Source organism: Carassius auratus, chromosome 43 (genome assembly GCF_003368295.1).
Source record: "Carassius auratus strain Wakin chromosome 43, ASM336829v1, whole genome shotgun sequence".
NCBI classification, from domain to species: Eukaryota; Metazoa; Chordata; class Actinopteri; order Cypriniformes; family Cyprinidae; genus Carassius; species Carassius auratus.
In genome coordinates this window covers 17750300-17822388 of record NC_039285.1, presented here as the reverse complement: position 1 = coordinate 17822388, position 72089 = coordinate 17750300, and positions in this window count along the sequence as shown.

The following is a 72089-nucleotide window of genomic DNA, read 5'->3' as shown; positions in this document are numbered from 1 at the left end:
TGCATAACAATTTAATTCATACATGCATCAAAAAAATTAATTTTAATTTAGTTACTTCATGCACTCAAGCACAAGGACTGACTGTGTCTAGTGATATTTTTTTTTCTGCAATTAGTTAGTACTAAATCTCTAATTTATGAACTGTTTATTTTTATGATGAACAGATTATATTGGTTTATTAGTTAAGCAATATGCTAATAGAAAATTTTATGGACGTTGACATTGGAGTCTCCCAAACTTTTTGTATGACACACACGTTTATAGTATGTAGACACACAAGTTTCTATCTATGTAGACAGCTCCAAATCTGGCACTTGTGAGGTTTTAGTTAGGTTCAGGATGCTGTTCTGGAACTAAGCAGCTGATGTACTGTAGCTTACTAGATTTTATATAGAGAGCCTGTGATTCTTTCACTGAAAGACCAAAGTCTCAGGAACGTTGAGAGAGAACTCAAACGCAGAGGATACGTGTAACAGTTTATTAGGTACAATAGAAAATCCAAAAATAATCCAACGTGTGGTGACACACACACGAGCCTAAAACTGGTGTAACAACTCCAGAGTCGTCCGTACAGTCATCTGCGGAAACATTCTGTGGAGATCACCTCTGGTGCAATGCCCAACGGGATGTGGAAAAACGAGACAGAGCATCTCGGGCACACGGCCAACGAAAGACTCCTCTTCTAGACGTCCTGAGCACAACAGCGGAAAAAGGTGAGGAAACAGACACACAGCACAGTCACAATGACAACACAAATTCTGCTGACAACAAGGGACAGACACAGCAGGGAATATATGGGAGAATGGGAACAAGCGACAGGTGAGGGCAATCAGCTCGTGATCTGCACACACCAGCGCCGATGTATCAGCACTGATTGCCCAGGTCACAAGCAGCAGAAAATGACAGGACACAGACAACAGGGAAGCCGATGAAGCACTCTGAACTGTGACACAAAGTCTTCCGGTATACCATGTCTGAATGCTTTTTTTTTTTTGAGAGGTTTTACAGTCTTCCCACAGGATCTCATTGGTGAGCGGCACTAGTTCAGTGCAGGAGAAGATCAGGACTGACCTTCAGGATCAGATGGGGGGATGGGAGAGGACCTGTCTCCACTTTGCAATTATACATGGTGTTTTAAGCGCTGTAGTGTCAGCGTTGTCCCCAGGGCCAAGAGCACGGAGCAGGACTTTCATATTACGCTGGTTTATCCGCTACATACTTCTGCTCTCTCTGAAAGGTCACATATCTGATCTGTATTCAGAAAGCTTTAGAACTCAGAGCTGCCACTGTAAACGGGAGAAAGTGAATCTGCACTGTGAGGTGGAGGAAAAGAAGGCGTTTGTGTCAAGTGTGAGGTCAACAGTATTTAAGACTCTCAAACTGGACATGATGCGTGGAGAACCACAGAAAATACAGACAGAGAGAGAGAGGGAGAGAAAGAGAGGGAGAGAAAGAAAACAAATAGAGCTTCTCTGCAACTCACTTGACTAACAGAGACCTTTTTCCATTTTGACCCGTTTAATTAATAGTAGAAGAGGTTCACTGCCCTCAGACTCGAATGAAAGACTGTGAGTGCTACAGAAATAACAAGTACCTTTGAACAGACAAAACAAATATTAAATAAGTCTGAATAGTATGCAGCCATCACTAAGGATGTGTCATATTCCCATTTGATATATCTTATCTTTTAACTCTTTTTTTCATTCATCAATGAATCGTGTACAAAAAGACCAGAAACATCCATTAATACTTTAAAAGGGTTTCATTGAGGTATGTATCATATTTGATGTAGTCTATCTACAGTGTGTGCGCATTGATCCATCTATAGATTTTCAATTGGGAGTCAAGTCAAGTCACTTTTATTTCTATAGCTTCACGCTGTTAAACGGGAAAGTTTGCAAACTTAAAAAATGTCTGTTAAGCATTGTATTATAGCATATATATTAGCATATAACTTTAGCAAGACAATAGCTTAATTATTAAGCTCAAGTCAGTTCAGTAATAGGTCAGTTCAGTTCAATAAGGTAATGTTCATTCATTATGAAGTTTAATTCAGCAATAAGCCACTCTAGTGAAGACAGTTGTGACAATATTCAACTTAAATCAGTTAATTGCTGATTCATTTCAATTAAATAACACTGTTGATGTTGCAAAATTAATCTATTTTGAACAATGCGGTTTGTACGGAAGCATAGGAAATTAAGAAAATAGCATAAGCCCTAAACCTCAAGCTAACCCTCAGCGGGTGTAAGCAGATTGTACGAAAATGCATAAATGAGATTATTGGAATTTATGTGAATTAGACACCAATCTGCCGAAACTGAGGGTGCGCAAATGATGACATTTGTTTTGTTTTTTTGGTTGAATCCCTTTAAGACAATGGTACATATTGAACAAACTGCATTTCTGTTCTCATTTGAGTCAAATTAAATGAATTGTCTAAGTCTGGTTTGTATTGTTTTATGAGCTAAATATTTTTTGTTACATAGCAATTCATTCTATGATATATGCACATGAAGGATTCGGTCAAGCTTCAGTGTCATAATCTAATTCCTGCCAGTGTAAGGAGAAATACATGCCCACACACTCATAACAGAGTTACACAGCAGCTCCGACCGTCTTAATTCAATACACATTACATCGAACTGGGGACACCACGGAACCTGGAGCAATTACAGGATTGCTTGTGCAAAATGTAGTGGGTTAAATATACACTTGGCTGTCATCAAAGTGGATTAGGAAGGATTATAGTCTGCATCGCAATAAAATAAGATGAACTACATCACTAAAATGATGTTATGAAAAAAGCCATGTGCTTGCAAAAAACACTACTGTTACTGTTTTTCCCTCATACACTGAACAACTTCATGACTAAATCTGCCATGATAGACACACTAATTTTATGTCTTGTATTTATATAATATCTTTTTTTTTTTATTTTATATTATCATTTAATTTAATTTTATTATGTAAATAAATAAATACATTATATTATTTTCATGTACGAATAGTTTGTTTACAAAACTGTTTTCCAGTTTTGAAGATCATAAAAAACAACATATCATTCAAGTGTGTCCATGAGGTGGATCTTATAGAATAAAACACAAGACAGCTTCACTGAAATAAGCACGAATAAACAATTTTGAAAGGCACATTTATAAAAGGTGTGAGGTTATTAAATCTCATAGGAACGCTACAATTTTAAGAGACACCCAGGAATCTCTCTGCAGTTTCTTCAAGGTTGCTTTCAGAAAAAGCAACACCCTGCAGCCAAATTACAGATCAGTGTCAAAAAAGGCCCCCCCTCTCTCTCTCTCTCTCTCTCTCTGTCTATGAGGATAGATGCTGTTTGTCCTTTAAGACTAAAACTGCCTTTTCTATTCATCTCACTCCATGCCGTGACCTCTTTCATGGTGTTCTGTAAATAGGTTAATAAAAAGTCGAGACATTAATGTACACACACACACGCACGGTTGAGTGCTGGTTGAGTGTGTGTGCCAGGGCCTGGTGACCTCAGCATGTCCAGCTGCTGTTGAGTGCTCCGATTGTGAGAGATAATCGCTGGGCAGTGGGGGCATAGTGTGTGTGTAAAAAAAATAAAATAAATACCCTGGTTACCCTTCGTCTGATCTAATTGGTTAATCAGAAGATTTTAGCTGGTTAAGATGGTTGAACTATTTAATCCGGTCAACTATTATGTCTTCCTGGCTTAGCTGGTTAACTGCTGTGGTTCTGCTTGACAAGGCTGAAAAGGCAGTGGTCTTTTAAAACAATCGTGTTTCTTGCATTAAAAAAAAAAAAAGAAAAGATTTAGATATAGCAGTAAAACCTTGACGAATTTAATAGATGACTTTAATGAAGAGTGACATCAAGCATTATTAAGATGTTATAAGTGACCAATGTTCAATAAACAGCATAATTTATTGAGAGAAAAATATGTAGGTGACAGAATACAGTTTGTAATTCTTATATTAAGTAGAAAATAAAGTTGCATGAAATATTAAGAAATTTATTTTAATTTATTACCATAAATTATTAACATTAAATGGTTTAATTATTTGTATTAATATTTTATTTATATTGAATTATTATTTTAAATGAGTTTAAAATACATTTATCTGTTTCATAGTTGTTTTGGAACAATTTATTACTTTTGTTTTTGTAACCTGTCTGAAATCCTGAATGTTTTCCAACCTAATTTATACTACAACACTTCACTACAGAGATTCACTCTACTAGATAGGGATAATAAATTCTGCTCCTGGAAGGCCCATTCGTCCAGAGTTTAGCTACAACACACCAGCCTGGAAGTCCTTGATTAGCTGGTTCAGGTGTGTTTAATCAGGGCTGGAGCTAAATGGCTCTCTTTGTTAATCTGAAGGATTTTTCTCTCATGTGTTTTATATGTATTTTTATTTACACATTGCATGCTATGTGTTTTAGGTAATTTTCTGCCTGCACATTACCATTTTTATCAACTAAGAAAAAACAGATTAGCTTTATGATGCACATTTTTCTATTGGATGTTACTGAAATAATCAGTCGATCAGTCACCTCATCTCAATCTCCTGCCTTGTGAATTTATGTCCAGTTGATCAGTTTCTAGAATAACTGGTTCTGCTATGAGGCACAGATGTGAGGTGCACTAATTTGGCACCAGAACTGCTAACCAGCAGACTGAACCAACCAGAAACCGTCATAAGCTGAGCTCTAATCCTTCATGACTGCTTTAGACGTGGGGAGATGGAGTTGGCTGTCAGTCTGTGCTGTACCGTGACCACAGATGGCGGTTCAAGGAAGAAAGAAAGAAAGAGAGAGAGTAAAGTGCGTCAAAGAGAGCATGATAGACAGCCAGGGGTCAGTATATCAGCAAGGCCGTTCTTTCTTTTCCTGTGGTGGTCAGATGTGAAGAGAGAAGCCCTTTTTGTCCCTCTCAATGGGGGATCCATTCTGCCTCTCATCCTGAGTGCACCTGCTCAGGCTGTCACAGCGGTTTGCTCACAGCTCAGTCTAGCCTCATCCCTGGCTTTACCACAATACTTTATAGAAACCATAGCTTTGATTTTCTCAAGTCGCTAGACTTGATTTTACATCCTGTTCATGCACTAGGAATTTAGTTGAGATATGTCGTATAATCATAACAGAAAATCCTACCCAGCCATTCCTGTTAATAAAAAGTTAAAAACCCTTTTGTGCTGATCTCAGATCTGCTTAAGTTTTACATACTCATTTTTAAGAAAACAGAAGAGGTCCCAAACAATCAGGTCACACTCAAGCATTTAACTTCACAAACCACCTGCCTGTCAGTGCGATTACACAGTTTTGAACATCTTTAATTTAAAGATATTACACACACACACACACACACACACACATATTTGTATGTCTTGGTGGCATACAAACTATACACAAAGTGATAGCAATTTTTACAGTAAAAGATTAAGAATGCTACAGTAAAAACCTGTTAAATGTTTAATGATATTATATTATTATACAACGAAAAACTGTAAGAAATCTTATGCAACATTAAATGTGCAGTTTTTGGAAGTGTTAGTGTGAGTCTTCACATTTGGTTTCTTAGCTTCTTCTTAGCTTTTTTTAATACACCTTACATACCTTATGGTTTTATGTTACGTATTACATTGTTAATATTAATCAATTATTTTAGTTGTCTGTGTTATATTATATTGTCTTCTATATATTAGTATTAATCTCAGACAGGGGAGAATGAACTTGTGATGAGCTTTGATATACAATACATGTTGCATTTATTTATTTAGTTATTCATTCATTCATTCATTCCCTCTGTAAATGTAAGTTCAGTCTTCAAAAAGGTTTGTTGACTCTGTCTTTTAGCCCCATTTACAGTACACTTGACTACTTAACATGCATTTTCAAAGATTTGAACACTATTGGATAGTTTTTGACCACAGTGTAAGGTGTAATTGCACTGTTTACTATACAATAAACTATACATTATGATTTGATCACAAACTACATTTGGAAGTAGTCAGAAAACCATACTATTATCTATAATAGATGTATTAATATATTATTAAAACCATATTTTCACAAGTTTAAATCACAATCTGTCTCAGCTGATCAGATCATCCAAGAGAGATGTTAAATATGGCCTCTGATTTCAATCACTTGTGTTGTTTATATGTGTCATACATATTAGATGTGATTTCCATTTCAACGTTCATTAAGTATTACAAATCAAAAATGTCTTTCTATAGTATTTTTGTCATTGACAAAATGTTTGACCCTGGTATTTTTCAGACTTAACATTTATATATTTCAAAATGCTGTGTGTTTTTGAGAAGTACAGTCCAAAAGTCTTCAGTGTCCCCAAATTCATGTGCCGCCTTGGCCACTGACTCTGTTTCCACAGGACAGCCCTGGAATCAATACTTCTCACATTGTCATTTGTCACATATTTACAAGGCTGAGAAGCACTCCATTTTAAGACAGTGTAATCTATCAGTTTGGAGTCTCTGGTTTATGTTCCTCCCTCCTTCTCTCTCTTTCCCTTTCTCATTTTTTATCTCCTGCATTGACTGTCCCATCTGACAGATGGGATATGAATGTGATGGAAAAGGATGAAGCCCCAAAGCTTGAATGCCTTTTTACTCAGACCAGTTTCTCTATGCTGATCTGTATTGTACTGCATTTAAAACAGCTATTAATCTCAGTTTGAACTAGATTGAAATATAGTTATCACTTGACCTCAGGTATAGTACCTATATAGCTACCTATATTTATTTATTTAATTTTTTTGCCATATACAACAATTTGCAACCATGGGAAACCCATATCCTAACCTTTCCACAGTCTGAGCTAGTAAATAAGCCAGCAAAACAAATTGAAGGGGTTTTGAGGCACTTTAAAGGAATATGATCAATTTAACCCATTTGCTGTGGAGCACTTTACGAAGGGCATGATATCATTTCATTCAGAGTATCTAGCCAGTATGTAACACATCTTAAAGGAGGAACATTCTGTTTTTATGAGATTTTCCATCAGTTGAGATGATAAACTTGATATCTTTTGTTCACCAGTAAGACTAGCGAAGACTGAATGTTGTTATTTTTTTATTTATTTTTACATTTAATTCAATATTTTTTGTTGATGGTATTATATGTAATATATATATATTTTTTTTGCATTATTTGACTAAATATAACTTTACTAAATTGCAACTGCATAATCTCAACATGTAAAAGTTGATGTGGTTTCAAAATATTTTATCACCTGTCTGCATAAATGTTCGAGTTAACAATGTTAACCTTGCTTTAAGATTTTTATAATTTAGTAGTTTCCATTAAGCACATAGTAGTTAGTGTGGTGTAAATGTATGTTCTCTGAATACAGGCCACACAGGTCACACCAGAGGAAGCAAATCAACCAGTTCCAGTAAGAATTTGTCCAATAAATTTCATTGGGGGTTGGGGGGAGGGGTGTTGGGGTTTTAGCAGAGATGCGACGATATCCATTAACACTACTGCAGGGGTCAAATACCCCACATATGCTATCCCAGCATTCAAATGAGGATGCACACCTCTCCCCTCTTTCTCCCCTCATGGTCAACAGACCCATGGGCCTGTTTGGTGTGACCCTGCACCTCTACAGCCATTACATCCTAATTGAAACACATCCACTGGGACGTAAACACATACACAAACACAGACAGATTTACAGGAATCTTCACCACTTACCAAAACATAGGATTCCGCTACCAGAAACAGCCGTGAGTTCCAAGAAGAGGGGATCCATTAATAATGGATCAGTTTAAAATCACATCCGAAACGTATGGATTTTCTGTTGTGAGGTGAGCGACAGGCCTTGAGTCAAAGATCTCTTGCTGGAGACCTGGCTGGGATTGAGTGAGCTAGCATGGGGTGAGTGCTGAGTTTTGAACATCACTCATTGATTGGCAAAAGGCTCGCATAACTTGTTATAACAACAATGTTCGACATGCTGGAGCACAAGGGGCAAGTTCTTGTCACCATTTTCTAAAGCTCAGCTGGGCAGAGCTCTGTTAAATATTAAAGAATAACCACAAAGCATCTGTCTTGTAAATACAGAGCAAGAGGAGTCACACCTAAAACCTGAGGGAGTCCAACTGTTAGCTCCATACCTTTCAAGTTTAGCAGTGCATCAAAGGGGCATGTGTTCTCCATTTATGTACATTGATTTTGTCTTTGACTCGTGAGTGGTAGCTGTTGTGATAAAAGGTTGCTATTTTATAGATGACATCCTCTTCATTTTAAATACAGAGGCATTCTGATATAGATGATATAAAAATATTCTATATCATCTGTTTGACCTTAAAGTGCCCCTATTATGGATTTTTGAAAAATATCTTTCCTGCAGTGTGTAACACAGCTCTAAGTGAATGAAAACATCCTGCAAATTTTTAACTCTAAAAGGGCACCATGTATAACGTTTTTGTCTTTCAAAAGAAAGAGTTGACTCTGAGTCATTTTTAAAACAAATCTTTAGCTGTTTAGCTTTAGCAAAGTGACATCAAACTGAAACATTAGAATATGTATGCCTGCCAACCTGGGAAAACTTGAACCTGCCCTCCCTCAAACATTTTGGCTGATTCCTGTGGAGAAGATGCGGTGCTCTGCACTGTGAGGGGAAATCCGTTAGGGTATGTCGAAAAACTTCCAACTCATTTTCTCCTCCAACTTCAAAATCATCCGAAATCACTGCAGAAACACCAACCCAGAGTTTATAAAGTGAAAGTGCAAGGATGGTCAAACACTCTTTCCAAAAAAATAAATAAGTAAACAACAATGTTGAGGAGAAAAGTCGGAATGATCCGCCTAACAGGCTGGGTTACAAAGTTAAAAATGGGGTCAGGTTTTACTGTGTGAGAGAACTGCAGGTGTTATAAGAATGACTTAGAACTACGTTTAGTCAGATTATTGTATTTACAATGTTCACATAAAATACTTTAAGACACAATAAAACCAGGTAAACTTAGGCTGTTAAAAGAATACAGGTTGTTTGTCCATACCCTATTAACAGTCTATGAATCCCCATGTGTTGATAAGTCCAATGTGAGTGTCCACCAGTGTATATACAATCCAAAATGAGTGATAATCCAAGTGAATCTGGAAAGGTAAGTCCACAGAAAGGAAACTCCACAATCCAGGTATGTATTGTTAGCTGAATTAGTGTAACGATTGCACACAGGAGACGAAAGATCCAATTGCAGTGTTTAATGGGGTAATCCAATATCAAAATCCAAAAGGTCAATAACAGGGAAAGCAGTCCAAATACAAGAAACAAGAAACCACAAGGGACCCGGAGAAAACCGGGTGACGGAAAACAAAGACTCCATGACACAGATAGAAAATAGACCGGTTTATATAGATAGGTGAAGACGATGAAAGTGGAGACAGCTGAGTGCAATTAACAGGTGTGCAATTAACCGTGATGAAGGGACAAGGCTTTGTGGGAAATGTAGTGCCTGCAGTGGGGTACCTATGGGAATGTGAGACCACTAGTGGACAACCAGGGAAACAGAGACCAGACACTGTGACAGTTAGTCCGCTGAAACTGCTCCCTATTCACTATATAGTGCACTATGTTGGGTGTCAGCCATTTTGTAGTGCTGTCCGAGTGAACGACTTCATTCCCTACATGTGTCCACTACCTTTTACCCACAATTCATTCTGATTTCGAGTGTACAACCGATGTGCACATTTGCTGAAGCACTATTTCCCACAATCCAATGCGGAGTAACGTCGAGCTGGAAGCGAGAGCGGGAGCGAGCAAGTTTGAAAGAGAGATGACGTTTACATCTTTATTATTTCTGTTCTAACATTAATTTCTATATATATTAAAATATGTTATGTATGCAATAAAAGTTTAATATTTTACTAATTTACTGAGGTGGCATCATTGTTAACTTACAAAAATGATGAAAATTTGGTGGATAATTAAACAATGTTCGTTAATCACAGTAGTGTATTCATTCTGATATAAAAATTTACGGTCGCCTGAGGGCACACAACCATCCTATCTGAGCTAAAAACGCTGCTTGAGTGAGTGTCGAGATACTAAAAATAATAAATACACAATTATGAACATGTGTTAATGTGTCTATTTTTATTCTCAGTATTTTCATAGCATTAAATGATTATGAACATAAAAGCATTAAAATATATATATATATATATATATATATATATATATATATATATATATATATATTAAATTTCAATTAAATGAAATGAAATGAAATGAAATTAAATTAAATTAAATTAAATTAAATTAAATTAAATTCAATTCAATTCAATTCAATTCAATTCAATTCAATTAAATGTATGCATTTAGCAGACGCTTTTATCCAAAACGACTTACAGTGCATTCAGGCTATCAATTTTTACCTATCATGTGTTCCTGGGGAATCGAACCCCCAACCTTGCGCTAGCTTGCTTGCTAACGCAATGCTCTACAATGAGCTACAGGAACACTATATATATATATATATATACCATCAAAGAAACCACAAAGCTGACGGGGAGGTATGTATAATTGTAATATAAAGGCATTTTGAGTATTATTGCTATTAATATTATTTTATAAAATAAGGTACATGTAATATAAAAGAACATATGGCTATGTTTTTGCAACAACTCCAAGTCTCACGCGCAGTGTATATGTCACTGTCCGAATCCGTTCACTTATTTGTTAATTCCTTCCTGATATAGTGAACTCAACAACCATACACTATAAAGTGAATAGTGTATGAGGGTACAAGTGAGCGATTTCAGACACAGCATCAGTGTTTGTTGGCCATGCTGCTCTTTAGACAGTTCCTGCTTCCTGTCATGTGACTGGTCACCTGACAGGCCAACAATACATTTCTTAAAGACATACACACTAAAATGTTAAGAGGAATAAAATGGACTTAAGGAAACATGCAAACCTATTAAAACTTTATTTTCCATAAAAAGATTGCAATAAATAGAATGGTAAAACATGTCTCTTGTGTGACAGTGTCACATAGTGACATACCCGGTCTTGAACCCTTGGGGTTCATTGGGGTAAGTAAATTAGCAGGATATTTTTATTCTGAAAGTGGAGTAATTCTTTTCAAATCTGTTGCCTTCATGTACTCCGTAGCCCACTGTAGCATGAAAAATACATATTTAGCTGTGTGTGTTGTGTTCGCTCTGCGCAACTTGTAGGTCTCTGTCAAACAGCAATATCTGTTCGCTCGCAATTTTCTAGAAATGTATAGATGAATAGTGAATGTTTGTCGTCATTATTACATGTAGTTCTCATAGAGAACAGAGCAATATGTCAGTGTACAAACTGCAGTGGTTTATCAATTAGTTTCTGCATCAGGCTAACACATATATCATGCTAAGTAAGTAAGTGGGCTAAATAATGGTGATTGGCATTATGTTATTGACATACACTGCACAAAGTAGACCAATCACAACAGACTGGGTCATCAGACAAGTCCCCACAGTTTAGCGTCACGCAAAGGAGGGGTTTTGAAAAATGAATCATTAAACAAGCTTGCATGCATGTCAGCCTGTTGTTGGGGACTTCCAAAACCAAAATATGAACCTTTCATTACCCATAATAGGGGCACTTTGAAGGTGACATGCAATTTCTGCAACTAAACAGAACTTCAAAATATATTTAAAAAAAGTGCTAACCTGCCCACAGCAAGTTGTATTGGTCAACTCAGTGACACTTTTACCCATTTAGTTCATACCTAAAAAAAAATCATGAATTAATCCAATCTCAAACAATAATTCAATCTAGCATACTCATGTATGATTAGAGGTTATTATTTGTTACAAACTTGACTACAACTTGTTACAAACTGATACCCCTTTTTCACCAAAATGTTCTTCTGAAATACTGTTGTTCTCTAAACTTTACTTGGTGCTGACATTATCCCAGCACTTTGACACGAATTGGTCTGTTAACTATTTACAGCCTAAAACCAACTTTTTATGTTGTAAAAAAACATGGGATGGCTCCAGATTTGATTCCAGTACCCTGTTGTTGAAAAAGGGACTCAGATGATGCTGTGTGGTTCTCTCAGAACCGTTTGAGTTGCTCAAACAAACTAACAAGATCGAAGTTCCATTTTGTGCTACTAGTAGTAAAGCAAGACACTCAACCTTTAATAGAACCAGAAAGAAAACTGATATATATAGGTCAAACCAGCAAGACCAGACATAGAATGGACCCTCCTCAATACCTCAAAGTACAATCAAATTAGATAAGTCTGAGTGCTGTGTATTTATAAGATGTATCACTGTCGACCCTTGGTCTTTGCTCTGTTTATTCCAATTAATCAAGACCTTATGATTCAGTTGAACTTTGGGTAACTGACATCTACAGACATCAAGTAATGTCATCTCTCTTTGTCTACAGGTTTAAGTTATGGCAGTTAACCTTATAGAGCTCTGTTGAGGAAAGTTGTTGCCCTCAACCCAAAGTGCAGTATTGAAATGTCATAGTTTAGAAAATGTCAGCCACTGAAGTTATATCTTTGTACACATCTATCCTCTCAGAAAACTAGGCCCTTAAAATGAGTTCCTGTCAGTTAAGCTGTTCTTAAATGAACCCTATGAAGACTCTCTCCACGCTTGAGTTGGAAAAAGTCTCTTTGGCCTGGATTGGGCCTTTACTGCTCACCGCTTTAGATTCACCAGAGAAATCTTGGAGCTACTTAGGAGGTGAACATCCATGATCAAGAGCCCGAGACGCTCATTGCCATGAGTGGGATAATAGCCGAAAGTTATCCAGAGCTAACAAGTCCAATAAAGCCCAATTACCCACAATCACCCACAATCACCCTGGAAAATACAGGCAATTTATGCAAGTCTTTATTTTCCTCTTTCTTTCACTTCATCTTCTGTCTCTTCAACTGCAAAGTCTTTTCAAGCTGTCATTTGACATCATTAAACAACAATGCAAGCAGCTGTCTCAAAAGCCATTACTGAAATTGCTGGAGATGATTTCTAGTGTCCTCCTCATATAGCCGAAAAAAAATCATTTCCCCAATGGAGGCCTTTACACCCTTCTCTATGGATTCTCAACAGCATGCTCCTTAAATTGAGGGAGTGGAGCACTAGGCTCTTTTGTCTGGCAGTTCGAACTAACACAAATGCTAAACGACTAAAACTTCCTACTTGACTGACAGTGGGAAGTCATTGGAAACTCCCACATTTTAAAGAGTGAATTAATGAAAAGTCTTCTTAGCTGAAATCTCAGCAACTCCTCAATTACTCTTTTCACATGGCATTATTTTCTAATTGATTAAAAGTTATGTATAGAATCCTCCTCATCATTTGAACAAACCTAAACTAGTTAGTTTTACTTTAGCATCTAACTTATTCCACATTGCTTATTCCTTATTGCTAATATTTTTTCAATCTTACTGACGAAAAAGCAGTGTGACTTTGTTGGACCATAAAAATTCCTTGGACTTTTACTGACAAAGGGACGTCGACCAAATCTCAGTAAGTGACAACTTATCAACTACCCAAAACACCCTAGCAATTGCATAGCAACATCTGGGCAACTATCCACAAAATTACATTACCCTAAACATGTCTTGCTTGGCTGAAAAGGGCAAATATTTACATGAGAATAACACTTGCCCAACCCCCTGTAAATCCCCTGTTTTTATGACTTCCATACAGGAGCCACTGGTCAATTGTGTGATTACTCAATCCTAGTTCAATACAAGTAGTTTGGAAGCAGTCTAGGCTCAACAACATAAAGAGACAGGGCCACATCTTCACATTGATTTCTGACCAGCTGCTGTAATGAGCTTTAATGTCACTCTGCCCATTATTGAACATGATAAAGGCTTTGGGATCCACCCTCATCTTTCCCTGCAGAGATCACATAATTTCACTCACAGATCCAAAAATTCCACACCAACCCTGGCATGATCATTTTGATCCATTTTGAAGATACAGTATGGCAGTTTTAATAACATAATATAAGATGAAGCTGTTGAATGGAATGTGATTGACTTTATTTCTGTCCATGTACAGGCTATATATTTGTCGGTCACACTATTCTCACTATTAAATAACCGTTAATTAACTTTTCCCTTAACAAACCCCTAATTTGCTGATTATGAATAGGCAGTAATGTAGCTATTAAATGTAGGTATGGGGTAGGATTAAGGGATCTAAAATATGGTCATGCAGAATATGGCAATAATATGCTTTGTAAGCACTAATAAAAAGCCAGTGTGCTAGTAATGTGCATGCCAATAAGCAACTGTACTTAATAGAAGTAATTGGCCCTTCAAATAAAGTTTTACCAATTTTACTGTATATTCATATTTTTCACACTGATAAATTATGGCTCCTGTTTTTGTCATGTCACCCAGGAAACAATTAAACCTTGTAAAATAAACAATTAAACTTGTAAAAGTTTTTAATAAATGACCATTTTATCTGTTTGTGTAGTGATATTAATTTAATGTTTCGGGGACACTTTGGGGTGTCTTAACTAGTTTCTTATTAGCATGCATATTACTAGAATATTTGAAATCAATTAGTACTAATTAATCACATATTAATGCCTTATTCTCCATGACCTTATTCCCAATCCTTAAAATACCCAATAAATAAAATTAACAACTACCTGACTCACTATTAATAAGCAGCTAATTAGGAATTTATTGAGGGAAAAGTCTTAGTTAATAGTGAATAAGTGTTCCCTATTGTAAAGTGTTATCAGTGTTTCTTTATTAAATTGATCATAAATTAAAATAGTTTTGAACCTAGAGCTGACTCTATTTTAAGTCTCTGTTCAGCTCAGATTCATATTTAATGGACCCTTTTCACACAACTGTGATGTCGTGTTTCAACAGTCATCAGCATTGTAAATCCTGTAAAGGTTTTTATATTTATGTTTTTTTTTTTTTATTATGCACATTTATAACACTATACTTTTGTATTATATTACCTTTGCATGAAATTTAAAAAATAATAAATCAAAATAAATAGTTAACGCTAATGTGAGCCACATTTGTGTCATTGTTTCAAAATCCTGCACTGGCCAGTTTGATTACAGATGAGTCTGAATGAGTCTATCTGTGGTGTGAGCTCTTCAGCCATTGGCTGAATCCACCATGGTCATCCTACCTGCCTGACACCCAGGAATCATGATGAATCGGCCCCAACTACAGCCCCAGATTGTTTTTTAACATTTAATTCAGTTTCTTCCTGTGCTTGGATGAACATGGGCGGTGTTATGGATTTCTGGTGTAATGTACTCCAGCAGGTTGGGAGAAGGGCCTCAGTAAGCCATGGAAATTATGAAGGCTTGGATCAATACTCAAGGTCACCACCTCCACACAACCCCCACTCCCCGCCATCCTATCTGTGGTCCAGCCTTTGATTCAGCGCTGTGCCCATGATTCTTCTTGCTTTGGTCACTACGATCGCCAGTACTAAAGAGCAAAGACCTCCTCTATTCAGGAGACCGAGAGGGGGAGGGATGAAAGAGAGATATGAATAGATTTAATCCACAGCATTATTTCATGCAATCACTGTAAATAAATAAAAATAAATAAATTATATATATATATATATATATATATATATATATATATATATATATATATATATATATATATATATATATATTGGCAAATATTGCTCAATTGTCACGTTTAGCTGTTTACATCTTACCCAGAGGTGTTGCAATAGAGCAGACAAGACCGGAGATTGCCTGGGGCCGCGCATTAACTCCTCTCGCGTTATGCTGGATGTGCTTGGTTTTTCCTCATGTTTTCAAACTGACACCGCACTTACTCCTGCATTTGCTAGTTTAAACATGAAAAGGACTTATCCATCTGGCAGCCAGAAGTGAAAAAAAAGCATGACAGCGGTAAATGATGGAGATAAGAGTTTCTATTTAAAATGTGTTTTACAGCATTGAATATTGTAGCCAATCACAGGCATCTCTGTTGAACGCAGTGGCCATTCAGAGGTGTTTACTGTAGGTAAGTAAGAGTCCGCTCTGATCTAATTTATGCATACAGTAATTCTATACTCTCAGCTATCGTTCTATTATCACAAGATAAAAAGAAAGCATACACAATGTAAATAAGATATTTTATGTATATTTAGTTAATGATTATATCAGTAGTGTGAGTAAACTCGGAAAGTTACGTTATAAGTGAAGCAACCTTTGTTTGATTTTAACTTCATTCACAGTTTGTAGAAAAGTTAAAGAGGACCAAACTGTCCATGTATACTCTTTCAGGAAGGACAAACGCGACTGTAAAAAATTACACAAGTGAATCCACCAAATTGATTCGTGATTGACGGTGATAAGATAACTGTAGCAATGGACGGAAATTATCTGTCAAGCTGATGTCAAAACAGAGCTGTGCTTTAAGTGCTTTAGCAGCTTCTACAGATAAAGATAACTTAAAGCTCTCCTTTGATGTATCATTTTTATTTTTTTATTATTCAATTAAATAAAAAAGCCAAAATATTTAATGCATTATTTAATTTTTATACAATTAATATTTAACTTAATTTGTAGGTAACTATTTTTTATTTACATACTCATTTTTAAATGAAATGAGACTTTGTGACTTCCTGCACTTGCTATGCTTCATAGTCATTTTATAGTAAACCCAAAACCAAGAAATTAGAAGAACTAGGGAGTTGAAATGGCAACTGGGCTAATGAGTGATCCTCTGCTGCCATCTACTGTATATAATGGTAATTTCATGTCATTTTAAGTCTTTGTTTTCCACTGTCTTTTTCTGGAATGAAAGTAAACATTTAAAGTAAATTTTGGCAAAGTTCATAAATAATAATAAAGGCTTTAAATTGTTATGAGTTTTAATATTTATTTATATATAATATTTTTATTATTATTTTATTTTTTGATTGGGCGTCTTTGTCATCCATGGTTAGTTTGCATCCCTGGGTACTGTGTCTTGCTGCCAGTGTGGCGCCAACAAATCAATATAGCCTAAATAAATATCATTACATTTACTTAGCTGACATTATTTACTTAGCTCTTTTACATTACATTAGTTGAGTTAACATAAATAGTTGTCAACTAATAAAACTAGTAAAGCTGATAAAAACATACCTCAGGTCAACAATGAACCAAGACAGGCTGTCAGCACTGACACTAATTACAGCTGCACAGAACCTACGAAGGTCTTTAGACGTGGAGGACATAGTGACAGTATTTGCTGTAACTAAAACTTATAAGCACCATTTTTAAGGTGACAATCCGTTGCTGTAAATATGATTATTGTACTGTATCTTCAAGATTTTATTTGTACAGTTATTGTACCTTCTTCAATAAAGATGAATATTGATATTTTGTTAAAAAATAAGCACTTTGTTTAAAAAAATAAACAACTACTAACCCTAACCCTAACCCTATATCTAATATATCTGAATTTTAAGAAAATTGCAGGATATGATAACTTAATGCACTTATTCAAACAGTCTGAAATCATAAGCATCAGAAATCATGAATCAGAAATATGATAAAAAATATTACATTACATTTTATCTGAACTGAAATATTATTATATATATTTTTTTAAAGAGGGTAGAAAATAAAGAAAAATCTGCTTCACTCCTGATATCTGGGGTCTTCAGATTGCTGCATTTGAGCGACGTTAAACCCTTTAAAACCTTTAGTGAGAGCTGGTGTGTTTTATACTGCGCTCACTAAACTGTCTGAATTAAAGTGTGTTCTGACGACCCAGAAGCAGTGGCTCTCTGGCCTGTCTGCGGGACTTTACCCAGGTCTGTCTGTCTGTCAGTCACAGAGCCACCTCAGAACCCCCATCATCATCATCATCATCATCATCACTGTCCTTCCACAAACTCTCCTTTTATTTAGCTCCTTTTTTCTTGGCCCGTTTATTTCAGAGTGCTGCTCTCCTCCTGTCTCCTGGGGCAAGATTACCCTTTTATTTTGTTGTGGTGGTAAAATTACTGGCTTGGGAAGATTGGACCACGTTCGCTGTTGAGGAAATCAATTTTCTTTCTCTCGTATATGATCAACATGTCAGAGCCATCAGCTGGATAATAGCGGTGTGGAGCTCAAAATGGCTGCTAATACAGGACTACAAGGGGAATGGGGGTGCACAATAAATAAATAAATAAAATAACACGTACGCCTGGCTGGACACGACACTGTGGTTACAGGGAGGCAATAGCAGGTTGGTGTCACAGGGCAATCTGCCCCCGGCCTTATCTAGCCACCATGATGTCAGGAAATGGGTCCCTGAAATAAATTTCGGGACAAGTGAGATGGTGGCCACTGTGAGAGTCTTTTGTTTGGGTCGTTTGGATAGCTTTCAATCAACCTGTTAATGGGCAAAGGAGGAGTCCAGGGGGAGTGTTCCAGTGGCATGATGGGAGTGCTGGCTTGTGTGTGAGTGAGTCTTAATTTGTCCATCACAAACAGAAGGAAGCATCCCAGCGTGACCTTGGCGCTGGTGTTAATGGTTTCTCTGTCCATCAGTAGAGACTGTTTAGTGGTCTGTCCACATCCTTCACTCAGAGTTTACTGACAGCAGACAAAAGTAGAGGTTTTCAGCCACCAGCACACTTTAAGGAATATATACCGTATATATATATATATATATATATATATATATATATATATATATATATATATATATATATATATATATATATATATATATATATAATTTTTTATTTTTTTTATTTTTTTTACAGTCTGTATGAGTTTATGCTAGTTGCCGAAAGTCACAGCCAGTGTGCAGATTATAGATTTAACAGAAAATCACATAATGGGTGATGGACACTTTTGTTTTTTGCTTTAGTCTGATGTTATCAAAAATGTTTGACTGAATGACTGGATTGAATCATAATCTTATTATATTTTATTAGCCTTATCTTTTGCACTACATTCCATGGTTTTCTTTATCATATGATAGTTTTGTGTGAGTAACAGACCTGAACTTATATAAATGTGACCGACATGTGACCAAATGTGCTGACTCCCCCCCCCCCCCCCCTCTCTCCCCCTCTCTCCCTCTCTCCCTCTCTCTCTCCCTCCCTCTCTCTCTCTCTCTCTCTCTCTCTCACACACACACACACACAAACACACACACAAACACATGTTGGTATATGTGGTTTATGGGGACTCTCCATAGGCGTAATGGGTTTTATTCTGTACAAACTGTATTTTCTATTGCCCTACCCCAACCCTACACCTAAACCTAATCCTCACAGGAAACTTTGTGCATTTTTGGATTTTCAAAATAACTAATTCTGTATTATTTATAAGCATTTCGAATTACGGGGACACTAAAAATGTCCTCATAAACCACCTCCCCATTATAATACCTGTGTCATACCTATGTCATCATACAAATTTGTGTCCTCATTAACCACATAAACAAGGCCACACTCGCACACACACACACACATATATATAAATATATATTATCTTGATTCATTGTTTGAGTGTATTTGATTAGGGTTCAAACTAAATTGGCTGATAGAGCTGACTTTTGTAAATAAGGTTGAATCCATAAGCCTAATTTACATGTAAAGGGATGTTTGCGCTCATGCAGAAAATAATAGAACTGTCTTAAATAAGTCTCAGCTTTATTACAGTGCATTCAGTACCTGATTAACCTGACAAATAGTAATTCTCTTGAATAAGATATTCTTTTTTTTTTTTCTCAAAAGTGCCTTTGCCAAATAATATACAGTATATCAATATATATTATAAACAAATATATTTTTGCACCTTAATTTTGAACCAAAATAATTCACTTTCATAGGTGCATCTCAATAAATTAGAATATTGTGGAAAAGTTAATGTATTTCAGTAATTCAACTCAAATTGTGAAACTTGTGAATTAAATTCAATGAAGACAGACTGGAGTAGTTTAAGTCTTTGGTTATTTTAATTGTGATTATTTTGGTTCACATTTAACAAAACCCCACCAATTCATCTCAACAAATTAAAATATATTGACATGCCAATCAGCTAATCAACTCAAAACACCTGCAAAGGTTTCCTGAGCCTTCAAATTATTCTCTTAGTTTGGTTCACTAGGCTACAGAATCATGGGGAAGACTGCTGATCTGACAGTTGTCCAGAAGACAATCACTGACACCCTTCACAAGGAGGGTAAGCCACAACATTCATTGCCACAGAAGCTGGCTATTTACAGAGTGCTGTATCCAAGCATGTTAAAAGAAAGTTGAGTTGAAGGAAAAAGTGTGGAAGAAAAAGATGCACAACCAACTGAGAGAACTGCAGCCTTATGAGGATTGTAAAATCAAAAAATCAAAAGCAAAATTGATACAAGAATTTGAGTGAACTTCACAAGGAATGGACTGAGGCTGGGGTCAAGGCACACAGACGTGTGAAGCAGTTTGGCTACAGTTGTCGTATTCCTCTTGTTAAGCCACTGCTGAACCACAGACAACGTCAGAGGCATCTTACCTTGACTATTGCCCAGTGGCCCAAAGTCCTCTTTTCAGATGAGAGCAAGTTTTTTATTTCATTTGGAAACCAAGGTTCTAGAGTCTGGAGGAAGGATGGACAAACTCAAAGCCCAAGTTGAGTGAAGTCCAGTGTTAAGTTTCGACAGTCTGTGATGATTTGGGGTGCAATGTCATCTGCTGGTGTTGTTCCATTGTGTTTTTTGAAAACCAAAGTCACTGCACCCGTTTAACAAGGAATGTTGGAGCATTTCATGCTTCCTTCAGCTGACCAGCTTTTTGAAGATGCTGATTTCATTTTCCAGCAGGATTTGGCACCTGCCCACACTGCCAAAAGCACCGAAAGTGTTGGTGTGCTTGACTGGCCAGCAAACTCACCAGACTTGAACACCATAGGGAATCTATGGGGTATTGTCAAGAGGAAAATGAGAAACAAGAGACTAAAAAAATGCAGATGAGCTGAAGGCCACTGTCAAAGAAACCTGGGCTTCGATAAATGTACAGTAAATTAACATACTTTCCAAAAGGCCAACATTTTTATTGTTCTTATGAAGTATTCTAATTTGTTGAATTGGTGGGTTTTTGTTAAATGTGAGCCAACATCATCGCAATTAAAAGAACCAAAGACTTAAACTACTTCAGTCTGTGTGCATTGAATTATTTAATACGCTAGTTTCAAAATTTGATTGAATTACTAAAATTAATTAACTTTTCCATGACATTCTAATTTATTGAGATGCACATGTATATATTTTATTACATAGGCCTAGGTGAGAAATTAAAGTGTCAGATTCATTGTGGTGCATGCTTTTCATGCTGTCAACGAAACCACATCTATGAACCACATTCAGCTATGATGTGAACATATTCATTAGAAATGAGTAACACACACACATATAAAAATAAACTGACAGCATTCCACATTCACCCCATAAACATATATACATATATATTAGGGGTGTAACGGTTCACAAAATTCACGGTTCGGTTCGATACGATACACTGATGTCACGGTTCGGTTCGATACGTTTTAGATACAGCAAAATGTAAAAACATCTCAACTTTTCAGAATGCCGCAAGCGCACCGCGGGTCATGTGACAAGAACCAACCAATCAGCTTCATCCTTTCCCGTAACAACGTTGAGAGCTCAGCCAAGATGAAGGAACAGCTGATCATAGTTGTATATGGATTGCAATTTTGAAATAAATTCAGTAGCAGAGCTACTGCAAGCGATTTTTAGAGCTGCAAATCCATTTATCCTTCGCTGAAATTTCCGCGTCTCATGGAGAGAGCCTGTCATTGTTGCTTAGCAAAGACAGACGCCTCATGAGCGCTTCTGCCCGAGCGCTTTGGAAAGGAGGAGAAAGACGCGCTTAGCGTTTTCCATGCGTTTTTAGGCACGATATGTGAACGGCCCCTAAGGCGCTCGCTCACTCAGCACACGCTGAAGGCTCGTTGCAAAATGTCTAATGCATTTAACAGACCAGAAATATAAGATCCTAAAATAACCAACAGGTCTGGTGTTTGGGTTGGATTCCCTGTAAGCTATAGTGTCTAAATGCTGCAGGGATAGTTTGCTGCGTGCATGTTTCTCCTTTTTTTCGTCTTTTCCCAGATAGTACTGACGCATATATCCCAGATATTCCCGCTGGTTTTTTTTTTTTTTTTTTTTTGTAATCCCGCTGGTGTACCCTGTCATGTTGCAGATGCGACATACCATTGTTTTTTTATCCACCACTCTCTTGCCATCACCATTATAGCTTAAAGGGAATCCAAAGTGCACCCAAACACCAGACCTGTTGGTTATTGGAGGATCTTCTCATTTCTAGTCTGTTAAACGCATTGGCTATTTTGCAACGAGCCTTCAGCGCGTACTGAGTGAGCGAGCGCCTGCTGAGTAGCCTAACATAAACATATAAGATGGTGTTTTTTTCTTCTTCGGGAGTGTCAGGGGCGTTGCCTGTTACGTTGTTTGGGTTATTGGGCTACCTTGTTGAACGCATATCATTATATTTCTTTCTCTCTCTTTTTTTTTTTTCAAATATAATTAATTACTCCAACGAACCGTTCGGTATACATAATGCGTACCGCGTACCGAACCGAAAGCGTCGTACCGAACGGTTCAATACGAATACGCGTATCGTTACACCCCTAATATATATACACCTCTTTTATGTCTATGCTGTAACTTACTCTATCTTACTGTGCATTACAGGGTGTTAAAATGAGAAGGGTGATTCCAAACACCTGCGATTCAGTGCAAGGCATTAAGTAATAGACTATGGCCTTCCACTTAAAAGTGACGGAGAGAGAGACAAAAAATAATAATAAAAGAGGGAGAGAGGGGTTCAGGGTTTCTGTGCCGTTAGCCTGACTGAAATGGGAATGAAAGGGATGAAAACCTATAAGTGAAAATCAATAGCAGAAGACAGCAGAGGAGAATAAGAAAACACCACAAAATACAATACAGATGAATGTAGAGAGCCAGAGAGAAAGGAGGATAAAGACAGGGATTATTTCATAGCATCAGAATATAATACAGATTGTGTTCACTGATACTGAAACTCTCTGTCCAATCTGCTGCTGGTCATCAGAATTTTAACATTTCTGCAACTTATTCTATGTTCGTGCTGAGACATGTTCAGAGTGAAACAAATTGGGAATTGAATTTAACCATAGAAAATTTATTGGATCATGGAAAGTGGGTGCTAGTGGTTAGAGAGTTTGACTCCTAACCCTAAGGTTGTGGGTTCGAGTTTCAGGCCGGCAATACCACGACTGAGGTGCCCTTGAGCAAGGCACTGAACCCCCAACTGCTTCCCGGGCGCCGCAGCATAAATGGCTGCCAACTGCTCCGGCTGTGTGTTTATGGTGTGTGAGTGTGTTCACTGCCCTGTGTGTGTGCACTTTGGATGGGTTAAATGCAGAGGAAGAATTCTGAGTATGGGTCACCATACTTGGTTGTATGTCACGTCACTTTTCTTTTTGTTACAATAGAATGAAGGCAGGTAAGCACTTGGGTGGTGGCAATATTGAGTAAAAGTAATTGTGTTTATTTAAATTAAACTAGCCACCAAATATATTGTATACTGTACACAGTGGACTCTGTATATTATGTATGTAAATAGGTATACAGGTACAGAAGGTATATACAGTAGGAATATGGAAACCCATAACCCTACAGTAGACAAGCGGTTTGGAGAATGCTTGTGTGTGTGGATGGATGGATGGATGCCAGTGTGATTTAGCAATGGATGTGAAGCAGTGGCCTAATACATCAGTCTAACAAATGTTTACATATACCAGCAATTAAAGAATATAGCATAGGTGGAATATATAAACACAATCTGTGTGAATGGGCCATAGTCTACCAGACAGATCAACAAAATTGGCTGCTAAATGGATTGCTGACTGTGGGCCAATAATAGTCTCATGTTGTGACTGTGCTGCTTTTCTAAGCAAATATTAACATGTCTAATGTGTAATTATTTGCAGTGTGTTTTATTAATTTATCATCATATCATGCGATTAATTCAGGGTTGTAATCTACATGACATCTCTATAAATGTTATTTATACCACTTCATATAAGGTGTTATGTGGTAGCTACAAGGTCCTGAATGTTTCTGTACAGAGGTCACTGTTTAGAAGGCATGTTGAGTTGATAATAGAAACTAGAATCCAGCAATACTCCAAAGCCAACCCAAAGCCAACAGAGGTCAGGAGGTTCACAAAACGAAGTTGAGCGATACATCTTATACTGGAACACCCGGCCTCCCTACTCTCCAACCCTACAGCCCTTCTGTTGGACTTCCCTTTAATAAAACACAAGTCAATGCCTGGCTGTGTGTTCAATGTCTCTGACTGTGCTGAATCAGACAGTTTAATTGTATTTGAAAACAGAATGCCGGATGGGTTCAATGTGAAGCTCATTGATCTGTTTACGCAGTGGCATGCCTGGAATATCACAGATATTTAAAAACGCAGTTATTGATCAAAAATGGGAGCAAGCTCTGATCACATGACCTTTCAAACGATTACATGAAACTCATTCTGTGTTGCTGCTTTTCAGTGGATAGCTGCGGTTCTCTGGGCATCAAAGGATAGCATTCTTCTGGGAATGTTGTCAGGAAAGTGTCATATTACAGCGCGTTCTCCACATTTCCTGTGTTGTATGATATTACAATTATAAGAATCATTGTCAAGTAAACAATCAATATCAAGTTCCAATGTCTCAATGGTTTTTTGACTGAAATGTGTTATTTTTACACTTACAGATGTCAAGCTAAACATGGAGCTCTCTTTTTCTTTCTGTCTCAAGGTACAAGGACATGTCAGTTTGTGTGAAAGGGTAGATGGTTTTTACTCACATCTCAAAACTCTGCAACGGCCTAGTGAAGAAAATAAAGACAGATAGGTATATTCTAAGAGACACTAAAGAAAAAGAACTAATCCTTTCACCATTATTTTTTTATGATCGACTAGTTGTTGTGTGAATGTCTGCACACATTATTCAGTTTCATTCAAATATAGAAGCATTTCAATCTATATATTTTACACTCTTAAAAATAAAGGTATTTTATTGGCCTCAATATAACATTTTACAACAGGTTTTTAAAGATTTTTAAAATGTTCACTGAAAGGTTGTTTTGGGCAGCCAAAAAAGTTTTCTTCTATGGCATTGCTTTGAAAACCCCATTTTTGAGTTTAATATGTCAAAAGTCAGCACCATTTTTGAAAAATGTGCATAAATGCCTAAGGGAACCTCTGAGAATAATGTAAGAGGGAACCCATGAGTCAAACATCAAATAAACCAAAATTACAGGGGTTAAAATAGTGAAGTAGTTCTCAGATGCCCTGTTTGTTACAGCAGAGATGTGAATTGAACTGCTGGCTGATTTAACCACATATATAGTCAATGGGAGTATTCCAGTTACATACTGGCATACTATCATTGTGATTAACATGATTAAAAAAATTAACTGCTTTCCGTTGTTTCTTATAATTGAACTATAATAATCTGAAATTAAGTGTGATCTTGAATCAACTTATTAGAAAGGGTTAAAAGAAAAACAGTCCTTCATTATTGAACCAAAGTTGTTGAAATGCAACCATGTAACTATACTGTTGTGGGAAACAGTCATAACTAGCTAGTTAATTTATCCAACAATGCATTATACTATTTTAATTAAGCAGCAAATTATATCAATGTACAGGTTACTTAAAGATTTACTAATTAATAAAAAATGATGTGCCTGTCACTGCATGAATATATTTGTGTGTGTGTGTGTTACAGGTTGCAATTTAACAGATTGCTAAATGTTTGACATGTCATTTGCACCTAAAAACCTTTAATACATTTAAAATCAACAATATTTTAAGGTCCATGCTTAGTAGACTTAATGGCTCAGTTGCTAGATAAATTCTAGTAAATCTAGTTTAAAGGATAAATTAGATTGCATCCTCCTGGTGTATCCCAGCATGCACCTGTGCAGCAATGGCTCCAAACGGAGTACCAGCACTTATTACATTTGTGATTCATCAAAGAGTTTTGCCTAGTATTGATTTTGTGTCAAGGTTGGGCACCGGTTCAGCCAGAGAACTCTGCTTTTTAAAGCTACTGGACCAACTCGAAACATAGTGTGTTGTAAATGGAGAGCCGGCAACCTTGAGGTGAAGAGAGAGTGAGAGAGAGAGAGAGAGAGAAATGACAAAAATGAAGGTATAGACTTGAAGCACTGTGGGGTCCCATCTTGTGCTAAGTTTGGAAGCTTTTTAACACACACAAATGAAATGGAAGTAGATAGATACATAAATAAATGTTGAGTACATATAATTCATCCACTGGTTGGCCAGTTATCGTTCTTTTCCTGGCACTGGCAGAGCCTGATGGGAATGGGTTAAAGGTGGATGCCGCAGGGCCTTCTTTTCTCTCTGTCTGACTGAAGCAGAGAGATTACCGCACCATGTTCATCAGGGTTGCTGGGTCTGCAGTGCTACTTGTCATTTTCTTTGCATCTGAAGCCTTTTGGAGTTTGTGAGAAGATGAAGCAGTGCTGGTTGCATGTGAATCAGCTGTGTTTGTGTAAAACGGGTCCCAGATCAGTGCAGGAAACACCATGGCTGGAGGCGCTGATCTCATAAACTCTCTGCCGATGCCAGCCAATGTTCTTCAGTGGAGGAAAAACAAAGCTGAATGATTTCTCAAAGCAGAGGAGTTTTTCCCATCAAGAAAAAGAATGAGCTTGAAACTTCTAAGATAAATCTTATTACTACCTTGTCAAGTAAATGGACCAGGGACTAATTACAATCCAATAATATAAAAAAGCAACAATAAAAAATAGGGGCTATACTACGCAAATGCCTATTTTTATAATTTAATTTGAAAACGGTACTGCTGAAATTTCAAGAAATTACATTTTCCACCTTAGGCATAAAATACCAGGACCATAACCAAATATAAAAATTATTCTTCACATAACAGAGACTTAAAAGGCCAATATAAGTCTCACTGAACCTCAAGAGTGACTAATTTGGAATGATCTTAGTTGGCAACTCTAACATTTGACATTAGCATGATGCTAAGCTAATCATGTGATACTTTAATGAACTTTAAAATGAATTTTACACAAAGGTTGCATAAAATAATGAATTTTTTGTTGAATTATTTGTTTATTTATTAATTATACTTTGTTATCAACATTATCATTTTATTTTTCTTCACTGAGTAAAGCATTAAGGCATTGTTTGTTCCACAAAGGACATATGCCATACTCCTCTATACAATTTGACCAAACTCAGATATATTAGTGCAGACTTTTAAACAGGAGTGTACATATTGTGCCTTGAAATGCTTCCTACATAGACAGTTCCCTTGGTTATGGAACAGAACGGTGATTTCTTACAGCACTATGTCAGCGTTGTTCTCTGTCCGTGACTGAGATGGTATTTTAGTCACCCCCCACTGATAGAGATGGATTTCCTTTGGGCTTTATCAGGATTTAAACAGCAACAGTGATACAATAATCTCTTTGAGGCTCAGTGGGTGCCACCTCTGAGTAAAGTACAAAAGCAAATATTGTTTTTCTTTCCTTCGAATTGCAATACATCATGAGGATTGTTTGTCTGAACGAGTGGATGCATTTTTTGAGGAACTTTTTCATCCTCGGACGAAACTCCTAATCGCATGGGTAATTACTGTAAATGGAATACACCCCTGAAATTTTGGTAAATGTGTCCGTACATTAGCATAATGTTTATGAATATTTAACAGGTTGTTACAGTTGGTTATGCAGCAATGCTGAATCACAAAAAGGCCCCATATATAACATTTACTACATACATTAATGTACTTTGCAACAAATGTGACTTGGCCGCAAATATCTGTTTTCTGTTAGCTTCAGATGTGTTTGGGTCAATAACTATTTAGCTAAAGTTTGCAATTTTAAGGAAACTGAATTACAGCTTGATTATTTACATCGGAAATTAACAGGGTGCCTCACTAACAATCACAAAATGCATTGCTAATGAATGTGCAGTTGTTCTCCCAGCAATATATATATTTTGTAATGAGGAAAAAAATATTTAGATTCCACCTTTGTATATTGATTTTCTTTTTTTTATTATTCAGTATATAAATAATAAACAAATATGAGGACTGCACAGCAGGACTGACTGAATACCCTCCTTCGTTCATTGCTAAGATTTGATGTGATGTATCTACATTGCATTTCTAAGCTTCGTTTCCTGGTTCTTGTGTGTCTTGGTTCCCTGATTTTTTTTTTTTTCCTGCTTGTTTTTGTCCTGTTGCTATAATTTGGACTGATTGCCTATGTTATGACCTGACTTTGATTGTGAAATAACCTTTGATAAATACTCGACTGGACCCTCAACCTTCATGTACCTGTGCAGTTTCATGACAAAAGTTTTTTATTATTATTTTTTAATACATTTTAAATGTACTAAATTACATTACAATAAAACTTAATCATTACAAATGTCTAATTAAAAAATACATTTAAATCTGTGTTTCAATAGCAATGATTTAGTTTAGTAATAAAAGTTTGTCTGTACATTCCAGAGTACACAATGCACTCTAGAGTTCAAAAGTAAATTTAAACTATAATACGATTATAAACTTTTTTGCGTGGGTTGAGTAATCAGATCACAGAAGTAGTTCTGGCCTCTGTTGACACCCATATTTAGCACTGTCCACTTGACATGATCAGACTGATCAGATTTCCGAGATTAATGTTAAATTAATACCAAATGGAATTGGGGCCATTGATAATGAGTTATCTGTCATGTGAGCTTCCAGATAAACAAAAACAAGATAATCGTGTTACATGAGACTGTTGCGTGCATGTTCTCTTTTTGACAAAATTCACCCTGAATGTCAGACAGTCTGTTTTGACATGGACCTTTTGCTGGACTGAAAGACCCAGAAACCCTTATGGGCACATCTGTGTATGTGTTCAATTATTCATGCCTTGGAAGCTGGTGGTGAGTGTGTAAAAGGAGAAGGGGGGTCTAACGGATGACAGCGATGTCAGAACAAGCTCCACAGATACGACATGACAAGCCGCTAACACACTTCTGCTGCTCTGAAGACTGTGTGTGACCAGCCGTGTGGGAAGTCACATGACAAATTCATGAAATTGGTGAAATTTTGTAAATGTGAAAAAAGTTTTGCAAAAACAAAACAAAACAAAAAAAAAAGCAAAATAGATAGGATGTTGCAGAGTTGCTTATTACCAAAAATTGTAAACCCACAGGTGAGACATTGCACAAACATTGGCATGCACTGCCAATCAAACACCCCCCCCCCAACACACACACACCTTTTTTCTAACACTTGCTGGTCGTTCACGCTTGTCCATGGATCAATATGAGCGATTCTAGGCGAACTTCAATGTTGCCATGGCAACTGAGCCATAAATTTGGCACAGAAGGCAGGAGGTGTGTGTGTGTGTGTGTGTGTGTGCGTGTGCATGTAGTAGGGGACAATAGCTTGTAGTATTCACACTGTCAAAATAGACAGGAAACAGGAGACATAAAGTGGAACAAGCAAAGATATCACATATAGATTACAAAGTACTTATTACTGAAATAACATCAAAGGCATATTCAAAGGCATATACTTAAGTGCAGACTGAATGTAATGTTTTCAGACTTTTCTGATTTATTTAACCTGTCCTCCAACCAATATGCTCGTATAGGTCGTTTGTCCAAATCCCTGAAATAAGACCCATCAAAGCGTATACTACAATTGCGTCCCTATTGGCAAAAGGTTGTTTTCATATTAATGTTTTGTACTCTTTTATTTGCACTATGATTTGCGTTTTGTGTAGCTCAGTTGGTAGATTGTTGCGTTATACCTTGATATGTAATCATGCTATCATGGGCTCGATCCCAGGGAACGGATGTGCACGAAAATGTATATGCTCAATAAATCATAATTTAGCATGATTTCTGTGAGGGTTAGGTTTAGGGGTGGGGTTGGGTGTGGTGATTCAAACTAATAAGCCACCTAGTAAAATATGTAGGAAATACTGTGAGATCGGTGTAAAAAGCCCACATGTTGCATTTAAATAAACGTGCGTTTTAATTGGTAATGACGTTATACGTCATTTCATGACGACAGACGCAAAGTGATACTGTCATTATTTTTACGCCCGCTAGATGCTGCTTAACTTTAAAAAGTAAATATAGGTCATAATAAGGTGCTTACTCAAACGAGATATATGTTTGTTTTTTTGTTGGAGGACAGGCTTGATTTATTTTAAATACAATCAATTTAACTTAAATGTATATTTTGGAGCCCAATTAAGAATGACCTAGGTCCATCTTTATATGTAATTTCATAATTATTTCTAACGTCTTTGAAATATATCGAGCATTGCGTTAGTTCAGTCTGGCCACGTAAGTCACACTTGCATCAGCTGACAGTCAGCTGTTCCTGACATGTACCAATCCAGTCTTGACACCGATCACCTACGGTCTATTTAAATTCCCATTCTTCAGTGTCTCTTCCATCGCATTGCTGCTTGCAATTAACTCCCTGCTCCAACCCCAACTCCACCAACTGAACCTGTAATCTGATCTAACCTTGTTCTTTCTTTACAGTCTCTTCATTAGAAGCAGTTTCTCACATTTTGTTTACTTCTCACGTAGTTGTGAATTATAATTTATATATATATATATGCCTCTAATGGTTCTGTTCTGTACCCCAGGGAGGTTTGTCTTGCTGCTCTCCCCGCTCTGTCCGAGCATGGCTGCATGGACAGGTGTGTGGAGTGTTGCCCAGAACATAACCATACCGCCAACACTAACTGTATGCAATTATAATTGTAAAAAATATAGTTGATGGAAGTGGTCCTGATTGAAATGGAATATATGGTATATGGAAAAAACTTCAGTGAATATCAATTTAAATTTAAGCCACACAAAGCAATTAAGAATTCAACAACAGTTTAACACTGATTTTAAAGTAGCTTTTTTTGTGGAAATTATCAACTGTTGTCACAATGAACTGCAATTTTATGAAAAACACTGAATAATCTCTGAAAGTTCTTTTTATTCCGTGTATAAAAGCAGCATATGGTTTGGAATGGATCAATATGAGTGTAAACAAATAATAACTAACTATTTATACAGTGTAAGAAAGCAGACAGCAAAGCTTTGCATGTAGATCAACAATAAGAGAAAAAGAGAGAAAAATGGAAATATGATGGAACTCAGGTGTCACAGCGGCATATTACATTACATACTTGTTACATCCCATCATCATGGCAGCAGGATCAGGGCAGATGCTGCCACATTCATTTGCCAACAATTACAATGGCCGGTAGGTTCGGGCAGATGAGCCAATTGCACATATCCATCTCAACCTACTAGCTGCTCAGGCAGAAACCCAAGGGATTCTGTTGAAAATCATGCAATTTCTCTTGGAAAGGCTTCGGCAAACACACTAACTGACTTTTGCTTTCTGAATTGCTTTTGGGAATCTGCCATCACACCATCCTACTAATGTACAGGAATTTTGCCAGGTGGAACAAAAAGGACATCAAATTTAATAGTAAAAAGGACAGATTCGATTAGCTAGTTGGTGTGGTTATGTATCATCAGAGACAGATAACCAAGAGGAAAAGATTCCTGCTATATATATATATATATATATATATATATATATATATATATATATATATATATATATATATATATAATAGATACAAACATGTAACTAACTAAAAAACGAACTAACTAAATATATAAATAAACAAATACATAAATTTGTACAATACTGGAATGGCTTGCTGAAATAAAATATTCAGATTTATTCTTGATTTTACAAGCACCATCATGAATGTCACAATAACTCAAGCAATAGTTCACCCAGGAATGAAAACTGTCAAACAGAGGCCAGAGAATCAAAGCAGCGGCTGGGGTCCTGGCACACTTCAAAGCCCAAAAACTGAGCTCTAGCGTGAGTGTGAAAGCTTGGAGAGTCTTCATTTGTGCTCTGGGACTCTAGGGTTTGCTGACCTCTCATAGCAGACTGCCTCCTGTTTTCTGCCTCCTGTATCCAATTCAATGACGTGGAACTTTAATGAGTAGTTTTAACCTGACATATAAGCTCATAATAAGGGCTTCTCTGTCCATCATTCTCTGATATAGTGTGGATATACTGTAGCTGGGAAGATAGTTTTCTGGCATTCCCAGTTATGGCACAAGTTAGCAAACACAAAATCACTGCTAGCATAAAGCTACATCACAGTATGGAACTGTCACGGTTGGGTTTGGGAAAACACAAAGAGAGGGTAGATCCAAATGCAGGTAAGGGTTTTTATTTAAACAGAGGGGTAACTACAAAAATAAACAGTCATGAGAGACAAACGTAACCAAAAGAGGGAACCGGATGAAACGGGGAACTCGGAAGAATGAGAAGGTAGAGGAAGTCTCGGGGGAACGAGAGCATGAGACACATAGGGTAAGGACTCCATGATGACAACAGAGAAAGACAGCTCTATATAGGGAAACTAATGACAGAGTATTGTCAACACCTGTGCGATTCTAATTGGAGTGCAATTACTGTGAAGACACAACCAGACTAGCGGAATTAAAGTGCCTATGGTGAAGTGCCTAAGGGGAAGTGAGCTCACTAGGGAACACCCAGGAAAACAAAGACTGGCAGCGTGACATTACCCCCTCCCTACGGAGCAGCTACCAGATGCTCCACCTAAACCCAGGAAAACCCCAACAGAAAAAGAGGCAGGAGGGAGGTGGAACGGCGGCGGACCAGGGGGAGGGACGGAGGGACAGAAAACAGGGACAGGAGCAACCAGGAGAAATGGAAAGGTGCAACACAAAACAAGGAGTCCAGGAGGGAGGCGGACAGGTGGAGGCTCAGGGGGAGGGAAGGAGGGCCAGACTAAACTAAAAGGAACAGACAGAAACAGAACTCAAAAAACACAAAACATAAGTCCATGAAGGGCATGTTGAGGCGTCCACCAGGACGGAGCAGATGACCACCACATCTTTGTGGTCGAGGCCGGAGTCCACCAGGGCGGAGCGGAAGACCACCACGGCCTTGTGGTCAAAGTCAAAGCCCTCCAGGGCGGAGCGGAAGACCACCACGTCTTTGTGGTCGAGGCCGGAGTCCACCAGGGCGGAGCAGAAGACCACCACGTCCTCATGGTCACCGCCGGAGTCCCCCAGAGCGGAGCGGACGACCACCACGTCCTCGTGGTCACCGCCCGAGTCCCCCAGGGTGGAGTAGAAGACCACCACGGCCTTGTGGTCACCGCCTCGGGAACTGTATCGGGCACCGCCTCTGGAACAGCCTCGGGCACCGCCTCGGGAACAGCATCGGGCACCGCCTCGGGAACAGCATCGGGCTCCGCCTCGGGAACCGCATCGGGAACTGCATCGGGCACCGCCTCGGGAACTGCATCGGGCACCGCCTCGGGAACAGCCTCGGGAACAGCCTCGGGCACCGCCTCGGGCACCGCCTCGGGCATCGCCTCGGGAACTGCATCGGGCACCGCCTCGGGAACAACATCGAGCACCGCCTCGGGAACAACATCGGGCACCGCCTCGGGAACAACATCGGGCACCGCCTCGGGAACTGCATCGGGAACTGCATCGGGCACCGCCTCGGGAACAACATCGAGCACCGCCTCGGGAACAGCATCGAGCACCGCCTCGGGAACTGCCTCGGGCACCGCCTCGGGAACAGCATCGGGCACCGCCTCGGGAACAGCATCGGGCACCGCCTCGGGAACTGCATCGAGCACCGCCTCGGGAACAACATCGAGCACCGCCTCGGGAACAACATCGAGCACCGCCTCGGGAACTGCATCGGGCACCGCCTCGGGAACTGCATCAGGAACTGCATCGGGCACCGCCTCGGGAACAGCATCGGGCACCGCCTCGGGAACTGCATCGGGCACCGCCTCGGGAACTGCATCGGGCACCGCCTCGGGAACTGCATCGGGCACCGCCTCGGGAACTGCATCGGGCACCGCCTCGGGAACTGCATCGGGCACCGCCTCGGGAACTGCATCGGGCACCGCCTCGGGAACAACGTCGAGCACCGCCTCGGGAACAGCGTCGAGCACCGCCTCGGGAACAGCGTCGGGCACCGCCTCGGGAACAGCATCGGGCACCGCCTCGGGAACAGCATCGGGCACCGCCTCGGGAACTGCATCGGGCACCGCCTCGGGAACAGCATCGAGCACCGCCTCGGGAACAGCATCGGGCACCGCCTCGGGAACTGCCTCGGGCACCGCCTCGGGAACTGCCTCGGGCACCGCCTCGGGAACTGCCTCGGGCACCGCCTCGGGAACTGCCTCGGGCACCGCCTCGGGAACTGCCTCGGGCACCGCCTCGGGAACTGCATCGGGCACCGCCTCGGGAACAGCATCGGGCACCGCCTCGGGAACTGCATCGGGCACCGCCTCGGGAACTGCATCAGGCACCGCCTCGGGAACAGCCTCGGCCTCCGGAGCAGCAGCGGGCACCGCATCGGGAACAGCCTCGGGAACAGCCTCGGGCACCGCCTCGGGCATCGCCTCGGGAACTGCATCGGGCACCGCCTCGGGAACAACATCGAGCACCGCCTCGGGAACAACATCGGGCACCGCCTCGGGAACTGCATCGGGAACTGCATCGGGCACCGCCTCGGGAACAACATCGAGCACCGCCTCGGGAACAGCATCGAGCACCGCCTCGGGAACTGCCTCGGGCACCGCCTCGGGAACAGCATCGGGCACCGCCTCGGGAACAGCATCGGGCACCGCCTCGGGAACAGCATCGGGCACCGCCTCAGGAACAGCATCGGGCACCGCCTCGGGAACTGCATCGGGCACCGCCTCGGGAACAACATCGAGCACCGCCTCGGGAACAACATCGAGCACCGCCTCGGGAACTGCATCGGGCACCGCCTCGGGAACTGCATCAGGAACTGCATCGGGCACCGCCTCGGGAACTGCATCAGGAACTGCATCGGGCACCGCCTCGGGAACAACATCGAGCACCGCCTCGGGAACAGCATCGGGCACCGCCTCGGGAACTGCATCGGGCACCGCCTCGGGAACTGCATCGGGCACCGCCTCGGGAACAGCATCGGGCACCGCCTCGGGAACTGCCTCGGGCACCGCCTCGGGCACCGCCTCGGGAACAGCATCGGGCACCGCCTCGGGAACAGCATCGGGCACCGCCTCGGGAACTGCATCGGGCACCGCCCCGGCCTCCGGAGCAGCAGCGGGCACCGCATCGGGAACGACCTCGGCCACCGCCCCGGCCTCCGGAACAGCAACGGGAACCGCATCGGGAACGGCTTCGGCCACCGCCTCGGCCTCCGGAACAGCAGCGGGTACCGCCTCGGCCTCCAGAACCGCAGCGGGCACCACATCGGGAACAGCATCGGGCATTGCCTCGGCCTCTCGAACAGCATCGAGCACCTTCTCGGGAACAGCCTCGGCCTCGGAAACAGCATCGGCCACCGCCTCGGGAACTGCATCGGGCACCGCCTCGGAGACTGCATCGGGCACCGCCTCGGCCTCCGGAACATTAGCGGGCACCGCATCGGGAACGGCCTCGGCCTCCGGAACAGCAGCGGGCACCGCATCGGGAACAGCCTCGGCCACCGCCTCCGGAACAGCAGCGGGCACCGCATCGGGAATGGCCTCATGGACGGCAGCCGCCCGCTCGGGAACGTTCTCCGGGTCCTGAGGAACAGTAGCTGCCTGTCTCCTCCTCCGTCCTCTACGATGGAGAGTCGGTGGCGTTGAGTCGGCCATCTTGTGCTGTGGTGCTGGGCTGGCGGCCATCTTGGGCTGTGGGGCTGGGCTGGTGGCCATCTTGGGTTGTGGGGCTGAGCTGGCAGCCTTGTCTGGAAACTCTGGTGTGGTTGTTGCATTCCACTGAGCACGATGGTGCAGGTAATTGGTAAACCCCCAAAAGTCCAGGATCTCTAACCCCTTCATCTCCCATTGAGGTAAAGGATCATCCAGGCAATTATTAAACCAATCCTTTAGTGCTGCATCATTGTAACCTAACCCGACTGCCAAAGTCCAAAACAATTGCGCCAGGCCACCCACCTCCCTTCCCTCTTGATGAAGGGTGGTTAAGTTCCGGAATCTCCCCCTCCGTTCCTCCATGGTGGCTGGGGAACCGATTCGAAATCTCACACCGCTGGATCTAGGCATGATGGAGTCCTTCTGTCACGGTTGGGTTTGGGAAAACACAAAGAGAGGGTAGATCCAAATGCAGGTAAGGGTTTTTATTTAAACAGAGGGGTAACTACAAAAATAAACAGTCATGAGAGACAAACGTAACCAAAAGAGGGAACCGGATGAAACGGGGAACTCGGAAGAATGAGAAGGTAGAGGAAGTCTCGGGGGAACGAGAGCATGAGACACATAGGGTAAGGACTCCATGATGACAACAGAGAAAGACAGCTCTATATAGGGAAACTAATGACAGAGTATTGTCAACACCTGTGCGATTCTAATTGGAGTGCAATTACTGTGAAGACACAACCAGACTAGCGGAATTAAAGTGCCTATGGTGAAGTGCCTAAGGGGAAGTGAGCTCACTAGGGAACACCCAGGAAAACAAAGACTGGCAGCGTGACAGGAACATGTTGATCGGGATAGAATCAAAGCACATATGGCTATGCAATAGAGCATAGAGTCCCCCCCACCATATATATATATATATATATATAAATATATATATATATATATATATATATATATATATATATATATATATATATATATATATATATATATATACAGTATGTATATATATACATACATACACACACACACACACACACACACTTCTTTCAAGGTATTTTTTGTGTTTTTGCCCTTTTTGGATCCTTGAATACATCATCACTAGTAGGTATTCTTCAAAATATCTCATTTTGAATGACAGTCATACTGGTTTGGAATGACATGAGAAACAGTAAATGAAAATAGAATTTTCATTTCTAGGTGAACTATTCCTTTAAGACAGCAGAACACTATAGTCACGGTTTGTTTAAAACACACTAAATCTGAAAGACAATAAAGTCCATCCCTGAGGAGCAGCCACCCTCCGCTGAATGCCCATTTATAGAAACGGTTCAAAACAATCTAGTTAAGACTCACTTTAGCACATATCTGCAGAGAGAGAACAGAGAGAGAGAGGGGGAGAAGGGCCCCCGGGGTCCCTGAGGAGCCGCCCATAGAGGTGATGTGCTTTAGAAAGCCTGTAATGCCTTGATGTGGTTTGAGCTCCAGTGATTTGAGATTAGCTCCACTGTGAAATATGAAATATGTGCTCAGAATTGTGATACCAGGCCAGGAAGTCAATCAAATCAACCAGGACTGTTTGATTCTTATAAGAGAGGACACAGTTACTGCTGAGATTTTGATCAAAGTCCCCTTTTTTGTTGGTTTATTTTGTTGATTAAATTGAAGGCTATTTGTTACCACCCCCCTAATTTATTAGTAAATGTATTAAATATTGGCCATGATATTTATATTATCAGACAAATAATTTGATTTATTTTTGTCTGATGAAGGGAGGAGCAATGGAGGAGGATTGGCTGCCAACTCCAGAGGTGGAAGAGCAGGTGGAGGAGGAGCCCAGGACGGAGACAGAGTGCCCAATGGGCCAGGGGGATCCCGAGGATCTGGAGGGCCGGGTGGTGCCGAGGGCTCTTGCGACCGAGGCAGAGGTGAAGATCTGCAGATTTGTAGTGGAGCCAGAGCAACTGAGGACCAAGGTGGAGCTGGCTGGAGGAAGAAGCCCATTGGAGCCAGTGGGACAGAGCAATGAGGAGCAGCCAAAGGAGAGGAGTCCAAAGGCAATGGTGGGTTGATGCCTGACCAAGTAAGAACCGGAAGGACGAGGGAGCCCGGTGAAGCTGATGGATTGACGGATGACAGTGGAGGCGATGGAGCCGAGGTGGAGCGATTGAGTCCATGGACCAAGATAGAGTCCAGGCCTCGGAGGCTGGAGGCGGAGGACAGGGATAATCTGACATGGTGATAATGGAGGATGGTAGTCCAACGGGGCTTGCACCACAATAATGGAGGGCTGAGGGCGAGTAGAAGGGCTGCCAGATGACACCAATGGAGAAGGCTGGAGAGGGTGGGAGAGCAGTTATTTTTGAGGAGCGAACACTGGAGGGCACTTTCTAGGAGCAGGCAGTGGAGGGTGCTATGAATTGGAAATGTGGGCTGGAGCCCTCCCCTCTTCGTGTTGGCACCAACGCCCCGCCATGATCTGCTCACCCTCAGCCATGATGGGTGGACTCTCCGGGCTCAGACCAAAACTAAGTAAAAATAGAAACAAAACAGAGGGGAAACACAAAATTTAAACTGTTTTGGTCGTTTACTCTATCAGACTCTTCTTTATCGAAAATGGGGAACAAGTAGTCGCTGGAGTAAACACGAACAAGTCTTTAATAATCCAAATGTAGAGGCAGTAAACAAGGGAGAAATCCAAAAAGATTAACCAACACAAACTGAAAGGATTGGGGCTTTTGAACACAGGATAATTGGGAAGACATAGGTGTCAGGCATGACTAATTAAAGGGAAAGAAAAAAATTACAATTTAATTAAGAATTTAAATAAATTAAATATATTTAAAATTAATAACACCGGACAAAAGGGCAAAAAGTTCCATTGAATCAAACTAAAGATATACCCCCACCCACCCCCAAACTCTTTCCCTCACTCTCTACTGTCGACCCCTCCTCTTCACCCATCCTGCTGCACTATTTGTCATTGTACTGCTTCTGTAGTGTGTGGCTTAAAACGACTCTCACCTGCACCGGCAGTCTCCTCAGGGGTGCATCCTTCACATACACACTCACACAAACCTACTTTCTGTTACACACACACACACACTTCCTGTCGAGTGGCTGGCGGAAGGCCAGTGTTGAAATACTGTCATGCTCGACCGAACCGGCGACTCACTGTGAAGGATCAGTGGACAGATATGCCACATAAAATATTTGCTGCTAAATATACACCTCAGCCATTGCTTGGTCTCTCTGTTCTTCTCACTCCTCCTTTATTTCTGTCCAGCTACACCCACACATAGGCCTACTAAGTTTGGATATGTATGTATGTATGTATTTTTGTATTTATTTATCTGGACAAAGTCTATTTTAAATATATAAATAAATAACATTTTTAAAGGAAAGATAAAGCAAATTAAATACAAGAATTTACAAAAAGAAAGAATACAATAATGGGAACATATGTAAAATCACTCATTTAAATGTGTATGTCTGAAACAGACTTATTATTTCCTTGATTACAGCAATGAATTGAAATCAAAATTGTAATGTGAATAAAAAATATTAATGTCAAAAAAGTTGCCTACAACACATTTGGATATGTACAAAGAAAATGATAGGAAAAACAAACCTTGTAGTGCAAATAAACATTCACACTATGTTTTGACTACATAGGTCAATATTTCATAGCTAGATGTGATATATATATATATCAAGTTAAACTTAAAAGCCAGTTTTATTAAACTAAGTTTAACTTTTATTTTGTTTTATCTATTTTTTAACAGAACTCTTGTTTTGGATTTAAAAATAATAATAATAATTGTAATTAAAAAAAAAATGATTAAAAAAACAGTACAAACAGAATACTTCAACAAAAAACAACGACTGAAACACAGAAAACAACATCTCACTGAGATTACACAAAAACAGAAAAACAACTAAAACTTTCAATGCGATGACATTTTCTTCAACAACATGGATAAGGAAACATTAAAGGTGCCATATGCAAAAATTGAGGTAAAAATATCCATAACATGACCTACATGCATCAAAATAATGAGAAGAAATAAGGGCGATGATGTCATAAAAAAGATGTCAAGTTATAGTGCTGCAGAGATATCAACCTTAATTAGCATTAGCATTACTAGCCCCGGCCCGACAGGTGTCGTAATACCAGTTTTGGCCATGGGAGGGCGGTATGCGGGCAACATAACCACCAGCCAACCTGCAATACACGAATAACTCGCACGGCTTGTGGGCGTGTACTTGAACCTGATGTCATTCGTGTGGAAAGTACAGCACAGTACTTCATTTCAGTTCAGGGAAGAGAGAGAAATGATGTCTCAAGCCTTTGGCAAGAGACCCCTACCACCACCACCCGCTACAGGGAAACAACCGCGCTCGGAATCACAAATCAAATCCGATAAGAAAAGGAGCCAACCCAGAGTAAACATCAGCACCGCTTTCAATCGCTGGAGACAACTGATGGACCATAAAGAAATGAGGCTCGACTCCGAACTTGCAACATTTCTAACAGTAAGTTAGATGCTGTTAGTATTTCGCTAGAAGTTTGTTTTATATGTTTGTGTATTTGTTTTCGGAAAGTTATAACATAGCAATGTATCGAAGGCTGTTCGATAAACGTGCTTATGTTAGCAATGGCTAACCGTAGCTGCATTTGATAATTAGCTAGCTATAACTTAAAGTTACCCATTTTATTATGTCATAACTGACCTGTTCTGTCTGGTCTGTTGGTCTCCGTGTCCTCTTTGCTTGCTGGCAAGAGAAATTTTTGACGCTCTAGACGCCGGCTATGGCTATGGCTGTAGTGTTGTCTTGAAAGTAGGGGCGGAGCATAGAGACTATGCCGTTTCTCGTTTGTTACTCTAGAGTAGACCAATTCACTTTATTGAGGCATACTGCCCCCATCTGTTATGGAATGTGGAGTATGACTTGATTTTTTTTGCGAAACATTACAGATGGCACCTTTAAGAAAACATCAAATGGATCAATCAAAAAAATCCCCTGCAAATGAGTTATTACAATACCATTCCTGCAACCACCTGTCAACCACTGCCCCTCCCGAACCCTTCCAGATCTGTTCCTTTGCCAAATACACAACAGAGAATTACTGTTGATTCAAAACAAGCCATTAAATATGGATAAACAAGACAAGCCAAGCAGATCATGCTCCTGGTCAATATTATCAATAACACATTTATTACAGCTAACAAAAGTATTCAGCCTTTCCCCACAGCCGTCCATCCTCTAAATTAGGAAATATATCCATTAACTTTGGCTAAACACTTATTCAGCATGTAGCTGCATGTTTGCCAATGAATCATGATGTTGCAGATATTTTCTTCCCCACCAAGCAACAAAGCAAACATCTTCTACTGCAATTGTTAGTCCTGAACAACTACGATACGTTATTCAGTCATGTTAAATAATAAATAATTAAGAACCCCCCCCCCCATTGCCTGTCATCTGAAAAGTTTTGATGATAAAAGCTATATTGCATAAATAAATAATTAGTGAGTATAAACATTCATCGATGGTGAAGGGGTTTTTATACATTTTATATAATTCATGCTAAATTATGAAAAAAATTATGCTATATGATGCATATCCACTGTTAGACATAATAGATTGCACACATAACATAATATAACTAAATCAGAGTATTTAATGTTTGTTTTAAGAGAGTTATCTAAAGGTCAAAATTGACCTAAGTTGAAGTTGTTTTTATGTTTATTTGTATTATTTGCATTATTTATTTGTATTATATACTTATAATCAAATTCAATGTCCTTGTTATGGATTACATGGTTATGTATTATTCACACAAAGACAGTAAACTGTTCATATTTTATTGAATTTCCCTATTTTGTATTTTTTTTTCTTTTATATTTCTTAAATGACTGTTGTTTTCATTTGTATTATTATTTATTAATATTTCTAGGGCTGTCAATTTAACACGTTAATCTAATTAATTAGCTATGGAAAAAATGATGCATTAAAAAATATAATGGAAAATATAATGCCCATCTACATCATCTTACATTTCACACAGTTTACTGCTGATGAAGATGATGCAGGGCAATAACAAACTTCGTGACTGAGTCTATAGAATGCAGTTATATGCCACAACATTTCAAGAGACTGCTGCTGTATGAGATTTTGTCCCATATTTATATCATATGATATAGTTCAGCGATTTCACACAAGCAATGAGTATTTCAACATTTTCATACTTCAACAAGTATTTAAATTATTGTATTGTACATTTTTATGATTTAATTAATTATTTGCTTTTTATGAAGATCAATAGTTATGCTTATGTTAGCAAACACCACTAACAAATACACTAGCAAAAATGTATATAGAAGTTTCTCCGACTCGTTCTCCATCTGCAAGCCTAATCATACTTAAGGACAACCTCTCTCCACCCAGCTGTTATGAATTTGCTGGCTGGGCGATTCGTCATGGCAACAGAGAGAGACAGAAAGATTGCAGAAGAGATCAATAATTCCAGCACCCATCCCCCTCACCTGTACCTGCACATCTCATACCAGTTTAACACAGGACAACACCACTCACACAGCTAACATCACTTTCAAATGCTGTTACAGAGAGCACACACAGTTTTGAAATATTCTTCACATTTCAGTACTCAAGGACCCAAACAAAAAAAATCCAGTCAAAGTGTGCAACTATAGAACACAGGCCTGGCATAAACAGCCATTTTATGACAGAGTTTTTCTGGGGTCCAAGATCACAGACAACTAATAAAGTCTAGCTATGTTGTTTTAGTTTTTTAGTAATTTACTAAAGCAATTTCACAAGTCTGTAGACATGGAATATTTTGTATAATACATACAGTCCATTGTATATTTTATTCTGACGTGATACTAATTATTATTATTTATTTATTTATTTATTTATATATATTTGTTTATGAGACATCTTTTCATAGAAGTTGTCATGCTGGCCCAGAAACTTATATGAATATGCTAATCTTCCAATACATGCGTTAAACTGATTCGAGTGGTAAGTAAAATACAGGGTTTTATGCATTAATATGCACTAAAGGGGTGAAATTGTTGTGAATTCAACCTTTTAACCTTAGATATCAGACTCAAATTTATTAAATTTCCTAATTATTGCGTTTAAAAAAATATATATATATATATTTGAGTACCCTGAGGCAAGAAAGACGACCACAGAGAAGATACTGGAGTTACAGAGTTTATCTGGCTGCATAAGGCCTGAAAGATAGAATGCAGATAAAAGGCAGGACAGTCTGTGCCTTGATCCCTAAAGGTCATAGTGCATGAGTGAATAATGAATGAGATATACTGACCCTTTGACACTGAAGCAAACAGTACTCATGAACACGAATATACACACTCAAGCATACACACCACAGCAATTGCACTTGGTAAATTCATGAGGTGCATCTTTCCCAAAGATCATTTTATGACAGTATTCGACTAAGAAAGTTAAATAATATGTTAAATTATGCAGTTAATATTGAGTGTTTAAAGGTGAAGTATGGAATATTTATCTCTAGTAGTAGTTGACTAAAACGTCAAGGTACTACAAGGAACATTGTCTTGATAAATATGTGATTTGGGCTTCTGTTTAGCTTTTCAGCATGAATGAATATAGATGAATATTATATTTGGATTAATATGAATATGATATGGATGAATATGAAAATTTGAGGTGAAACTCCTGCCCCTCATCATGTACAGTCATCTTCCTGGACATGGACATTTTTCCTTCTTCTGCTTCTGGTTCTGACCATTTTAGCAGATTTCTTAGCTCTAGTAATCTTGCATAATTGATTCCCTGACTCTTTCTTCTCTGGTTCTGGTTTCAGCTATTAATAACAGTTACCCAGCCCTTCCTCTTTTACTGGTTTTGACCCTGCCAGATGAAGGTTTGTAGAGCCATGGCCCAAGTCAAGAACTTCCAACCATCTGACTCCACCTCAACCCTCTGAGCACTTGACTCCACCTCGCCACTGGAGAGTTCATAAGCAACTCACATCCTACAGCCTTCACATACTATTGAACCATTCCTTTCATGACTTTTGTAAATTCTCTCCTGGCACCAACAAAAGTGTTTCCTTAGTCGGTAAAGCTGAAATGTGGTTATTCTTTGGGAGTATTGCTGTGTACTTCATATGTGAGAGTTTTTTGGCTTGATCCTCTTTGTTCAAGAATGAACTAGTACAGCCTACTGTCTTTGGTCTTGGAAACTACTTCTTTTAACTCCTTATTTTATCTGAAAATGCTTCTTCTTGACCTAGCTTAATAAAAGCAAGTCCTTTCTAATAGGTTTCCCTCTTGTCATAGACTTTCATTTGGTTCTTTGCTTCACTCCATTTACTCCATTTGACCAATCAGTGAATTTCACTAGGTAAGTGGTTCCCAACGTTTTTGAACTCGTGGCCCACACAACCACACACATATGTTTGCGCGGCCTACTTCAAAAAAATTAACTGACCCCCCTATTGTTTGGTTATAACTTAGTACTCAGAAGCTAGATTGTTAACTGTGCGATATGTGACACACAACGATATGCTTTTACAGTAATAAATGCATTAAGTGTTAATTTGAAACATATTTCCAAAAGAAAACCAATTAGAGCTTTATCGAAAAGTTGCAACGTCTCTAGAACAGACATACAGTAAGTCAGATTTATCACTATAGCAAAAATGTAACAAATGTATAGACTTACGGCACAAAAAAAAAAAAAAATCCTGTGTACAGGGACTGTATTTTTTTATTTTTTTCCATGCATTATTCATAGAGCTCATTAATTGTAGCGGTGCCTGCAGTGTGTATACAGTATGTGTATGCGGTCAGCAGCTATATATATTTATAACGCGAAAGCACATTAAAATAATGCACGAGTATGAATTTCTCTGTTCGCACACAGATTTCCTTTGCTCTGTCAAAAAAACAGACGTGCTTGGTTCAGATACACACTGCTCTGCGCGGAGAGAGTGTGCGCACTTAAAACATGTCTCCTTCTCTTAAACTGCGTTTGGTACACTCACAACTCTCTATGCTCATGTGTTAGATATTAATTATTTTCGCACTTTTTTATTTCTAGCCTTTTACCGTGAGCAGTAACCCTCTGATCTATTAAAGGGGGGGTGAAATGCTCATTTTCACTCAATATCCTGTTAATCTTGAGTACATATAGAGTAGTACTGCATCCTTCATAAATCCAAAAAGTCTTTAGTTTTATTATATTCATAAGAGAAAGATAGTCTGTACCGATTTTTCCCAGAAAAACACGACCGGCTGGAGGCGTGGCATGTGGGCGGAGCTAAAGAATCACGAGCGCGAATAGGCTTTTGCGTTGAGAGGATGTGGAAGCTGTGACATTACCGTGAGGGAAAACCCATCATCCAAAACAAACCATGGCTTACAGTCAGATTCAGCCGTTTATTTATGATCCAGAATCAGATCCAGAGGCTGAAACTGAACGAAAGCAGCAGCAGCAAGGACTCGCTCCGAGCGGGGCTCGAACCCGGGTCTCTGGCATGGGAGGGGACGCACTAACAAGAGCCCCTTTCACACTGCCATTCCGGCAAATACAGGGGTAAAGTGTTCCTGTAATTGTTCCCTGGTCGCTAGATTTGGCACTTTCACACTGCCAGTGATGACCCGGTATATGTGCGTGCTTTCACACACAACCCTTGAAGATCCCGTAACGACACGTGACATCAGCGCGTGACGTGTAATGTACGAGTCGACAAAGCTTGGCACGTTATACTTTAACTGAAGCAAGCAAACGATCTCTGCTTCAGCGCAGAAAGTGAGGAACTAACTGATCTCTGCTTCATTACAGTTTGCACATATGTTTTCGTCGCGAATGTTGATCTTCCTTCAAAACAGCCGGTAAAAAAGTCGCGCGATAACGCGCGTCATCACTTCGATACCGAATTAGATCTGGCTTTTGTTCACACAGCGCTCGTTCCAGATCGATTACCGCAATGTTACTATGTCCCCGACCCGGGTTCGATTCGGTAATCAATTCCGGGACGTGGTTGCTTTCACACAGAAGGCGACCAGGCAATGTTACGGGAATATTGCGGGTCCGACGTGCAGTGTGAAAGGGGCTAAGGAGGCAGAGATATTTGAAGCAGTTTTACTCACCGCCTGCGGTTCCAACACACGATCGTGACCCTTTTTCCTTGGGATTGCATCATCCTTAAGAAATAAATGATACGCAAATCCGTCGTCAAACTGGGCCTTGTGAACAAGCATCTTCGAAATGCAGCGAACAAACAAAAACACTTGCACAACTCCGTTGATGCTCTGTAAAAATAAACTCCATCCACTGGTCCCTTAATGCTGTTTTTTTTTTTTTGGTAATCTGTGCAGGGTTGTCTTGCCCTGGCAACCAAAAACACACTTCTTTTGTGACTTTTCGCGACGCTCTCGCTCTGAACAGTGAATCACTCTGATCAGTGAAATGTCTGTGCTGCTCAGCCTTGCTATATGGGAGCACGCGATCTTCCGGCAGAAGTGCCTTAGGACCCATATAAGAAAATTCCGCTCCATCTAACATCACACAGAGCCATAGTCGAAAAAAACTTTCCGAAACTTGTGACAAACTGGAAGGAGTATTTTGGGAACAAAAATACTCCTTCAAACGTACAACTTAATTTTTGAAACTTTGTCCATGTTTAGCATGGGAATCCAACTCTTTAACAGTGTAAAAAACTCAGTATGCATGAGTGTTTAAACTTTAGAATAAAAACACAGGTCCAGTTAAAAAATTGGAAAACAGGAGGGTGGTTACTCACTGACCCAAGTGAAATCATTCTCACGTCTCACCATGTTTGTCTGCACTTCACATCCAGGCACCTCGGGAGAAATGCCCAAGTGCATTATGGAATACGAAGTGCCTTCGAACCGTTTGCTAAACATAAGTTGTAGAAATATAATTGGTAATCCCATTGTGAGTCTTTTAACAGAGAAACATGCAGACTTTGTATTGAAATATTGAACCAGCTGTGAAGATTTGAAATGGTTCTGTCTCTCTATAGAAGCTATAGAAGCTGGGAGGATGCAATCACTGCACACACTCTAAGGCCCTAGCATCAATAATGAAAGCAAATTTACTTTTATTTGATATATCACAGGATACTTCATTCATAGCAGTCTATTCATCATTGACAGGGTTTGCACTTTCAATGTGAGCAGAGAGAGATGCATTAGAAAGATGGAGGCGTTATTAGATTACGCCAGGCCTCTATGTCACCCCACTCTTCACAAGCTCACAACTTCTCCTCTATTAGGCCTGCATGCATTTATCTGCTTTCACACACACACACAGAGAGAGAGAGAGAGAGAGAGAGACATGTTTGTTTATCTATAATGGTGGGGACTTTGCATCAACTTACTGTTTTATACTGAGATAACAAAATTAAACCAATGCATTTTGGGGTTTTCATTCAGATAACATTTAGTTTCTTTATTAAACTGTTTTTACCAAAAACTGTGGGTACCATTAGCTGCTGCCCACAATGTAGGTTATTTCAAGTTTGACTGTCCTTATAGAAATATTTTTTACCCACAAATGGAGAAAAAACTAGTCCACAAATGTTTGCATAAAGGACAACATAATATTGACTTCTATATAAATTATGATTTATTGAGCAGATACATTTTCGTGCACATCTGTTCCCTGGGATCGAACCCATGATAGCATGATTACATATCAAGGTATAATGCAATAATCTACTAACTGAGCTATACTAAACGCAAACCAGAGGGCAAATAAAAGAGTACAAATCATTAATATGATGATGATAGGGGCGCAATTGTAGTATACGCTCTGATGAGTCGTATTTCAGGGATTTGGACAAACGATCTATACAAGCGTATTGGTTGGAGGACAGGTTGCAAATGAGACACGCCTGGAATAAATCGTATCATAAACATAGGAAAGACCTGGGAACAATGAACATAATCAAACATAGGAGAAACTAGATCATGGGGCACATGGGGATGGAAAACACAAGACATGGAGCAAAAAAACTCTTTGATAAACTTCCTGAGGTAACTGCAAAGTTAAGTGGCATATTGATCATATTCTGTCGTATTTGGCATCTTGAAATGCTGATTAAGTGATTATATTAAGTCAAAGGGCCAAATAGAACCAACGCTAATGGCGCTGCGTTAATGTGTTATTACTGATTAATATTATATCGGCCAATACTGATATAATAAAGAGTTCCCCACATTCACATGCTTGGCTAAAGGTGCCTTCAGAGCAACGGCCTGTGAGCTCACTTATATCCTGAAACCCATAAGCAGCACATATCAGAGTATGGGACTACATAACCAACTGAAGCTAATATTCTTCCTGCTACTAAATCACAAACAGCAGCCTTTAATTCACTTTTAAAGAGCTTGATCCTGTCAGATATACCTCTACTGAGTTAAATCACTGCTGATGTGAGTGTGTTTTCATGCTTTCTGTCTGCCTGGGCATCCTGCTCTTTCTCATCGTACTGATTGCCTGATGCAGTGGTGAGCAAACTTAAGTGAATTGCACATCTTCAATCTTCTCCAATCACTTAAGGCTGCAGTGCAGTGGCGGCCATCCATCATCTGTGGCCTGAAACATCTGATGGATCAGCATGGGACCCACAACTAAATGATAGCAAAAGGTATGATAAGACTAAAATATATATCAAGCAGCATGAGAACTGCAAAATTCTGGACTCTGGGCTAAAGCTTTACTGCACCACTTCAACATGAACAAGTACTGTTAATGAATTATGTTCAATATTATATACTGGAGTTGCCCGAAAATGTATTTGGCATTTAAGCAACATTTTTTCGCTTAATCTATGATTGGCATTGGGTATTAAACCAAATGTCATCTGCAAACAAATGAGCAGAGATAACATCAGTCTTCTTAGCCATTTTTTCTGTGACTTTTAGAGCATTTTTACGCTTGGCAAATTTGATTCAATTCATTTGATTGGTCTGTTGGTGCATTTTTTTTTATATTTTTTTTTATTTGAATTATTTTTATTCTTTTGAATAAGTGTGCACTTAGGTGTTCTTCTCATCATAGAAGCTATATTGCCCATTACTGTTCAGTACAGGTGTTGTAACTGCCATCTAACAGCAGATCTCTGTAAGGAATTCCTTTTGATTCGTTTACACATTTTCTTTATAAGTTGGTAAAAATACCACTATATGTACAGTACACACATTCAACCAGAGCATTTAGCCCAGCACACATAATTGTTATGAATCTCTGAATCATTGCTTTTTAATATTACCCTTTTCATAATACATGTATGTAACCAATATAAATATGAATGCTTTGACCATTACCAAATCATAGAAATTTATAAGAAACAACAAGCAGTTTTATTGTGTGACAGACATGAGTTGTGAATAACCTCCACTGACTGTCATTGTTTTATAGATCTGTCTGAGCACAGGCCCTTGTACAAGGTTCTTGGCCACATGACTCTATAGGACTACTGTGGCTTATTATTAAATGCCTGACCTGCTTTCAACCCCTTTTACAGGGTGCAAAGAAGCTATCTGCTAATAACTCACTCCTCATTTCATGATGGCAGCAGCATAGTAGCATTCATCTGTTCCATAAAAAAAGGAATGAATACACCTGACATAGATTGGTTTAAAAAACAGCTGGATATGATTGATGTTTTCTCAAAATGAAAATTATTGTTCTTACATAGCTTGCATATGTTTCTTCACGTTCTTGGTTGTTTCTCCTAAAATTCCTTAAATTAAAACGAAATAAAAATAGAAACAAATCAGATATGCATATAAATCATTTTAAAATCCTGATCTGGTGTCACAATACAGAAGAACACCTCAGGGAGACAGACAGATAGGTATGAATGTAATTTATTTAGGCAGGAATCAGAATAGAGATAGGCAAGCGAACAGGTGATCAACAAAGTCTGAGGAATTTGCGTAGGATATCTCACATAGTGACAGATATTATACTCTTCCTGTGGGTCTGACCAAATATGTCGAGGGTACAGATAGACGGGTTGGAGGGATGAATCCAGGTAAGTAAGTCAGGTAAGTAGTAGTGTAGTGAACACAAGACCAGACATAGTGTGACTGCAGTGGCTGAGGTTTTAACATGTGTTGATGAGATGGTAACGGGTGTGGCTGATTAATACTGCATACCCTGTGAGAGAGGTAGAAAAGGGATTAGTGCAAGGCTTTAGTAGGGAAACATGTAAGGTAGGTGCTATACGGTAGTGAGATGGGAGATCTAGTCTGTAGGTGATGTCATTGATCTGGCTCCTGACTGTGGATGGCCCAATATAGCAGGGATTCAGCTTGCAGTAAGGTAGTCGGAGGCGAATGTCCCTTGTGGAGAGCCAAACCTTATCTCCTGGTCAGTATCGTGGAGTAGGCTGGCAATGAATGTCCGCTTGGATTTGGTGTCTCCGAACTGCCTGCTGCAGATGGACATGTGCTAAGTCTCATACCCTCTTGTTCTCTCAAAACCAATGATCAACCACTGGAACCTCAGATGCTTCTCCCAACCAAGGAAATACAGGAGCTTGATAGGCGAGAATGCACCGAAAAGGGATGAGGCCGGTGGTTTGTTGCCTGAGGGAATTTTGTACATACTCGCCCCCAGGAAGGTAGAAGCTCCAGCGGTTCTGATCGTTGTGACAGTAGCTACGAAGATATCTCCCAATCTCCTGATTTTTTTGCTCAGTCTGGCCATTAGATTGTGGATGATATCCAGAGATGAGACTTACAGATACTCCAAAGAGTTGGAACAAGGCACGCCAGACCCTAGAGATGAACTGGGGCCCATGGACAGAGATGATGACTTCAGGGATGCAGAAGTTGCGAAAGACTTGGTTGAATAATTGCATTGCTGTTTCCATTGCAGTATGTAGTTTTTTGAGAGTGATAAGTTTGCATCCCTTGGAGAATCTGTCAACTACTATGAGGATGCACGTTTAAGATTCAGACTTGGGGAGGTCGGTGACAAAGTTTACTCCGATGTGGGACCAGGGCTGGCAGTGTATGGGAAGTGGTACCAGTTTTCCTTGAGGCAGATGACGGGGAGACTTGATGATGGCACAGACTGAACATCCTTTGATGAAATGATTGACTTCTTTGGGCATCCTGGGCCACCAGTAGCAGGTTTTGAGGAGAGACAAAGGTTTGCTGGCTGCCTGGATGTCCAGAGCCTGGAGAGGAGTGCAGCGAGTCCAGAAGGGTTTTGCGAAGAGTGGATGGAACATAGGTTTTTCTTCTGGACCTCCCAGCGGAGCAGGTTCTGCTTGAGTGGCTTGACAGATCTCTTCATCGTACAACCACTGGATGGGGTCCACAACGATGGCTGGAAGGAGAATGGTCCGAACTGAAAACGGGTGGAGAACAGAGCCCACCGTGCCTGGCGAGGGTTTAATCATTTCGCATCACAAAGATACTTTAGGTTCCGGTGCTCCGTGATGATGTGGAATAAATAGCTCCCTCCAGCCAATGATGGCAAGTAGTAATTCTGCTCCACTGGGGAAGGCTTGCGGGAGAAGTATGCACAGGGATGGAGGTTCGGAGGCTCTCCAGAATGTTCTGATAGAACCGCTCCTACCCCTGCTGTGGAAGCATCAACTTCTACGATGAATGGCCTCTGAGGATCAGGATGGGCCAGGGTAGGTGCGGTACAGAAGACTTCCTTCAGCTTCTCAAAGCTCTTGTGGGTTTCAAGAGTCCAGGACAGAAACTTGGGCTTGTTACGTAGCATGGAAGTTATTGAGGTGGTGAGGTGACTGAAATAGTAAATGAAGTGACAGTAGAAGTTCGAGAATCGTAGGAAGCATTGGAGCTATTTAATGGTCTTGGGTTTTGGCCAGTCATGAATGGCTTGAACCTTCTTGTGGTCCATCTGGATACCAAGTTGAGGAGTTGAGCTCCAGGCAGCAGATGGATGGCATAGTCCCATGGCCAGGGATACATGGATGACATCAATGATCTGAGGACTAAGCTGTATAGTACTCAACACTGGGCGTGCTGGTCAGACAGGGCAAGAGCGAATCAGATGTCCTTTCTCTCCACAATACAGACATCGCCCCAATGTAATCCTATGAGTATACTCCACATGGGTGAGATGATATGAATCCACTTGCATCGACTCTGGTGCTGGAGGCAGTGAGGCGTATGTTAGCAGTATAGAGAGTGGCGTGATGTTTTTACAGGCATGGAGATGTTGAGATATTTTGATGGCCTTCTAAATGAAGTTTTCTAGACCCTGGAGCACCACAGAACTGTATCCAAATAGAATAGTATCCAAAAAAACGAATAATTATAACCCAGCTGCTGTGGTGTCTGTTAATGAAAAAAAGAGGAAAAAAGAGGAAATCAATATTTTTTATGGATTTAAGTAGTAATCTTTATTTAAATTAAAATTTGGTATTTGATAACTTTCTTTCTGTATATTTTCAATATGACATTTTTTATAATGTGTTTATATAAAGATTTTTTAAAGTTCACATTAATTAGAAGTAATTATAAGTAGTCTAATACATTTTCTAATTGATAGCTCTTAAATATACTATAATGCTGAATGGCTAGTCAATGGTTAAATATGGGGGGGGGCAATTTCATAGAGATATCAGTAGTATTAGTATCAGTGATACATACTGGCCTTCAGTCATAAAACAAAAACAATATAAAAATATTACAAATATACAGTTGTTAGGTTTTTTGTACATTAATTTGAAGATTGAATGAGAAATTACTGCAATATATTTTTTTATTTTTAATGTTAAAGTTTTGATTAATCATGATTGATCACGATTAATTTAATAAAAAAAAAAGTGTGATTAATTGGTGAAAAAGAATGCAATAGATTGACAACAATGGCTCAAATGGTCAACATTCAATAATAGATACATTTAAAAATTAACAAAAAAATCAGGTTGTCACCTCGAATATGTGGTAAATATTTCAGGCAGACAAATGAAAAACATCTCATTGATTAGTGTGGGTGAGCATCAAACCACCCAGGTCAGCTTTGTCTCCATGACAACAGAATTCACCTCATTATGTTGACTTGTTTAGAAGGAGCTAAGCAGTCATGGACCTCTTTTTTTAGGCTGACTGGTTTGCAACATCTGTTATATTCAAATAAATCAAAGTATAGTAAGTCGAACAGATGCCTGGAGTCTTTTTGAAAGGGGTGTGTGGAATTATTTCATTTATATGCCTTATAATTTTCTACAGTCCTGGTTTAATAGAAAACTATAAGTACGCCTTTCATCAACTGACTTTTTGAAGAGTGTAAAAACTGCTCTGTGGCAGAATAAGAATGGATTGAATGGCAGTCTGACATGTCATATTCTGCAGGCACGAAAAAGAGGTCTTATGGACCTGTCTAATACCTCAAATTGAGCAGCATTCTTAGCAGAAATTAGTCATATTTTTTTGAGAAATTACAGCACACAAATAAATAAAAATAAACTGGAGAAAACGCTCTGGTTACTATTGTAATCTTGGTTCCCTGAAATAAGGGAAAGAGCGTTGCATTGCTGATGCTTATTGGGAAACTCCTGTTTACTCAGATACTAGAGCCTGATTTGTTCAAGTTCAGGTTACTGCACCAACCAATGGCGTGTCATTCCTGTTGCAAAACTCACTTGTGCATTTGTACATACAGATGTGAGAGAGCAGAGCCAGAGGAGGAGGTTTGGTGTGAATAAAAGACATTTTATTGGTCGATGCCCAACCAATTTTATTTTTCGAATAGTACTCAAAACGTCTTTTGAGTATGTGGGTCTGTTATCACAGCAGTAGTTTGTATGGGAAGGGCGGGCCCAGCTTGAATGGGGGGGATAGTATAGAAAGTGAATGCGAGACTTCTTCAAGGGAGAACTGACCCTCTCTTCTTTCTTGTAAGCGTTTTGATCAGAAAGGCTTCTGAGGCTCAGGGTCCAACATCAGGTAGCGTTTCGCCATCCGGGGGTGCTGCTAAAGCAAAGGGTCATGTTTAGGCTGAGCCTGAGGCAGCACTGGCTTGGCAGGCTGCTGAGAGGATGAAACCTTTGGCAGGAAGTGATTATTTGCCTTTAGTGATTTCTGTGCTGCTGTAAACTGCTCTGTAAATCCATCCAGGGAAGGACCAAACAGTCCCTTGGGAGGAACTGGTGAGTCTAACTCCAGGGCTGGTGGAGGGCATAGATGCACAGTGACCACCTCTTCCTCGTTCTTCAGAAACATCAACAATGGTAAGACCAATAGAGATAGAAGGATTCACCAGCGCAGAGTAAGGGGCGCACCAAATCCTGGTGAGTTCGTTGTGAACTGACAGCAGGACGTGGGTGGGGGGCATTGGCAGAGGGAATGTTGGAGGCATCCCTACCTGTACCACTTGTCAGGTAGCACAATGAGGGGCACTGATGAGGGGCACTTCTGATTCTCACATGTGAAGCACACAGGTGAATCGAGGCATTGGGGGAGGAGTGAAGCATGTGTGAGCTGCGCCTGTGTGAGTTCACTTGAGCCCAGTGTTTGAGCCCCTCTGCTCCACTGTTTCTTCGTACTAAGGGGGAGTGGGAACAGGATAGCAGAACGGGTAGGACCGCTTTCATTAAAGAAGGTAATACTCAAGTGGAGAAGAGTGAGACTCATGCTCTCATAGTGAGAGCATTTCGTCCTGGTGAGTGCACTGCAGGGCGCAGACATGCGATGCACTCACCATTAGTATCTACATTGTGCAAGGAAGCCAAACTCGCAGCGTGATAGTTGTAACAATGTTGCTGAAAATTCGCTCAGAAATTTGACTGAGCTTCTTCCTCTTCAGTTTCTTGCTTGCAGAGTCAGCAATGAGATGATGTTTGTCACTGAAAGAGAAAATCCTGGCGAAATGATGCACAGAGCAAACTTATAAAGCGGCCAGCTTCTTCCCTTTCAAAAATCAGGCTTCAGTATCAGAGTAAACAGGAGTTTCCCCATGAGTCTCAAGCAAAGCAACTGGACAGACTGTGTGAAAGGGAACCAAATTATCTAAAATGCCTTTGGAAATGGCTTATGGAATGAACATTTAACTCACAGGCAATAGCTCTGGTGGACATTCCTGTAGTCAGCATGCCAATTGCACGCTCCCTCAAAACTTGTGACATCTGTGGCATTGTGCTGTGTGATAAAACTGCACATTTCAGAGTGGCCTTCTATTGTGGCCAGCCTAAGGAACACCTGTGCAATAATCATGCTGTCTAATCAGCATCTTTATATGCCACACCTGTGAGGTGGATTGATTATCTCTGCAAAGGAGAAGTGCTCGCCTACACAGATTTAAACAGATTTATGAACACTATTTGAGAGAAATAGGCCTTTTATGTATATACTGTAGAAAAAGTCTTAGTTCTTTGAGTACTGCTCATGGAAAACTGGGCAAAAACAAAAGTGTTGCATGTATAATTTTGTTCAGTCTATATATATATATATATATATATATATATATATATATATATATATATATACACACACACACACACACACACACACACTCACATGTAGCACTCATAAAGTGATTCTCTAGTCAACCGTTGTAAGCCACCATGTGGTCCACTGTCAGACACAGTTAACACAGATACAAAGAGCCGACACACTCCTGACACCTGCAGTCACACTGACCCACATTCAGACACTCATAGCCCACAGCCCTCCCTCACAAACCCACCACCGGCCACAGCGCCTACTCACCCCAGTCCATGCCTGGACACAATGGGGTTAGTGGCAGCTGCTCCGATGTAAATCTTGTCAGAGTCAAATGGCAACTGTTGAATAGCGAACAGGCTGGTGGGGCACGAGCTTGGGGGTGTTGTGGGAGGGGCTGGCCACCTCTTAACACTGCACCACAAGCAGTTCATGTTCTCCTTCTCTCTGAGAGCTTTTGGCTCATGCTGCTCCAGCACAAAAGAACATAATAGCTGGCGTCCGCCAGAGAGCCAAATCACTGTTTCCTAATCTCCCTTCATTAGGCCCCGCTCGTCCACTGCACGCCTGCTCCCTTTCATCCCCCTATCGCTTCATCCCGCAACCGGACAATGCTGCAGCTTCTGTCCTCACAAAGAGCCCAGCGGAAGTTCGGTTAATCTTGCTTCTCTTCCAGCTTGATGAAGAGAGAGAATGTTGCTTTATTCCACCTCTAGTCACTTTACAGATCAAAGGAAATGTTATTCTGACGTCACACACACACACACACGCACACAAATACATATAACTTCCGTTTGTTAGAATATACTAGACTATAAAACAGATAGTTGTATTGATTGTTGATTTGACAAAATATTATTCTACCAAAGTAAAAATTCATAGTAACAGCTGTGATACAAAACACCTGTTCACATCATTGTCCTAATATACAGTATATATAGTGCCTTAATATTTTAATTACCAAGTAATTATCAAATTATTGTGAGTTTCTGCTGTAAGGTAGCATGTGTAATTTGTGTGTCATCAAATGTCATTGAAAAAAATACTGTTTTCAAACGGGATCCCCAAAACATCTCTCATTGGCTGGATGAATGGATAGTCCCGCCACAAACTCACACCACTGGTTAAGCCAGTGTTACTATGTCAGGCAAATTGGGATGAAACAGAGCAAACATACGTTCCTCCGTGTGCATGTCTATGTATTTAAGGCCAATCAACCTATAGATCTCAGCATATTAAACTAGGAAGAAAATTACACATTAACCTTTAAATAGCCTAAAAGCTAAAAGCACACACACACAAACAAAAGGTTGAGCAGAACAAAACTGTATATAAAATGATAAGGGGAATTCCAGAACTTCCTAACTGCTTAAGCTTCCATGAATCTTACTTAAATGCTCTCCTGTTTGAGTGTTTCTTTTTTAAGAAAGAGCCAGTCCCATGTCTTCAGCTTGCCCCCTGGTGTTAACTCCTGCACACAGCATTCTGTTTTAAGGCCTGGTGGAGGCCTCAAGAAAAAGATCCTCAAGCCACACAGTGACAGGGACAGGTGTGTGTGTGTGTGTGTGTGTGTGTGTGTGTGCATAATTAGACTCTAATAATTAGGCATTACTGACTTAAAGAAGATAATAGATGTCAGTAGTACAGTCAACAGGAGACATGATGAAATGATAATGATGGAAATGTGTAGTTTATTAACAGCTGAAAATTTTAATCAGTTTCAATCAATGGCTATTTCATCAACCTAAAAACAGTATTGCAGTACAGTCTTGGGGAAGCTAATAAAAAAAAAAAAATGTGAACACACACACACACACACACACACACGCACACACATATATATATATATATATATATATATATGCCTGTTAAGTAAGCTCTTTCTCTTGTAAGCTGCATTATGTAACTCTCTTTCATAATAACCTGAGGTTTCTGAAGTGAAATATTTAGTTGTGTAATGCTGCCTATGTCCATGTGTTAGATCAGTTATGTTATTTAGTTTTTGTTTGATCAGCTGTGATTTGCGTGTAGTCATCTGTTCACTTTAATGCTGACATTCAAATGCTCATTGCTTTTCAAGAGGAAAAACGTGGCTACGAGTATCATGGGAAGCTACATTTTCAAAGTAGCCCATGCAACACAGATAAAGTAAGAAGAATTGCTATAAGATGTGTTGTTAATCACTCACAGACTGGGACGACTGCAAGGAATCAACACAAATGCCTTTGTTCAATGGCAAAACAGTAAAGCAAAAAATGGTCAAACACTCCACTGTTGTTTTCAGCTGGTTGTGATAGACTTCAGGTAAATCAGCTGGTTTATTCTCTTTCATCTGCTGAATTTGCACTCTCTGCACTCTTGTGTTTCTGACTCACTGAAACTTGACCAGGATGCATAATTAAACACACACACTCTTTAATGTTCAAAGCCTGATTGATGGGGTGAACAGGACTTTTTGGATGGACAAATCTACTGGGGCAAGTCAAATCAGAACCCTTAGATATAAAAGAGCTCATCTCCAGCTGTGCTCCCCCTGAGCTTCATTATAGATTCACAAACGCAAGCACGGATAGGTATGAGAGAATAAAAAAGGGAATACTCTGGCTCATCATTACTTTACACGTTTGGCAAATCTTTTTTTTATTCAAGGCATTCACAGATTGCTGTGTCAGGTCTCTGCACAGCCATTTTTGACATTTTGCTTGGAGCACAAAGGTTTATCACTGTGGCGGAAAATGTCTCTCTGTCTTGCTTCTGTGCATATTTAATTACTTCTGGCGGGCAAGATGGAACAGTATACCGGTCCCTCGGTCAGAGAGACAGAGGTGGTGTCTCTACAATGTAATTTAGTTTAAAAATACACCCTAAATCTCATTTGCCCTGCATTAAAGGATCCAGTGTTAAAACAGGCAAGAGAACAGCACTCAATCATCCCTCTTTAACATGCTGGACATAAACATCTGAACACTGATGATACTAAAGTGATGCATTGTGATTGATGATTTATGTTTCTTATGGCAACACATTAAAATCACATTTAATATTTACTTACCCAAGTACCCAACACCCAGGCTGTCCAAGGCCTCTAAATTTAAGCCAGATTTCTGTCTTACATTTATTATATTTTCTTTAATAACATAAAAACAATTACAAACAATATTTTCTATACTGTATACATGGAAACAGCAAGTACAGCGAGAAACAGCAAGTACACTTAAATATTTGAAGAAGGAAAACTTAACTTTTTAAAACATTTATAATCATTGTTTTACTTAGCAATTGATTTATTTACTTACTGCTGAAGGTTCTGAAATCTTGAATATCATCAACCCAGCAACAGATGATAGGTGATAGAGATAGATGATGTGTTTTTCATGCTGAGTGGTTTAGTTCTCATTTTATTCAAGCCAGTTACCACTGCAACACAAACCTATCTATCCCAAAGTATTACAGCTTACATATAAAGCGAATTAAAATTACTATTGACTAATACTAACATTAAGCTTACCCCATAAGAAAATCACTAAACTGACACGAATGAGCTCTTTTTGACCCTCATCTGAGTGTGTCCATTAAGGAATCTTCTTGTTCTTTCTTTCTTTTTTTCTTAGATTTTATCCTTTCAGTCTCACTCTGTCCTTGGATTCCAGGAACAACTGCTCCGCCACACATTTCAGGCCTGTCTGCTTCATGGTACTGCGGTCGCTCCTTTGAATATGAGGTTATGGTTCAGGGACAGCTGGAATAGTGAAAAATCTGATGCTGAAACCCACAGGTTTGAAGGCAACACTCATTTTTATGTATTGGATGTTCATCCTCAACGGCTTTTCGTAAAAACCCCATACAAAATATGGCACACACATACTCAAACGAGGCCTGACATGAAATCATTGTGTAACGCATTTCTCAAGGCCATCAGATTTAAGTCATGATTGGAAACGAAGGGTCTCTCCCTGTCCTTGCCTGCTTTATTATTAAAAGGAAACAGTAGCTGAGAGGGAGCTACCTGTCATCACCAGAAACAGACAATGCAAGGCAGATTTTTAAATGACCATGAGCATTCTTTACAATGCAACAGGTCGCAGGAGTGGAGGCAGTGAGCCAGATACGGACAGCAGTTTTTAATTGCAGGTATGGTTTTATAAAAGAGAGACATGTGCTTCATTATTCAACACCGGGCTTCATTACTGTTGATGAAACTAGGTGCTTAGAGCAAAGCCTCTGGCTATAAGCCGGCAGTCTCAACACTGTATTAATAAGATGAGAGATAGACAGGAAGAATAAAGGAAAGAGACTCGCAAATAACTACATACCTGTGTGAAAGCAGTTTTTGAGACCTGTCTAAATCACTATGTATAATCCGAGGAATTCTGAAATACTCAGGGAAAGCTCTGTTAGCAGTCCCATTCATCTCAAAGGCTGTAGTTTGGCTGCTACATACAGCCTGGAAGTATACGATCTGGATTCTTCCTGGGAAGTTCTAGTAATTATTGCTTTATGCTCATTTGTAAATGCCATTTGACAAAGAAAAACACAAGCCTATTTCACACTAGAAGCCCTCCAAAAAAGAAAATAGGGTGTTTCCTGATCTTCAAACTCAAGTCATTATTTTTCTACAAGCCTGATCCGACTCTTTCTGCAAAAACACAAAATGTAATGTGAAAAACACTGAAGAGGTGCAGATGAAAAGATAATGAAGTTTAGCTCTTTTATGAGTAGCTTGTAGCTTGAAAAGCTACAGTTTCAACACTGCTTTCATAATAACAGGAGGTGCGCCTACTGCTTTAGATTATGATTTGTTACTAAAAAACATTGGAGCAAACAGAATAAATGTGCTAACAAATTCAAAGCAGTAGTAACAGAAAAAAAATCAATCAATCGATTAAAAAAAAAGACATGAAAACTCAGATTCTTGAAGAAGACGAGGGTCTGTTATATTGAGCATGTATTATGTTGTGTGTTGGTGTGTGTTTCTCTCATACTGAGTGAGTAAATGTGCATTATGCTGTTTTGCTGTGAGTGCCACACCCCTCAAGCTCATTAACAATCTGCTGGTCAGGGGCCATTCGACCCCCTGAGGCCATGACCCTTGACCTCCCTCAGCCTACTGTACCCTCCATCCAAACTGCATGAGGAAAATTCACAGTGCACACATATAATTTTTTAACATTAAACTAATGTCTTCAAATATACCATAGTATGCTTATAGTTTAATTTATCTGTAGTAAATTTGTTGTTTTTGGTATCAAATATAACCAAGGAACAGCATATGCTGGTTAAGTATGTTTTGATGATGGGATGCTGGTTTAAGGTAGTCATTTGCTGGTTTAAGCTGGCCTTTGCTGGTTTATGTCAAAACATACCTAACCAGCATATGCTGTTTTTTTGGGGGGGGGGTTTTCAACAGGGCAGCTCCATCTAGTGCTGATGTTTGGATGGTATCAAGATCATAAGTGCTGTGCCTGCTTTTGTCTGTTTCTCTCTATCTTGCAGATTTGTTCATTAATCAGTGATTGTAAAGGAACGAGCCGGCCTGTCGCCCAGCTGCCCCTGACAGACACACGCAAACACACACTAAAGCAGCTACGTTATCAGCTAGCATGTCAGCACCCCTCAGACTCCTCTTTGAAAACTCCATTTATCTTCAGCTCTGCCGTATAAATACCGTCCAACTCTACAAAGGCTAATGCTAACTCCCTGGCACTGATCCAATGCTGCTAATGCTAATAAACTGGCTGTAACCCAGCTATGCTAATGTTAACATGCTGGCTGAAACCCAGAAATAATAATAATACATTCTGACTCCAGCAGTCATACTCAGTCTCTCCAGTTTTGTTAGTATTCAGTATTCAGGAGTATTTAACATTTCTCATCAGATCGCACCATGACATTTGCTGATTTCAGCTAAAATGTTATAGTTCCAGTTAGAGGCAAATGTTTTAAACTCCAAATAAAACTCCCAGTTATTATACCTGGCATTGTACAACATTGTTCTATTATTAAATACATCAATAAATACTTGTTTGAATGATATTTCTTAGTAACATAGCAATTTGTTATTGTTTTACAGTAGGAACAATAACTGTAGTAACTAATGTATTTTGATGAATGTTACATTTCAAGTTTGCTCTTTTATCCATAACTAAAAATACAAATATGAATAAATAATTAGAGGGGAAAAGATACTAATGTACTCATAAATGGCTTTTAAATCATATTATATCACTTGATGAAATTGTAATGGTAAAGCAGTGCATTATATAATATGTTGCATGTATCAAATCATTAGCTCCGCAATTAAAATTTGTGTAATGGTTAATAGATTAAGAATCACGTCTACAGTTACAGTCCATTACCCTGCCAAGGACATATTGCTCATAAAAATATGACACTACTTTTTCAAATGAGACTCTTTATCTTGCAAAAAAAAAAAAGAAAAGAAAATGGAACAAATATCCTCAGCACGTGGCAGACCATATTGTGCATGTGTATTAGTGATGGCTGTGCCCAGATGTCCACTGCACTCATATAGCGGCCATAAGGTCAAGGGTCATCCTGACCTTTGTCATTTAGGATGATCAGCGTGGTCACTGCTTTGCAATATCTGGGGGAACAGATGGACAGAACGATTTCCCCCTTCCCCCTCGAAAAAAAAACAAAAAAAAAAAACACCCCACTTAAAAACCAAGACAAATGAAGCTTCGCTCATCCAGCTTCTAATTTAATAAAGACAAACAGCTGGAAGAATCTTGTAAATAGAAAATAAAGTCCTTTTGTCAAACATGCTTCGTGAAGGTAACTGCAAAGCTAATGTAACATTGATGTGTGCTTGATTATTGGTTTTGCGATCAAATATGTATGACCGTATAAATGTAAAACCCAAGCCCCTGATGTAAAATGTTAAATACTATAGCGTGTAGACTACATATATTACCCAGAAAATTTATACATCCATATCACCTTTTCTTGAAATACGGCATAATTTTGGATTTAAACTTTCTTCTCTAAAATTATGTATAGGATAAAATTATGATTGATTGTGATGAAAACAAAAATACAAATTACACTAAGATGGTAAAACTCTTTTTAAATTTACATACAGCAAAACTATATTTTATAAAACTGTATAATTAAAAATACATTTTATATGGTTATGTAGTTTCCCCTGAGATTGTATTTTCAATAACATTTTTAATCATCATTTAATTTATAAAACTAAATAGTATTAAATCAGCCCATTTTGGTCTCTCTCTCTCTCTGTGTGTGTGTGTGTTGCTCTCTTGGTACCTTATGATGTATTAAATATAAAAAAAAAAAAAAAAAACTGCACAAAATTTACTACATTCAGCTCTCTAAACAATAAAACTTACATAATAATTGTATCTTTCTCTAGTATTACATTGGGAAAATAGTAACAATTAGTTTTAAACATATAGTCCTTAATTCATTTTAAACATATAATTCTTAATAGCACAAATATGATGTTGTTGATGTGTTTTGTGTGTCCTCACAGACAGACATCACAGAAACACGGTAGCCACTGGAGTCTTTCTATATTTCTAAGTTATTAGTGCAGTGTGCGAGACAAAACTATAGTATAGGTGACAGTTTAACCAGAAGGGTCATTATCCTCTCACTTTTAACCCTCTTGCAGTATGTGTTTTTGTGTGTGTGTGTGTGTGTGTGTGTGTGTGTGCGTGTGTGTGCAACACCCCCCTGGCTTGATAGCCATTGTAAAGCCTTAGGGAACAGCTCAAAATCAATACTGTTCCACTCCTGCATCTCTCTCTACATTTAATAACTTGCAACCTTTGTATCATTGTCAAGCTTATCTTTCTTCATCTACAAAACCTCATTGTCTAAAATGTGTCCTTTTATTCCATTTCGACAAAATAAATGATTTTTTTATTTTGTCATTTGAATTGTGTGGTCCTGGTCATTTTGTTCCAAGTTATTATATAACAGGGATATATTGACAATAGTTGACATATAACCTTTTCTTTTCTTTTCTTTTCTTTTTTATCTGTACTAATATTATATGAATGTCTAACAAAAAAAGAAAAAAAAAAATCTTAAGTGATGTAACTGAAATATATATATATATATATATATATATATATATATATATATATATATATATATATATATATATATATATATATATTTATTTATTTTGCCTTAACTAATTAATTTGATGTTCCTGCAATGTGACTTTTTTCTTTTATTTTTTTTTAAATATTTTTTTAATCCATGTAGTCGCTCAGTAAATACTGGATCATAAAAGTTGCATGCATAGTACTTGTAAAATATTTAGTACAATGTAGTTTAAATAGTTTTAAATAGAGTGGGAGAAACAGAAGAAAATGCAGGCAAATGAAACTAACTAGAATAAAACTAAATAGAAAATAAAATAAACAAATAAACAAATTATAGGGCAAGAAATTAGACATTAGATTTCTGATTATCTTGACAAAACCACCTCATGAATAAGCAGTTTCTCATTTATTTTGTTACATAATCTTAGCAAAATATTAACAACAACAACAAGAATAATATTAATCATAAAATTATTATTGAAAAAAAATAATGCCACACATTTTATGGCTTTTAAAATTGTTAGCCTACATTATGTTTTATTTATTTCTAGATTTGTTTCAAATCTAACAGATATTTTCAATTAAACTATAGTACATATGTTTACAATTTCAAGTTCATTTGCACAGTAAGTTTACATAGTTTTGGCATAAATTCTACATTTTTAAACAAATAAATGTGAGAAAAAATATGAATGTTTAAGATACATGGTTAAAAAATATATTATAATATATAACCTATAATACATTATAATATATAACCATAAAATGTTCAGATGCAAAAGCCTCTAAGTGCTGTCTATTTTTTTTTTTTTTTTTAATCAGGCTCCTATGTTTAGGTTCAGTAATTTCGTCCCCTTGGAATTATAAGGTTCTAGATATTTTTGTCAAAAATGAGTTATTCACATATTTTTATTCGGTTACAAACTTTTAATTTTGTTTATTTTATTTGTTTACATTTACATTATGTGATAGATTTTGTAATGTGTACATTTTGGGACTTTTTATAAAAATAAACACACACACACACACACACACACACACACACATATATATATATAATTGAATAATAACTCAAAATTCAAATAAGAAAAAGATTAATCTGCCCCTGGATTTTTTGTTTTGTTCCAGAAATTATTTTGTTATTCAATTCATATTGTACATTTCATGCACAAATAATCCATAGGAAATAGTTTTTTTAACACTTCGTAAGTGTGTTTTCAGCTTTTGGCATCTCATGTCTGGCTGTTGGGAAGATAAAGCTTGGTCTAATGTAAGAGACAAAATGCATTTACTCAGTTTTTTGAGGTGCTGGTGGGTGAGATCAATAATGAGACAAACACAATTTAGAAAATCGTATGTATTCATACATGCACCCTTTCACCGCAAAACCCTTCAATGCAGTTTGTTTTCCTGAGGAGAAATTAAAGCAGAAGATTTCCGAGAACTCATTTTTTAAAAGCGCTTGAACCTTTCTTCACACAAATATGAGCGCCTGCGTTCTTTCCAATGGAAAGCCCAAAGGTTTTCTTGTATAAATCAGGGGAGGGGAGAGACGCACGCTGCCATGAACAGGAGTCCAGTATTGATTTCTTTTTGTGGTGCAGTCCTATTTAGCTGCTGTCAAAGCTACTTTCCACTTGCTGGAGTCAAATTGCCGTATTTACAGCAAAAGCCCTTGTGGAGTGGACTGCAAGCATTCAAACAATAAGCCTTTTCAAAAGGCATCCTGGCAGACAATCCAGATGATCTGACAGAAAAGCACGTAGTACAAAAGATTTTGCTCCAACTTTCTTCTTAACAAGTGTATCGCTTATTATTATACACAAATAAGATAGCAACGCTCACCCACACACGTGCCAGACCAGGCAAATTACCGGAGCTGCGCGTTTGTCAGATGCTCTGAAACTTTACACAAAAGGATGTGTGAGGAGAAGAGATTTGTCACACTGCGTGAAGGGGCTCCTTATTCTTCCCTGACACGTGTGAGGAGAATAGGACACACAGAGGAAGGTGTTGAGTGTGAAATCCCAGCACTCGTCCATTGTGTGTGTGATTTATTCTGAAGGGAGGTACCCCTTTCACACACACACGCAAACACAGAGGGTTGTGGGGTGGTGGAGGTCATTGTCACACACACACACACTATTCTTTTAAACAATTTCTAGTGTATTAGTAAGACTTTTATAACATACAAACTGTTAAGTTACAAATTATTTGAAATATAACAGGTCTACATATTACAATTTTTTTTAAAATAATATTTAAAATTAATATTTAATTTATTTATTTTAAATTAACTGGATTTTTCTTAGAGTTCTCTATATTTTAAGCACCTCTTATTCTGTGTTTTTGAATAATAATAATAATAATAATAATAATAATAATAAATTGTTATTATTATTTTTTATTCATTACATATGTCTGCTTGTGTGTGATAAAGTTATTATGCATACTGTAGTTCTTAAAAATCGGTTGATTAATTAATTTAGTAATTTCTAGTAAGTTATACTATATTACATTGCATCTTTAGCATCATTATCTGCATTTTGTTTATTTATTTAGTTTTTATTTTTATTTTTATAAAATGTAACAATTTGAACCTAAAATACTATTATTTTAAAAAGAAAATGATTAAGTGACTCAAAAACCACATGAATACACATGTTTTGGTATACAAAATTAATAATAATAATAATAATAATAATAATAATAACAAAAACGAAAACTTTGAAGTTCAATATCTGAAAACTACTCAGAATGCAGAGAGATAGATGTGTGTGTATATATATATATATATATATATATATATATATATATATATATATATATATATATATATATTGAATAATGATTAATAATGATTATATTTGAATAATAATTGAATAACTCAAAATTCAAATAAGAAAAGGATACGAAAAATACTATTATTTTAAAAAGAAAATGTTTAGTGACTCAAAAACCACATGACTACACATGTTTTGGTATTTTACTCTCTCAGCTTCTTGATAAATCACTGAATATCATTCTTTATTATTATAATTATTTTTTTTATTGTTGTTGTTGTTATTATCAGTGTTGTCACATACAACATAGATTTGTTGAAACTGCTCTTCTTCAGCTCTGTGTGTCTTGTGAATTAGATGAGTGTTTGCTATTGTTATTGTTATTATAATTATGATGTAATTGTGTTTTAATAGTGCAATCATTATGCCATTGTAAAGGAATATAAAAGATTGACAAAACATTGAACATTCTTACATCTTGACTTGAACTATATTTTTATTTTATTATTATTTCTTAATAATAACAATAATAATATTTACTTTAATGCTGAATTCTCAACTGTAAATAATGCATTTCACTGAACAAAATGTTGGATGTATTTTTATCAAATACCTCTAATTTCTGAAAAAAAGAAGAAGAAAAATCAACAGTATTTGAAGAATGAGGAGCCCAAACAAATTTGTACATTTGATGAAATATGAGGGTACATAATGATTTTCTTTTTGTTGTTGTTGTTGTTGTTGTTGTTTTTTTTACACCCTAAAATACTGTGTTCTCATTTAAGTATATAAAACTGCTGTATTTAAGAATAGAACATCACAGTCCTATAGTATGAACTTCAGAAAGAATAGTGAATACACAGACACACAACAGTTCATTGATCTGCTCACATACTTTCCTCATAAGCTGCACATTTGGCTCCTCCTCTCTCACCAGCATCACAGTATGTTTATCTCAGATGCACACACACAAAACAGCATGTTACATCTGCAAATCCTGGCTGATCCACGTGTAGACGGGAGTCATTTAGGTTTTAATGTGCATATGATTTCTCTAGGTTTCTACATCAAACACAGAAGAAAAAAATACATCCAGCACTCTTACCTGAGATAGTAGACTAGAGCTGTCTGATTGTTACTGTCGCCACAATCTACCGCATATTGGCTCCGTTTCTCTGCTTCACTCGCTCTATCAGCATAATGGTGTGAGCCCACCAATCAATTAGCCCTGCCTTTGATTGATCAGGCCTTGTTTTGGTCACCATTCGTTCAGCGACAAACACACACACACACACACACACACACACACACACACAGTTTTATCACTCTGCGGTTTCATTGACATACGGATGGGATCAATTTGCCTTTGCAATTCTGTGGTGTGACTTAGGGGAAATAAGGAGAGTTTAGGCCTTCACACACACACACACACACACACACACACACACACACACTTATGAATAAATATTGCATGCCGACAAACAATATTAATCCCGAAACAATCATAAAGAAAAGTCCAAATTTCATTCATAATGCAGCGCAAGTATGAGTGGCATTCTCAGTCAGGTTTCTCTTTTATGTATTTGTTTGTTTATTTATATATATTTTTTTCTTTTAAGCAAATTACTTCAGCCATAAAGGCACTGTGATTAACTGTTATGCAGTACCTTTTAATAATTTAGAAAAAGTTAATTACTTAAATTACAGGCTATTTCTGTAATGGTGTTTATCAGACTTTCAGAAATGTGCTCTGATCAAGCACTTGATTACAAGCAATAGTGTGTAAATAAATAAATACATATATACATACATATATACATGCAATCATAAAGTCACTTCCTGAAATATGAAAATGAGGACACAGGACAAACTTCTGGGTATTTCTATACACACTATTTTTCATTTTCACACTTTATTGTTTTGATCCCACTAGTTTTGGCCATTGATCGATCGTTAATGGCATCACTATCTAGCTACTCAGGACACTGGTATTTTCAGAATTTATGATAAAGGTCATTCATGTTCAGTTGGTTCATCATAAAGCAGTAACACACAAACAACTTCTTAATTATACTAATCTAAAGGAATTTTGGTCATTCTGCGGAGATTATGCAATCGTGTCCTCGATGAGTAACATGGTGGGATTTTTCAACATTCATCATGTTTTCACTTGTTTTTACTTGTTACTTAGACAAAGCAAGGAGTGGACAGATATCTCTAGTGTGGTCAAGCCTTTGCAGCCCTTTATCTGTGGTGGACACTTTGGTCCTGATAACCGATGCCCCATTACAGAAACCTGACAGAAAAGTGGAGTACACCAGAGATCTGTAGATGGGTGGCTGCAAATCTTACAGTCCTGTTGCATCATTGTAACAAATCAGAGGCTGTATTTCATAGATTTTCAGTACAATATATATATACAATCTAAAAAGTTCAGATAATGCAACTCAAATTAAATTCAAAGTAATTTTGGACCCCTTGAACAGCTCATTGTGTCTGAGAATTATTCATATAATCATGCATTATTAACATACCAAAATAAAAATGTAAAAAGCTTGTTTATATAAAAGGCACAAAAATGTCCTCTTTTTGGGGGTTCAATCAAAAAAATAAAATAAATAAATAAATCTTACAGTTTTTTTCGATTGCTAAACGACAGTGGGCACAACTGGAGTCACATGTGCAAAACTCTAACTACAGTCTGCACAGCAGCAGTTCATGTGGACCAAACTCTAGTTTGTTTTTCATTGCTTGAACACAGTTTTCAAAATTCTACACACTTATCCCATGACTTTAACCACGATATGCACAACACTGTGGATTTACAGCACTTTGTTCAAATGCTAAGACACTGCTGTCAAAACTGTGAACCACACATTCAAAACAGAATAGATTTCAGCTTTGTGCCTTTCAAACACTGCTGATTGCAATTTCAGGATTAGCCCCTCAATTACAGTTTTTCTCAATTGCTAAAACACTAAACCCTATTGTCTGAACCAAATGCTCAGTTGCCTGAACCCACTGATTGAATCAATCACTCTTTTGGCAAAACCATAAGCACTTTTCACCTGTTCTGACACAAATTGCCAACACATTTTCAATGTGATGCAGCCGTGCTGCATAATGGTGAGCACAGGTGACAAATGTCAAACACAATTAAAGCACATTTGTCACCACTTGAACACAGCAACTCAAAATTGATCACATTTGTGGCTAATGATGTGTGGGAACATATACAGTAAACCAGTTTAGAGAGCACTGGTTTGTGAGGCCGTACAATGGATAGAAATCTGAGAGGAAGAGTTCGTGTGAGAGGAGGTCGAGGTAGTCAGCGAAGACAAAGAACAGTAATACAGTATTTCACAATTGCTAAAACACTAAACCCATTCTCTGAACCCCATGCTCAGTGGCTTAAACCCATTTGTCGAATCAGTCACTTTGTAGGCAAAATCTTAAACAAGTCCAGGTAGTTAAGACACTGTTTGCAAATCTCATCCACTCTTTTTGCAAAACTCTAAACACATTCTTACTCACTAAAACACATTTTGCACTATGTTGCAAAATGGTAAATACATGTGGCAAAAGTTAAACACAACTACAACAGTGCTATTTGCAGCAGGATTTGCAGCGTTTCTTAATTTGCATGTGTTGCATGTGTTGTGAAGGATTTGCAGCGCGTTTCGTTATATGCATGTATGAAGGATTTGCAGAGCGTTTCGTTATATGCATGTGTTGTGATGATTTGCAATACTTGTGTTGTCAAATTGATGAAGATGTTTTTTTTATTGTTGTTTTTTTTTTTTTTTTTTTTGCTGTTTTTTTTTTTTTAATTTGCATGTGTTTTCTTAAATTGCAGCACGTTGAGCTCTCTCGGCCACAGTAGAAAAGTCATTGTTTGAAGACATTTGCTATGTGGGTTACTGATATCTTCACAGTTATCATCCTTGATGTAAACTAGCCTGCAAGCCAGTATTGGCCTCCTAAACAGCTCTTTGGCTGTTTTGAATGTCACACTAAGGGCTTGCTGGTCAGATTGGATTGTGGATGTCTATTTTGCTTATGATTGTCAAGGTCTGTAGCAGCCCATTGGAGTGAAAGCCCATTCCACATGAATGATGGCTTCCTCCTGGGCATGGGCAAACAGTGTGTCTATCCAAAACATCTGCCTGGCCACAGGCTGGTCAAACGTGAACACATTGTTTAGGTTTTACAACCTAGATATTTCCTTGCTGACATTGCAGGTACTTTCAGTGTGTGCAAACTGTTGCAAAGTTCCAGCAAATTGGATGATTGCTGTTGGATTTTAGTGTCTATATGAAAATTTAGTTTTAGGTGTTAGTAATGCCACCCCAAACCTAGTATAGCTTTTGAGTGTGTTCTATTTCAGTCTGTTGTAATAACATGGTTTGTTCTCTGCAGGGCTGGCGCAAGCTCAAATGCCGCTCTAGGCAGAGCACCTCACATTCACAATTAGGGATCCTTTTTTATCAATGAAATAGATTTTTTTTTTCATTCTGCAAAAAGGTGAAAAGGCACACAATGCAACAGCTGCGTATAATTTCTGGCTAATAGATAGTGTACAGAATAAAACGTATGCACACAACTCTTTAGCTCACAAAACTGGAGGTTTCGATTTTTTTCTTGACTGATACACACATTCACACACATTTCAGAAGCGTGCGCGTCAGGCTTTCGCAGCGGCAAACGCTTTGATTGTGTCCTCGAGTTTAACTTGTACTTCGGAGATAATTTTTATCAGTTTAAGCTTTGAGAAACTGCGTTCTCCAGATCTCACAGTGACGGGGAGAGTGAGAAGCACTCTCAATGCTACAAAAACATTTGGAAAATTGTTTTCCATCCCTTTTTCACAGATGAATTTAAGCGCATCCAGTGGTGTAGATCCAGCAACCAGGCGTCTTCCCAAAGCAGTCAGCTCTTCAAACAATTCATGCCCATCAACATCCCGCGAGTCTCCATGAGTCAGGGCCTTTTCCAGTCCTAAGCAATCCCGAAGAACTATTGTATTCTCCTTTTCTTTGAGAGATGCGATGTCATATAAAAATCCAAATACCATGGGCGCCATGGTCTCTAAGCAGCGAAAAGTACTCTTCCACGGAGGCGATTACTCATGACCAGATAATTTTATTATTTTTGACATTTTTGAATATACATTAAAGTATTTTGCATGCATATATAGACCTACTAATAGGGTGCTACTGGGCGGGGATTTTTATTCGAAATGTAAAATTTGAAATGCTTTTTCATATATTTATAGCTACTAAAAAAAATTCTGTTGAAGTGCTATAATTGTAACCTATGTGAAACAAACAAATAAATTAATAATTTTCTCTCTCTCTCACCTTCTCTCTCTCTCTCTCTCTCTCTCTCTCGCCTTCTCTCTCTCTCTCTCTTGCCGCCCTGGCTGAGCTGCCGCCCTAGTTCAAAATTTTCAGTTTTCTTGCAGTCCCTGCAACTGAACCTTTCCCAGCTACAGAAAATGCATACAGTATACATATTAATTTTACGATTGCAATTCAGTGTTAGCACCACACTGCTAAGCTTTCTCAAGAAAAATGTTTTATAACTCAGGGCTAAAATACACACAATGTTAAAATCTATTTAGAGGTTTAAATATTTGTTTGCTCCATTGTTTGATTTAAAGCATGTAGGGCTGCAACTAACGATTATTTTGATAATCGATTAATCTGTCGATTATTTTTACGATTAATCGATTAATCGGTTTATGTACGTATATTTTAGTTTTTCCCATTTTTTCCCCAAGTAAATTATTAATAAAGGGTCTTTATCATTCAGCATAGATTTTTAAGAGATTTTAACCATTTTGCATTGTCATATCCTCATCAAAAATATACCTGGAGTTGTTTTATTATGTTAGTAATCCTTTGTCGAACTCTTCTGC